The sequence below is a fragment of the Euprymna scolopes genome, chromosome 35, assembly GCF_053919585.1.
Source record: "Euprymna scolopes isolate OS-2025 chromosome 35, ASM5391958v1, whole genome shotgun sequence".
Classification (NCBI taxonomy): Eukaryota; Metazoa; Mollusca; class Cephalopoda; order Sepiida; family Sepiolidae; genus Euprymna; species Euprymna scolopes.
Window position 1 is genome coordinate 67,393,271 of NC_136516.1, and position 72,089 is coordinate 67,465,359.

At 34.9% G+C, this 72,089-nt stretch overlaps 2 protein-coding genes across 2 annotated transcripts; one reads left to right on the plus strand and one right to left on the minus strand.

Annotated features, from left to right (window-relative positions):
• Window positions 1-3,327: 3,327 nt before the first annotated feature.
• LOC145259898 (uncharacterized) lies at window positions 3,328-48,834 on the minus strand. The gene is made up of 5 exons (XM_080117815.1): window positions 48,414-48,834; window positions 33,953-34,089; window positions 24,351-24,409; window positions 10,767-11,499; window positions 3,328-3,648 (listed from the first exon to the last, which is right to left on the minus strand). Exons 2-5 carry the CDS (start codon window positions 34,027-34,029, stop codon window positions 3,471-3,473), a joined length of 1,047 nt encoding a protein of 348 aa, XP_079973941.1. The 5' UTR covers window positions 34,030-34,089; window positions 48,414-48,834; the 3' UTR covers window positions 3,328-3,470.
• Window positions 48,835-55,794: 6,960 nt separating this feature from the next.
• On the plus strand, window positions 55,795-56,370 carry LOC145259653 (uncharacterized). Its single transcript, XM_080117310.1, has one exon. It carries the CDS (start codon window positions 55,795-55,797, stop codon window positions 56,368-56,370), a length of 576 nt encoding a protein of 191 aa, XP_079973436.1.
• Window positions 56,371-72,089: the final 15,719 nt, after the last annotated feature.

Genomic DNA, 72,089 nt, shown 5'->3' on the forward strand with positions numbered 1-72,089 from the left:
CCAAAGCTCCAAAATAGCGGCTTTATTACCAGATGTACTTTAAAGTTAAAGCTAAGATGACCACTAGTCATATACATTTTCACTTGCTTGGTGAACCTGTGTTGTTAATATGAAAGAAAATCTATTCAACTTTCGTAGCATACACTATAATAAAAATGATTGATGAAAAGAAGAAAAACAAATATCTGACTTGACCAGCCTGTGAAACTAAAACAACATTTTATGATAAGTGGAATTCTCATTTTAAATTATGGACTAGATTCACAAAGATAGAAAAGAAGCAGAGTTTTGCAATATGCAAATTGTCAGAGTGATGGGTCTAATATATTCCAGTCTTCTAAGATAAATTCATACTGTTTTACTGAAGTTGGTTTATATTGACCTGCTAATAGTCGTCCATGTACAGGTTAGTTCAATATTGATGCGGAATGACTGGTGTTGGGTATTGCTTAATATATTTCCAACGTACTACTCTCCACAGTTTACCACATACAACTTCAAAAACTGTTGAGGAGAAAGCTCGGCCATGCAAAATGAAGAAATCAAAAAGGTAAAAATATGGTTCAGCAGATTTTTATTATTTGAGAAAAGTGATTTAAAAAAGATGATCTTATTTTTGTTTATAAAACCTTGTGTTCAGATGAGTATCTTTCAAAGAGCAGGTCAAATAATACGCAAATGTTTGCAAATATTTATACCTGGTGCTACCAGATGAGGTTGTCTGACTTGAAATTCACCAAACATTGTTTTTCTTTTCCTTTGCAAAACTCAATCATGTTCTGTAAAGTCAAAAACAAGACAAACAATTTTTCTCTACAAAACAAACAAATCAAACACCATGAAAAACTATTTGAATAAATAAAGAACTTGAAGCATAAAAATTATCTAAAATTACTGAATTTAGCATTAAATAACCTGAAAAGCGCTGATATGCTATTAAAGACTATTGGGAGCTCAGTGACTATATAGAGATCCAAGATACTGGCATGTGTGAGAAATTTAAAAACTTGGTAAAGGGAGCCCACCTTCTTTGTAGCAGACTTGGCAATATCTTCTATGTATTTATTTTGATTCATGCTGTGAATATTAAGTCAGGGAGTTTGAAGAATGAAAATATCAAAGAAGAGGAAAAAGCACAGCATCATTTTACTTGAGGTAGTTCTGGCAGTGTAGCACATCAACAATGCAAGGTTGGATAAAAAATAGACAAAACTGCATCTGTTATTAACAGAAATCCAAGTTATGCTAAGAAAACTAATATCAACTGTTTATGTTATAACATGATACACTTGAAAAAGATATATATAAATATATATACACGGTGGAACGATAAAAGTGTTGCCCTGAAGAAAACACCACTACAACTTTATTTTAAAACTTTTATTGAAAAAATCAATTCAGGTAACTTGATTATGTAGGAGAGCTGACAGCTATTCAATGTAACCGCCTTGAGCCTCAATCACCGCCTCGATACGGGTTTGGAACTGGAAGCATGCATTTTCCACAAGCGCCGGCGGTAGCTCAATGATTACCTGGCAGATGATGGCGATCAGGCTGGCTTTAGTGTTGTGGGAGGTCATGTTGGTGATGTTCCCAACGTATGACCAAACAAAGTAGTCCAGCAGGTTCAGGTTGGGGAAGAAGGGAGGGGGTTTTATGAAAGAACAGTACAAAGTTGTAGCACTCCTTCTCAAACCAAGTCTGGGTCTTTTTGGACTTGTGGGCTGGTATGAAGTCCTGTTGCCATACCCAGGGTCTACCAACAGCCACCTGATTGCACCAGGGGATCACCACGCTCTTTAGTACATCCAGGTACACTTTGATGTTGTCTTCAAAGCCAACTTCGAAAATGTTCGGTGGCATGATGTGGCCCTTACTTGAAACCATACCAAAGACCATAACCGTGGCTGGAAACTTTGTTTTTATCACTCTGGGAATGTCCCTATTATTCGTGACAATCCAGTGATGCATTTTGATAGTTCTGGCAATAGTCCTGTTTTCATAACTTGGATTGGTAGAGAGCATGAGTTGTACAGCGGTGCATCTCCGATCTCGCTCGTTGAATATTGTGTTACTTTCAGACATGATAGAAGGCTACTATCGCTCTTGGGATTTATTTGTCAACTAGTAGATCTCCAACAAAAAAAAGAAAATCGGTTTTCATCAAACAGAAATGGAATCATGTCGTCTTTTCTAGGGTGACAATTTTATCGTTCCAGTCTGTATATTAATAAATATTATATAAGTTTCAACTCCAGTTTTCTTCAGGTTGTTATATTCAGCTTAATGTCTGTTTCACATGCTGTCATGTATTGGACGGCTTTTAGAAATTGGCTTACAAACATAAGTGCTCCTATTCTTTGGATTCTTCAGATGACTTCTCATCATCACCGTTATTTTCACAATGTCTTAGTCAATGTAATCTCCATCCTTCTTATCTTGTCAAACTCAGAAATCAGCACAGAATTTTGAACAGAAACGTTTATTTCATCCATAGGGGTAGCATGCTCTTATTGTGTCAACCATGACCGGGGAGAAGTCCTAAGTAATTCGCAATTGTATTTTGAGTATTGCCCAGTATTAGACCTTCAAAAGTGTAACTTTTATAACTGAATTTTATCAAGTACTCTATTCACTATACCATGCCCCCTTGAGGCCTCATCTCAAAAATCCAAAAATAAAAGTAACTGACATGTATTAATTATTTATTTAGGTAAATATGATGTTTCTAGATGTGTTTCTTAATTAGTATGAAATTGGTGATTTGGGTATTTGTAAACAAGTGAAAACTTTGTATGTCAACTAATGCAAACAATAGTTTGAAGAAGAACAATGCGAATCAGTTGCGAGTTCTTTCACTGATCGATTTGAAAGGAGAAGCAAATGAAACTGGCAACCTTGTGTATTTACTGATGCAAGTAACATTTGGTTTTAAAACTTGTTGGAAGTAAACAGCGTTATTTAATTTGAAAACCCAACTATATGACATTCCTTCACTTAATCTATTATAATCATTTCTAATGCTAAGTAAACATTCATATTTATTATGTAGTTTAATTATATTTAGACAAATGTATATTTCATTTAATTTATTTAATTTATTGTATGTGAAAAATTCATATTTTTTAACTATGCTAATTAAATATTCATTTTCTTTACCATATATTTAATTTAATATATTAAAAAAATATTTCATTTTCAGTATTAATTATTTCCATACATATTTTCTGTAAATAAACATATTTATTAAAAAAATATATATTTCAATGAAAATAATCATTTTCTAAATATTATTCTATATTGACCTACATTTTCATTGGGGTCTTCAGATTAAGTAATACCATTTACTTCTGCTGAGTGTCAAAATTGAAAATCACTTGGATCAATAAATAAGCAGAATCACCATTAAACCCTAACCCAAAGCCATAGAGTCTGTAGATAGTTTGGTACTTGTTGTATTTCTAAGCATCCTATTTCATTTTCTTAGCATTGGAACAATCGTCCATAGAACTGGTTGAATCAGGAAAGAGTTGAGTCGGTACTCCCGATGGTGCATGAATATGAACATTATCTTCTGAAATATTGCGCACAATATTTTTTTCATCTTTGGATGGAACTTCATCACTGACTGTTTGAGATTTTGGATTTCTTTAAAAAATAAACAAAAAAGGAGAAAAAAGATTATAAAAACAATAAAACATACAAAAAACATGTAAAATAATTTATTTTTTATCATTTATGTTATTTTATTTCACCCCAAACAAGCCACTTGGATGTAAGGGGTTACTATTTGGACTAAAATCTACAGGGATTCTATGTAGGAAGTTGAGCAACAAGATGTTCATTTGAACTTCTGCATGTCAGTACAATCAGAGAAGCAAGGACCCAGGAGAGAATTCCAAAGTTTAGCAGTTTGAGGGAAGAAACTATTGGAGTAGAAGGCTTTCTGGTATATAGGGATCTCTATGGTGTGTGAGGGTGGGATTTTGCTGCATGTCAGATTAGTTGGAGATATTTATGTTGAAGGAGTACAAGTGTTTGGAGTTTTTTTTTTTTTTTTGCACGGTGGTCACCACTTATCAAGGCCCAGAAGCCACTCAGGGATAAGGGTTATTGCAAGTACAGTACGTTAGTGTGGAGATTTAATGAAGTGTTTACTTAAGAGGGCGGTTCATTAGAAATTTGTTAATGTTGGACTTGAAGACATCCAAGTTGTAGTCAGGTGGGAAGCAGGCAGACGGAACAAAGTTCCACAGGCGTGCAGAAAGAAAGAAGTTTTGTTCATGGAATCTACATTTTGATTTAGGCACAGATAAAGAGTGGGGGAAATTTTTCACAGTGGATTCAATTAGACGGGTGTTTTTTGTGAAGGATTGGTGAGGGGGGACCAGAGATTGAAGTTCAGACGAGCACCTGCCATGGAAGTAACAATAAAACAAGGATAGGCTCGCAACGTCTCTTCTGTGGGAGAGAGGTTGCAGGATAGAGAAAAGGGCATCCCCCACTAAGCCACAAAGTCTATTTTGTACTCTGTCAAGGCAGGATAAGCTGTTTTTAGCAGCTCCTGCCCAGATATGGCAGCAGTATTCCATCCTTGGACGTACTTGGCTTTTATATAGATAGAGAATTGCATCAGTAGTGAGATATCTTCTGGAGCGGTAGAAGGATCCCACCATCTTTCCAGCGACCTTGGCAACAGACTTGATGTACGTGTTCCATTTCAGATCAGGAGTAAAGGTCAAACCCAGAAGCTTGTCAAAACATGAGGCTTCTCCTAGACGAGAGCCATTCAATTGATGCCAGATGGGGATCAGAGCGTTGATGATGTAAAGATAGGAGTTTGGTTTTAGATGCATTAAAGGTAACCAGCCACGTCTTCCCCCACTGAACCACGCACTCGAGATCAGAGGAGAGAGAATTTACAGCCTTTGACGTGTTGCCGTAGATGGTCATGTCATCAGCATAGATGTCAACGAATGATTTAAGTATATGTTTAGGGAGATCATTGATGTAGATCAGGAAGAGAGTTGGGCCCAGGATTGACCCTTGAGGGACTCCAGCATTAATACTGCTGGCCTCTGATTTTTGTCCATCGACCACTACTCTTATGAGCCTATCGGAGAGAAATGATTTAATGATTGAAAAAACATTTTCAGTTATACCGTAGCTGGAAATCTTGTGAAGTAGGCCCTTATGCCATACCTTGTCGAAGGGCTTTGATATGTCAAGAGCAATTGCCCTAGAAAGCCTAAGCACAGTCCATTAAAATATTTGTAAAACAGGTACAGGGATCCAAAATTCTGGTGATGGGATAGAGGTTGGCCTTTGGTTGATAGTGTGGAACCTATTAGGTTGGAGACTATTTTTAACCATGTCTAGAAGTGAGAGACTAGTGGAAGATGCACCAGCATACATGTGGCAACAATACTCCATGCATGGGTTGATGGTGGCTTTGTAGAGACATTGGGTATTCACAGATTTGAGTAATTTTCTAGCATGATAGAGAGAGCCCACCTTCTTCATAGTAACTTTGGCAATTCCCTCAATATATTTATTTCAACTCATGTTGCCTGTGATTGTTAAGCCGTAGAGTTTGAATGAAGAGTTTTTAGGTAATGTATTATTAATCATGGCAATCAGTGGTTAAGAAGGTTTCTTGTAATTGTTAAAGGAAAGAAGCTTAGTCTTGGCAGCATTGAATGTTACAATCCATTTATGTCTCCATCATGTCTATTATAGAGCATGGTGTCATCAGCAAATATACCCATCTCAGAGACAATTTTATCAGGGAGGTTATTTATGAATATCAAGGATATAAAAGTCCAAGGATCAACCCTTGTGACACACTCACATGTATATTATATTGCTTTGATGTAGGACAACTTGAATTTTTCTCTTGTCTAAGAAAGATTTGATTATATTAAGTATTTGTCCAGTAATTCCATAGGATTTAATTTTCATGAGAAGATTTTTGGGCCAGACTCTGTCAAAAACCTTAGATATATCTAGGGCTATTGCCCTAGCCTCCCTTTCTTTATCTAGTGCGTGGTATATACATTAAAAATTATAGTTAGGATATCTGCAGTAGAACAAACTTGCTTAAGACCATACTGTTGGTTGGAAAGAAGTTTAGTATCTATGAGGTGGTGCTTGGTTGATTAAGGACTCAAAGATTTTGGTGAAGAGAGGAAGAAGGCTAATATGGGGTGATCTTTGAGCAGGTCAATTCTTTCACTAGAATTCAAGCAATTTTCCAGTAGTCAGGAAAGCAAGATTCGATAAGCCATTTGTTGAAGAGTTTCAAGAGAACTTCAGTAGAGTATTTTTTTTTAATAGTATATCAAGAATGAGATCAAGATCACACACTTTCAAGGTATCTAGTGTCTTTTATCATGAACCTGTGGCGGGGTCATTTTCAGATCATTTGAGTGTGGCTTCTATCCACAAAGGGAAATTTGGGAGAAAGTGATTTGTTGGGTTTAAAGTAGAGTTGGTGACAAACTGCCAGACAAGCAGGTTAGTCTTCTAGGTTGCCATTCAAACAACCTCATGGTTGTTGAATAGTGGGGGAATTGTTGATTGCTTATTATTTACTACACTGTTATAAATTTTCCAGAAATCGCGAGTTCCTTATTTCTGCAAAAATGTTTTTTGGTGATTTTGGTATGCCTTCTATGCTGCAACTATTTCATTCTTACAATTATTTCTAGCTTCTATAAACTTTTGTTTATTTGTACTGGACTTATGTCAAATAAATCTGCAGAATGCATGCTACTTTTGAGCAATGACAGTTGCATAAGTAGAAATAAACCATTGGGAAAAGTGGCATTTACTATAAAACTTTCATGTGGGACATGTGCTTCAATTGCTGTTTTGAACCATTCAGTAGCCTCATTTGCACATTGTTTTGCAGAAAGAGAAAAGATACTACTCCATGAGACATCTCTGATATGATCCCTGATAGCTTTCCAGTAAACCTTCTAAAAGTACCTTGTCATTTTGAGCAATGGCTCTTCAACTTGGGGTTGAGGTTGAGTGTTTAGTGTGATGTTTACCATTACCACAATGTGATCAGCATCCCCAAGTGAACTATGGGCATTAGTTATACAATCCTGATGCTGATCCTGACAATCTGGGAGATGGGTCGGGAACGTGACAGTATGTCAGGGAATGAGATATAGAAAAGCTATGAATGCTGCTACCAGCTGCATCTATGAAACCAAGTCAATTACTGGTCATCTGATTCTAGTTTGGATTTTCTAGTCAAGGGGAGGGTGTTACAAATATAGACTTCAAGTCCATTCATTTGTCTGTCTGAGTCCTTACAGCAAAATGGAAGATAGCCAGATATGTTAAAATGGTTAGAGGAGATAGAGGATTGTAGGTTAGTTTTACTTAGCTCTAAGATATCTGGGGAGTTTGCTAGGAAAAATGATTATATGTCGAAGTTAATTCTAAGTCCACAGATAGTTATGAATGCAAGATTCAAGGGAGAAGAAAAATTGGTTTTGTTTGAGTGTGCATCTGGTTTAATTGTAGTTTTTGTTTGAGCTGTCATTTTATCTGATAGTTTCAGTTTTAAGGTGAGAGGTGTTGGATGTACATGATATGAAACAAGCACACACAAGTAGATCATCAGTCTACTCTTCATCCTCAAGATTGTGGCCTCAGCAAAGTCCATTGGAGATGGGTGAAGGATACCTTTCCATGCGCGACATAGCACTGTCATTTTATCTGATCTGATATTTCAGCATGACACATAATGATTTCACCTGAAATGCATTTGTTTAAAAGATCATAAATATAGACAAGAACCCAGAAGTAGGTACTGTTTTTAAGTATTTTTTTCTATAAATAATTATTTTAATTCTATTAATATAGTTAAGATTAATGAAAAAAAATTTCCTTTTTTTTTAATGTGAAAATCACTCACTCACTGTATATGCCTTTGCCTCATGTGAGTACTGCTAAAAATAATGGCCAAATCAACCCCAAGCACTCTAGTTTACCCATGAAAGAGAAACTGGCAAATGAATTTAGTTTGTTAAAGGCCTCTACCTTAATTGTGTGTGTATATACAGATATAATACCTGTAATCCATTATTTTACATTTACATCCATTCTCAAATTCATAAACTGTCACATATCTGTTTCAGAATTTTTTAGATAAGGATTGATCATTCAGATTACTGTTCCCATCTCACAATGATTCTGTTGATGTAACGTCTGACCTTCTTTCAAATTTGTCTTGTCCAACTGGAAATCTGTAGGGAATTTTAAATTGGCCTATTTCATCAGTCATGACCAAATGACCAAGTAGAAACCCTTCAACCTTCAGAGGACTATTACTTAAAAATGATAACTTAGCACTTTATACATTGTGCCACAGATTCATGTGAACAATTGTAGTGGGAATTTTGGGAGCTTTAAATCTATTCTTGTTTTAGATACGTATTGTTACTATATTTATATCTATATATTTATCAAGTCTGACAAGACACTTCTGAAGAGTCCGATAACTTATTAATCATTAAAAACAATGAAACAATGTTTAGAGAGGAAGGAAGGTTTGCTTGATTACGTCTACAAATACATCATTTTTCCGATTTAAATGAATCTTCTTTTAATTCAAAATTGATCTGTGTTTTGAAGATTGATAATTCATATTATTTTATTATTATTCAAAATATTGTTTTCATCTTGAATGCTATTCTCACGTTTTTACTGATGTGACCCCCAATCTTCCTCAGGTGCATCTTGCTTAATTTAGCTGTCTTTATATTGAACTGCATAAAGAATTTTGAACATTTATATAATCCACAGCAGCAGATTTTTCTCCTCCCATCAACCGTGACTGGGTAAAAGTGTTAATAAATTTTTTTAAAACTTTATTTTTTTTGTTTTTTTATGGAAATTATTCCAGACAAGGCATGAAACCACTTGATGTAAGGAGCTAAAAAAATATATACTACTTGAAGATCAAAAATTATCCAATATTTTTGACTCACAAAACAGCAATTCTTCCCTTTTTGTCAAAAACATTGCTCATAGAATGTGAGGATTTGACAAAATAAGGGAAGCGAGAGTTACAAGCTGCCGAAATTAAACTCAAAGTCTTCTTTCTACTCTCGTTTGAACCTTCAACCTTCAGAAGACTGTCATTTAAAACTGCTTGCTAACTGTTGCACCATGTGTTGATAAAATACACCTGAATAAGTTTAAAGGTCACATTGGCCAAAACATTTTATAAAACATCCAAGATGAGAATAATAGTTTGAATAATTCAAATACAAAATGCCAAATATCTGTTAAGACAGTTTTCTTGCATAAACAAATATAAAAATCTTTTAAAATTATTGAATGTAAATAGCTTTCAAAACTTTCAATCTAATTACATAATGGTTTGCTTAGAATTTTTAAGCCAGAAATTCACTCTTCCACATTCAGCTTGATAAACATGTCAAAATTAAAAGACACCCTAAAAAAATGTCAACAATTTTTCTAAAAATTCTTACAGCTTAAATTCCACCCCTTCACTGTTGAGGTTTCTAGATGCTGAAATGTCTTCTACTTTATTAGTTTCTTCCCTCAAACTGCTATACTTGGAATTCCTTCCAAGTTTCCTGCTTCCTTGATTGTACTAACCTGCAGAAGTTTAAATGTAATGTGAACTGACATCTTGCTACTCAACTTCCCACAATAGCTTGTTAGATACGATCCCAAATAGTAGCCCCTTATGTTCCCATTATGTTTTCAATTTTTAGGCAATGTGTGTAAAGTATGTTTTCTCAAAAAGAAATATGTTTAATTCGTTACGAAAAGAACAAATAAAAACTGAAAATAAATATTTTTTTTAATTGTTAAAAGAAAAAAGAATGAATTATTTTGTAATAATATGAAATTTGGAAGCATTTCAACAATCAAATAGTAATTTAAACTTGCTTTAGAATCTTTAGTAAATCTTCATGCATTAAAAGATTGGTGTCTAGGAAATCTATTTACATTTGATTTTAAAGAATTTAAAACCAAGAGGATGGAGTCAAAAGGTATAAGGTCCAACTCAAAATCAAACTTATAACAGGTACCTCACTATGTTCAGATATAAAATTTGGTCAATTATCAGTGCTTGGGACAATATTGAAGATTTGATTTTTATGAAAGATGTAGCTCCTCCAAACTTTGATATTGTTTTCCATGAATGGCTGCATGCTTACTTCCTTAGAAGATGGATGGGTCATGGCCATAGTTTCTTGTGAAATCAGTTGATGTGATTTTTTTTTCATTTCATTCAAAGCAGTCTTTACAACACACAAAAAGATGGCCGACTCTTACTTAACTCTTGAGGAATTCATGCATGAAAAGATATTTTAAAAATTACTTACCCTAACACTAAGTCTTATTTTCAAGCCTTCCCCTATAGGATTACTAATCGGGTAAGTCATTTTTTTAATCTCTTTTCAAGCATGACACTCACACAACAATTAAGTAAAAGGGAGCCATCATTTTTTCATGCATAATAAAGATATCTTAATAAATAATAAAATTTTGAAATACAAAACTTACAAACAGTTCCAGCATATTAAAAGTATACAGGTCAATAGAATAGTATTAAGTTTTATTTCATTTGGCATAAGTTATTTGTTATTGTTTTGTTTTTTTCTTTTCTTTTTACGAGTTATTGACTGTTAACAATTCTGCACTTTTTACCCAAAAAATTGAAGTAAAATGCTAGGTAGGTACAAATAGTATTGGATAAATAAACTTACCTTGGAAACAGCTGTTCATGTGAAACACAACCTACTCCGTACATTGTTGAATGTTCTCCAATCTGAACATTTGTTGCATTCACGTTATAACTCACTTGATAAATAATAGGTGTCGTGGAAATCTCTGGTGATGGCGTTAAAAGATCAAAAGAACGTGGTTGAAAATCAGGAGAAGGAGTCTTCCAATTCTTATAATATCTCTCTTTGTATTTACGAATTTTTTGTGCATGTTGTAGGAGTTTTGTTAGCTTTTTCATGGCAAGCTCTCTGTGAATATACCACTTGGTCACACATAAAGATTTCATGCCAACCGGCACAGGTCTAGCTGTGTTAGTGAGGAGCATTATTTGACAGTTTCGTGAGTTCATATTTTGTTTATCGAGCAAATTTATCAAGAGCTCATTTGACTTATACTGAAGCACAGAGTCCTCGAAGAAAGACTCAGTCAAGTAAAGTATTATACAAGAACATTTGTCGAGGAGTAGTTCAATATGTGCAAACATCTGAACACTCGGCGATATAACATCAAAAAGGTCTACTTTTGGGCGTTCATTATTTTCTAAAACAATCTGATTTTTTATAATTTCTATCAGATCATTCGCATTATCATAGTCATTCTCACAGTATAATATGGCGGCATCATAAAACTCATCTGAATGCATCAAATTTAGATATGATGTTTCTTTAGTTTCAGATTTATCTTCTTTTTTCCTTCCAGCATCAAAATTTTGTGCTGAAACAACAAAATCAATAAGACAAAATACATTTTAATATTGTTTTCTAACAAGGTTAAAAACAATAATTGAAGATTAAACAACATAATCTATATATATATATATATAAATCAATGTCTGTGTGTGTGATGTCTATGTGTTCACTATAGAAAACAGGTTAGATAATCTACATAAAATCTAAAAATCTATTCTTATGTAAAATCTCTGTTAAAACAAAGGAGTTAAGGGAGCTATGAAGGCTGAACTGCCTTTAACTTCAAATGTATCCTATTTTGATTAAATGTATATCATGTATAAAATTATCCAGCAAAGACAATGAAAGTAGTTCCACACTTTTAGGTAACCCTGTATGTACCAAATATCTACACGCTCCTACCTCTAAGACACCCATGGCAACAAAAACCCATCAAGACTTCAAATATGTATATTCGATTATAATAAAATTTAAACCATATGTATCAGAAAGTTTTCCAATATTTCAGCTTTTTTCAAAATATATTAGGAGGAAAAAATCGGGAAGATGAGAATAGTCAAACAAAAAAATCGGGAAGATGAGAATAGTCAAACAAAAAAATCGGGAAGATGAGAATAGTCAAACAAAAACATCGGGAAGATGAGAATAGTCAAACAAAAACATCGGGATGATGAGAATAGTCAAACAAAAAAATCGGGAAGATGAGAATAGTCAAACAAAAACATCGGGATGATGAGAATAGTCAAACAAAAAAATCGGGAAGATGAGAATAGTCAAACAAAAACATCGGGATGATGAGAATAGTCAAACAAAAACATCGGGATGATGAGAATAGTCAAACAAAAACATCGGGAAGATGAGAATAGTCAAACAAAAACATCGGGATGATGAGAATAGTCAAACAAAAAAATCGGGAAGATGAGAATAGTCAAACAAAAACATCGGGATGATGAGAATAGTCAAACAAAAAAATCGGGAAGATGAGAATAGTCAAACAAAAACATCGGGATGATGAGAATAGTCAAACAAAAACATCGGGAAGATGAGAATAGTCAAACAAAAAAATCGGGAAGATGAGAATAGTCAAACAAAAACATCGGGATGATGAGAATAGTCAAACAAAAAAATCGGGAAGATGAGAATAGTCAAACAAAAAAATCGGGAAGATGAGAATAGTCAAACAAAAAAATCGGGAAGATGAGAATAGTCAAACAAAAACATCGGGATGATGAGAATAGTCAAACAAAAAAATCGGGAAGATGAGAATAGTCAAACAAAAAAATCGGGAAGATGAGAATAGTCAAACAAAAAAATCGGGAAGATGAGAATAGTCAAACAAAAACATCGGGATGATGAGAATAGTCAAACAAAAAAATCGGGATGATGAGAATAGTCAAACAAAAAAATCGGGAAGATGAGAATAGTCAAACAAAAAAATCGGGAAGATGAGAATAGTCAAACAAAAACATCGGGATGATGAGAATAGTCAAACAAAAAAATCGGGAAGATGAGAATAGTCAAACAAAAACATCGGGATGATGAGAATAGTCAAACAAAAAATGTAACAGTGTAAAAGTACATAGTATCCTCATTCAGTTGCAAGCAATGTCGGGTATTCCTGCTAGTGTATTATACACTTAAAGGAGAAACAGATTTATAATAGAATTGATCACAGATGCACATGCATGTAGATGCCAAGTATAGCATAACATCTTGAAAAGACCCAAATACAAACTGGTTGATAAAGTAAATGAAATAATGATCGTAGGGGATCAAACAAAAGAAAGAACCCTGTGTTGTACTAAAGAGCTTTTGAAGTTAATTGAATTCCAATTTGTCACTCTCTGATATAAAAAGCATAATTCCTATAGTACTGTACCCAGCTGCAATAAAAAAAAAAAAACTCTCAGAACATGTATGTATATATGTCACAATTTCAGATTGAAACTTGTTAAGGAATCCTTCAAACAGGCAAATTTATTTTCATTATTCTGGAAAGCATTTGTGGCTGTTTTTTTTTTAAAATAAAATAAACAAACAAGACAGATGTGTCTGACCAGTATCTGGCAGCTATCTGATGACCATACCCATTGTGTCTGATTGGCAACCAACGACGAGCTATGCCCTCCACTTTTCCATCTCCTGGAACTCTAGCGACCAAAGGAATGACACCCCAATCAGAGTATCATATCATATTACATTAGCATGAATAAATGTCTATGAAAGAGGTTACATTACATCTTATTTCTAAATTCATGACATGCGTGTCCAGTACGTGGCAGCTAGTGGTTTTGACAAGTCAGTGCTTTTGTGAGAAGGACACTCAAGAAAATCTGTGGCTGATACAGTTGTTACAATAACAGAAGCCTGTTCTTGTAAGTGAGTAAATATGAAATAGGATAGTCAAGGATTCGAACTTACGAAGCTAGATTTGGAATTGAGAATTCCAATCATAAGTTAAAATAAATACAGAATGTTATTGAAAATAAGGAATGTGAAATTGCCATTGTTTAGCTCACACAAAATAGTTAGATATCTGTTTATTGGAAAAGGAATGTAATGATGAAATTTGTTTCTGTGAAAATTAAAATAAGGAATTTAATCGTCAATTGAAATTGTAAACATTTTGTAAAGAGGTTATTTGAAAAATAGGTTACTGAACTCATGGGGTCATGTCAGTGTGGCATGTTTTGGCAACGTGACGCATGTTTTGCAACGTGCTTGATGAGCACATGTTTAATCATGCGATAACATGACGAGTTCTCAATATAGGTAGAGTTTTAGATGCAGTCTGGGAGAAAGAGGGGAGAAGAGCCAAGAAAGAGAGGTCAGAGACAGATGCTAACACCAAACCTTGGAAGCAAAGGTTAGAGAAGAAAAGCCATGTAAAGAAACTTTGAATTCCTCGAGCGAAATCAGGACCGGTCATGAAATAAAGGACGTCATCATGTGTTTTTGTATCTGCGTCGTCGTGTTGTTATTCAACAGAAAAGGTATTGTCCATTTATGTCATAAGAACCTTGATAAAATCATCATCTAAAAAATATGTGTTAGAAAGTATATGTGTCAAAGTATAAATGTTATAGAAACACTCCCGTTCACAGAACTGTCAAAAGTATAAATGTCAAACTCTCGGCCTATCTATCTATATATCAAATCTCCTCTCATTGTGTATTACATGCTGTTAGCTATTGTAGTAACATGTACACTGTCTATTATAGCTATCCAAAAGTCTCTCTCTTTATATGTACTCTGTCTCTATCACTCTAAGACTCTTACAAACATGAACTGTCTCTCTCATTATATATACATGTTTAAGACTATCTCATAAACATGAACAACAACAAATATATAAGTTGTCTTACAAACAAGAACACTAAATAAGAACACATAACATACGCACAATTTTGATACCTTCTAAAAATAAATCCGATACGTAACACAGTTACCAGTTATCTTGCACTTGCTTGTCATTGGATTCTGACTGTAGATGCTCAGAGAGTGATACATGCGTCATACAAGCATATTTCATTGAAATCATTTTGTACAGATATTTCTGTGGTGATAGAGGAGAGGTGACATGTACAGGAAGTATACAGTTACAAATTTGCACAGAGGCAGCTTAAAGCTTAACATCACTGCTAGTTTTGAGGGACAGGAACTAGTTTCGGTGGCAATTTTTGTGACTGAGTAGCCCTTTTAAGGGACACTGCTGCTCCCCTAGATCATGAGAGAGGTCTAGAAAAGGTAACCTAAAAATCATCTGTTCCTCTTTTCAGCTGTTAGTTATTCATTTCTGCATGGGAAACAAAAGAAAAAGCAATCAGATTTATACTAAAAAACTCTAAATTGAATATTGCTACTTAAGGACACTTCTTGCTACAAAAGAGTTGGTTAATGCAGAGTGAAGAACAGCTATTGCTGCCAGAGAACTAGCTAGATACAACAGTGATGTTGCTGCTCTATTTTAAACTCGTTTTAGTGATGAAGATCAACTTACTGAAAAAAGTGCAGAGTATACGTTTTTATGGAAAAGCAAACCCAACGGAGTAAAAAGGGAAGGAGGAGTTGGTTTTGATATCAGGACAAAAATCCATCTCAGTTAGAACAAACTTGTGGAATTAGTAATCGAATCATGTTAGTGAGGGTACCTTTACCTTGTGATTATTACGTGTCATCTCAGTATATACACCTACTATAGTAGGCAGGATGTCAAAATAGGGTTCTATCAAGATCTAGGGAATTTTATCACCCAAAAACTGATTAAAAAGCTTGCTGCATGTCTGAATACCCTTTATGTAAAATTTCAAATGTTTAGACCCGAAATTGGCTGAATAGTTTGCTAGAAACCGCAAAGGTCCAATCTTTTGAACTTTGACCCCTTGGCGGCCAAATTTTTGGCCAAAAACCAATTAAAATGTTTGCCCTATGTCTGAATATACTTTATGTAAAATTTCAAATGTTTAGACCAGAAATTGGCTGAATAATTTGGTAGAGACCACAGAGGTCAAATTTTTTCTAACTTTGACCCCAATTTTGACCCCTCAACATTTACTGCTTTGGACTCAAATCAAATTAAAAAGTTTGATCCATGTTCAAGTAACCTACATCTCATGTACATATATACAGCTTTCCCCTTTTATTTATTTTTTGTTATTTTTACAATGTACAAAAATGAAGACATAAAAACAAGGGAAAGAAAAATGTTCCAGCCAGTTGGCAATAGTTCAATTTGGAGGTTAGTTCATCTTCTCCACACCTTTCCCTCTTTTTCTTATTTCAAATCTGTTTTGTTTCGTCCCCTTTTTTTTTTTTTTTTTTTTTTTTTCACACATGTATCGGCCCGTAGATGCCCGAATGGGTTAGTCTCACAAAATACAAAATATGTCCAAGAGAAGTAAACCCTATATATATATATATATATATATATATATAGTTTCTCTCTCCTTGTTTATCGTATGTATATATTTCTTTGCAATTTCTGCCCCCTTTTCTTTTCCTATTTTTTTTTTTATGATGTGTAGTGCCGGAATGACATGTTTTTACTTTATTTTACTTTTTATTTGCTTTTGGCGACAGCCGGCGGGGATAACAGTTTATATCAATAACAGAAATTCCAACTCACCTTCGCAAAGGGCCTTGTTTTTCTTTTTTTCTTTTAACCGTTAATTTGAGATAAACGTTTTCTTTTTTTTTTTTTGTCTTCTTTTATCGCTGATATTCCATCAACGGAGTCGCGCTGTATCCTATAGTTATATATATATATATTTTCCAATATATATATATTGACGTCCATCATCTTTGGAAACGTCTCCGCAACTGCCCTCCAAAGTTTTCCGATTTTTGGCCCCTCAATTTCGGCGCCAATATTTTTATTTTTTTATTTTTCCTCCCATCTTATTGGTCCATTTGGATCGCCTGATTTTCCTTTCCGAATCGGGCGATCCTTTCGCTTCCTTTTATGTGATCATCAGCATCATCATTTTATATGCCGACCATCATTTTATATCATCATCATTATCATCCAATTAAGTTCATTTGTTTTTTTTTTGTTTTTTTTTTATGTACATATATACAATTACCGTTACACCCTCACACATTTCGGAAAAGAAAAATGTTTCATTTTTCTTTTAAATCCAGTCTCTGGATTGTATACACGCTTTCACATATCTGGGTGTTTGGTTTTCATTTGACCTGCCTGGAAGTTTCCGATTCTTCTTAGTCGATTTCTTGGCATCTGGATAGGGTGTCCGCTACACAGTTTTCCTTCCCTCTCACGTAATATTAATACATGTACTTAGTCACCCAAATATAAGTGAATGCACACACACATACAAGATAGATTATAGGTAACAGATGATATTCACACACGCACACATACATACATATATACACACACACATATATATATACATGTATGTATGCATAGATACACGCACATACACACGCATACACATGTAGGTACATATACACATACACGCATATATATAGGGACATATGTAGGGGCACACACATACACACACGTATACATCCATCCACCCTTATATATACATGCATATATATACACACCTACATACACATATATATATACACGCGCACACATCCATCCACCCATATATATATATATATGTATGCACATACACATGCACCCACATACACCCACCCACTCACATACGATACATATATTGGTTAAAGTTTTCTTTGTCTAGAAAGATTTTCTTTTATTAGGTGTGGGTGGAGTGGTGTATTTCGTTTGTTTAGTTTAGAGAAATGGTATTATACTGGATATGGATGTGTGTACCTGTGAAAGTGTGCGCATGCTTTATTGTGTTTGTTTCGTTTCATGCGTGGGGGTGCGCATTTGCCCAAGTATGCATGCGTGTAAGTGTATTTTGTGTTTTGCCTATCTATGTGTATAATTATTGGGAAACGCTTAAAGCGGGGTTGAACTTTGCTATGAAGTTTTTTCTTGTGTTCATAAGTAGAAGTAGTTGTCGGTTTGGAAGATTGGCATTATTTCGAATTTGTTTCCACTGCATGTGTGTATCTACTGTGATACATGCAGGTGTCTATTTTCTGCGATTTTCATGTTGGATCGGTGTAGGGCTACTGTATTACTAAGGTTTTTTGTGGCACCTATGTAGGATTTATCGCATGCTGCACATTTTATTACATAGACCACATTTTTGTAGGTGCAATCTAGGTTTTTTTAATTTTGAATGTTTGTATAGGGTTCGTGAATGTGTATTTGTTTCCCTCTAATATTATGCTGCAGACTCTACATCGTTGTTTGTTGCATTTTGTGACTCCTTTTGTTGTGTCTTGATTGAGTTTGGATGAAGTAAGAATGTGTTTTAGGTTTTTGGGTTAGCGCTTGCTTTTTATTTTTGTTGTTTTAAGGAAGTTGTTTAATTTGCTGTTTTGGTTAAGTAGGATGAGGTTTTTCGTTATCTCTGTGAATAGTGATAAATATACCAGTAGAAGATTTGAGGACCCCTAAAGAATGAAACAACGAATCCTAACATATTTCTCCACACACAACACAAACAACCCCAAGCTTTTCACAGAGATAATGAAAAACTGTATATAAGGGTTGTAAAGAAAATATAATGCCAAAATAAAGTAACAACATGTATTGCAAAGCATACAATAGGTGGGTTGTTCATCATAGCCAACGAATGACCTAGCTTGGTCTATCAGATGTCAACTGACACCTTCCAGCTTAGTCTTCCAGTATTTATTGAGATTGGAGTAGTCTATTAGTATATATATATATATATATATATATATATATATATTAAATTGTAATTCAATGAATTTCAAAAACTCTCATTGAAATGAAATGAAGTGGTTGAGTTTCATATCAAAGAATTTTTATTATTCTAAGCAAGACAAAGAATGTTTTAGAAAGTTTATCTCCTTAACCTATAGGGTTTCGATGTCTACCATCTCATCAGAGGAGTGAAAATATTAGCAAATAGTTATAAAGGTGTGCACCCTATTTGCTAAAGTCAGTGAGACATGGAAAGTCAAAGTGAAAACATTATATTTATCAGAAGTTCTGTGGCAGGAGTATTTGTAGAAAAAGGATATGACTGTTTTTGTTGATCCAACTTGTTTGGTAAAATCCATATTATATGTTCTTTACATCCGTTTGGTAATAGTTTCCAAGTTATATCCTGGGTAATCCGCATAGCTGTGTATATATCCGAATCGGGCAAGTGCTTGTTTAAATTTGTCTTGGGTCCAGCCGAAAATAATTTCAAAGTCTGGTGGAAGCCTTTTCATTGGAAGCTTATATTATTTTAGCGGGGGGGGGGGGGTGTTAGGGAGAGTAGGCAATGGTAAGTGGCAGGAGGTGGGGTGAGACAATTTTGTGCATATTCATCCTAATATACACATGAACACACATATACAAACTCAACACTCACACACAATATACATATGTAATACACATACACACATATATACATATATACACATATATATATAAACATATATATACATATACACATATACACACACTTAAACATACATACATCTCTATAAAAATAGGTATCTCTTCAAGTAGAATCTAAGAATCATAAAGTTTGACCGGTCGCTTAATTGAGGTCAGGTCGTGTACAAGATATAGTGACTTGGTTCGGGGTGGGGGGAAGAAAGGAGGAAGAATAAGAATAATATAGATATAAAGACAAAAACCAAAACAAACTAAAACAAAGAGATGGGCCTAAACCGTAAATGGAATAATTCTTTTTTTCCTGATTTTTCCTAGTTTAATCTCAAGCCTCATTGTCAATTTAAATCGTATTTGTTCTGTCAACTCAAGTTATAAGTACTGCGCATGAGGTGCTAATTATTATTAATTTTATACTTATCTATATTTCCCTTAGAAAGAGGATTGGCATAGAGTTTAGAATATACTAATGTTTATTTAGCTAATTGTGAAATTAATTCTAATATTATTAATGGAACGTTTTATCTTTATTTTATGGTCCTTACGGTAATGGTTCAATGCTAAGTAAGTTAAAACAAAGGTAATAAAGTAATGATAATACCTTACAGAAAAAGTTTAAAATCAGTATATCCATAACCTTATGCTATTTAATAATATTTAACCAGGGAAATTTTCTATAACTGCATTATTAATACATATACATACACACACATACACATATACACACATATACACATATATATATATATACATATATATATATATATATATATACACATATATACACACATATATACACACACATCCATATACATATATATATATACCCACACATAACATATACATACACACACACCTACACATGCATGAACGTGTACAATATATATATTTTTATACATATTCGCAACCATACGGTTAATACACACATACGCTCACTTATTCTATGTATACTTACATCTAAGCCCATATATACCCACAAATAACAGGTGTATCATATATAGACAGATATGCCCTCATATATACAAAAAATGTATTTAGAAATAAAAATTTATGCACTTATTTAACACTATAAATTATAGGAATAATTAGTGTATGTAACTTACCTAAGTTTATCAATGACATTTTTTATTTTTTAAATTTTGTTATAATTTTTTAACCCCTCCTCTGCTAATTTAACATTAATAAGATGAAAAAAATGGGATTGTGTGACTATGGTTATAGAATTTAATTAACCTAGTAGCAACATATAATGTTAAAAGTCCACGTATGCTTCTAGGATAGTGATTTAAAGGTTATGAGGGTTTTTGAAGCATGAAAAACGATGTTACTTTTTGTATTTAATATTTTTATTGTTATTTTTTATATTTCAACATCACATATTGGAATTTGTATACAATATTACTAAGTTTAGTGCAAGGCAAAACGTCCTTTTTGAAAGAAGAAAATGCAGGTTTAATATGGCACTGTGCCTTGTTTGGAGTGAAAATTGATTATAAAAAAAAAAAAATCAGTGCTGATAGACTAGCACCTTTTCCTAACTGGGGATTGAATCTATAACCATTGCATTAATACTTCTACCAATCGGCCCATGAGATCAATGCTCGCAAATGATCTCAACAAATGTCCATTTAAATAAACACTTACCCACTGCTTTTACAGTGCTCGTGCTGCTTGTTTATTTACAAACAAACAAACAAACAGCAAGCCTTATTTTTATAGTCAATTAAGTAGCAGGTGAGATACATTCATGACATGTTTCTGCACATTTTTGCAAATATACATATCTATGGTGCACAAAACCAACCAAACATTCATAAAATGTGGTGTTGAAACCTTTATGAATGTTAGGCAGATCTTGCACTCCATAATATCTACAAAATAGTCAAATTATCTATCTATCTGTATATATATATATTCAGACATTTATAGGACTTATGTATAGATGCTGTGCAAGAAAACTGAAGAATCTAATAAACTTATGCTCCCACCTCAAAAACACATATAAGTAGTTTTACTTGATTTTTTACAAACTATCTATAAATATTAATTGTAGTGTTTTCTAAGTACTATAATTCTAATTAATAAGGAACAGTTAAATATCTAAATTATTTCATAAGTACAGAAAAGCATCCTTGCACAATGTATTTATGCAGAGAGAAAGAGTTTTTTAATAATTGTGTCTATACACAAACACTGGATAAAAGGTAATAGTTTATAGAAATAAAAACATTCGTTAATGAAGTAAGTTTTCTAAGTGTTATTCTTAAGGACATTGGCATTTAATCTAAAATATTTGAATAAGTAAAATCTGCATAAATAAAAATTAAATTGGAAAATAGAGATTAAATGTATATGAAAATGATTAAACACTGGAAGGAAGGCACTTTTTTACATGTAACTAGAGTAATTTGTTTAAACAGGCATTTTCATGATAACTGACTGACTTTTTCATATGACGTCAGGTTTTTCAGTGACTGCTGTTTTTTATACTAGTAAAACTGTTACTGTTATGAATATTCTTCTTATTTCATTAAGTAAACAAAGAACCTAACGATGCATGTATTACGGACAATAGTGATAGTGCGTAACATGGTATTAAGTTTAAATAAAGAATTGTAGGGGACATTTTTGCATATATATTTTAAGAATATCATTGAAAAGTGTATTATTTGTAATCCGAAAACGAAAGTTTGGAATGTCTTTTGTAATTACTGATTTGCTTAGTGGTTAATATAAAGTCAGGAGATGATTGGACTAATACAAAAAGCTGCTTCTTTGTTGATAATCCATGGACTAAGGAGAATCTTTCAAATTAGGTATTCCTTGTTGAATAATAAATTTCTTATAATTTTTTTTAAATTTATCAAATTTAACCCTGAATTTTCATTTTATATATATATACTAGTAGTTTAGCCTGGTTTTGCTCGGGCCCTGTGTATAGTTCATAACTTTATGTGCATATGTATATATTAAAAAGTTTGACTCCAGTCCAGGTATATACAGCTAAAATTTCAAGGGTTTAGACTCAAAATTGACAAAGGAGTTTGGTAAAGTCTGCAATGGTAAACTCCTTCAACTTTGGCAGCCAAATTTTCGCCCAAAAACTGATTAAAAAGCTGCATGTCTGAATACCCTTTATGTAAACTTTCAAATGTTTGGACCTAAAATTAGCTGAATAGATTGCAAAGGTCAAATCTTTTGGACTTTGATGCCTTGGAAGCCAAATTTTCGGCCAAAAACCGATTAAAAAGCTCGCCCTATGTCTGAATAAATTTTATGTAAAATTTCAACTGTTTAGACCAAAAATTGGCTGAGTAATTTGGTAGAGACCACAGGGATCAACTTTTTTTTTTAATTTGATCCCTTGATTGGGCTCCAATCAAATTAAAAAGTTTGATCCATGTCCAAGTAACCTACATCTCAAATTTCAAGAATTTAGACACAAAATTGAAGGAAGAGTTTGGTAGAGTTTTCAAAGGTTAAATCGTTGAACTTTGACTCCTTAACAGCCAAATTTCTGGGCAAAAACTGATTAAAAAGATTTTCCCCAAATCTCAAGTCTGTAGACTGAAAATTGACAGAGTAGGGAAATGTACACAGACAGACAGACACACAATTTCACTCTTTATATATATATATATATGCACACACATATGCACTTCTCACCTTTTGGGTAACAACATCTACCACTATTTATTCCACTTTAATTTTATTTGAAAATTTATAAACTATGATATATATGTTAAGACATTTTTCTTGCATATCTAAAAATAGTAAGTGTTAATTTGCATACATGTTTACAGTACGTATGAACACATTATGTAAATTAGATGGTAAAATAAAACAATTAAGAAATAACATTCGAAAAAGAATTATTCTTTCTTTAAATACTCAAAGAAAAACTAAAAAGTATTAATGATTGAATTGACAGAGCGAGAGAGAGAGAGAGAGCAAGAGAAATAGATACTTAAGAGAGAGATAGCGGACTTGTTCAGTTAGTTACAAATTACAGCTATTTAGAAGAATTAAAAACTAATTTAACATAACTCAATCCCAGAAATAAGATTTTTATCATGTATTTATTGCCATTAAAGCATATAGAAAAAAACCTTTATGCAACAAAAATTTTATTAATTTATTTTATCGTGGACTATTATCCTCATCTTTCTCAGATGTTGTTTCATGACATTTCGGCCAACTATTCCTCTGGCATTCTTCAGGTGGTAACTGCAACGGGATGCCAGAGGAATAGTTGGCCGAAATGTGGTGAAACAACATCTGAGAAAGATAAGGATAATAGTCCACAATAAAATAAATTAATAAATAATACTCATCTCAATAATGAATTCTAATTAAATAATATATATATCATTCAGTACAGATCCGACCATGGAAGATCAGATAATAAATAAACGTGGATTTATAAGACCAAAAATATCCAACCTTGATCGCCCTTCGGGCCTTGTGGTGCAGTAGATAGAGACATTGAATCTCTACAGTTCGAGGTGAGAACTGTCTGAAGATAGCAGTTTTAATCTTACCCAAATCCAGCCAGAGGCTTACTTGGCCAAAACGTGGTGAGGCAACAACAACTATGGATGGCAGTGATTGCTGAGAAAGCAGTTAGGAGATTCAGAGTTTCTATCCGTCGCGGTTACCACCTGACAAAGGCCAGAGGAATAGTTGGCCAAAACGTCATGAAACAACATCTAAGAAAGATGAGGATAATAGTCCACAATAAAACAAATTAATAAATAATACTCATCTCAATAATGAATTCCAATTAAATAATATATAAAAATTTTAGTATATTTCTGAAAATGAACATGACAGTTTTAAATGCATGGTCACCAGGCCTGTTATAAAGATTGCCTTGTTTTAGTTAAACATTAAATCTGAAAGAGATTATTTTTACTTACTTTGTTTGTGCTTGTCATAAGTTGTCTCAAACACTTGTTCACCATCAGTTTCAAGCATACTGTCAAAAAATGGGAAAAACTAAATTTTATAATACTGTACATATGTAAAGGCTTCGTCAGTCTTTAGTTTTCTTTTTTTTTTCTTTTTATTTACAAGGGAGTTTTCTCTTATCAAGGCCCAAACATGACTCAAAGATAAGGATTAATGAGTGTACGGTGGTCACTGAGATAGCAACATAGTGATCGTTAGTGGTGTAAATTGGGTAGAATTTGATTATTCAAGGGGATGGCTAAACAAGAGCTTGTTTACATTGGACTTGAAGATGACCATGTTGTAGTTAGATGGAAAGCAGGTTAGCAAAATAGTGTTCCACAGGTGGGCAGTTCTAACAAAGAAGCTTTGTGCATGGAATTTGCATTTAGATTTAGACACAGATAAAGAATGGGGGAAATTATTGATAGTGGTTGTAGCTAGTCAAGCGTTATTTTGTGAAAGTTTTGCAAGGAGCATCATAGATTGAAGCTCAGATGAGCACTTACCATGAAAATAATGGTAGAGCAGCGACAGGTTAGCAATATCTATTCTGTAGGAAAGAGGTTGCAGAAATAGTAACAAACCCATCATGAATAATTATCTTAGAGGCCCAAGAGTATCAAAGTTTTATTTTGCAATAAAATAAAAAATTAAAAAAGAAAGATTTTGTGTGAAAAAGAAATTAATTTCAAGGAGCAATTTTTTAAAACAACTTGTTGATTATTTAGATTATAACAGACCATTACTTTCATTTTCATTGTTATTTTCACAACTTTTTTTATGCATGTATTTTTTAACTTGAAATTGAAACTTTTATTTAATCCACAGCAAGCAGATTGTTTTTATTCCGTCAGTCATGATTGCATAAAAATGTTGAGTAATCTTTATTTTATTCTTAGTTAGTATCACCTGTAGTGAAGATTGAACCTTCAACCTCACATACAATAAATTATTATTCAACACTTTTTTTATCCAGTCATGACTGATGGAACAAGAATAAGCTACCCCAATGGGGTAAATAAAGGGTTCAGTTCACAATTAAATATCTATTCCCAAGTTTAAAATTCTGTATAGATTTCCAAGTTCAACAAGATGCACTTGATAAAGGTCAGAGGTCAAATCAGCCAAAAGTTTTAAATATAATAACTAGATGTTAATAGTAATCAAAATAATGCAAATTATCAATCTTCATCTCAAAAATTCTAAAATAAATTTGTTCCAGGTTCCAATTTTTGTAACAATTTGTTGATTTTCTGCACAATTGATATTGGTCTCTCATAATAAAAAAAAATTTAGAATTTGTTTCACACTTCTCACTGGGACTTTTTTTTTTTTTCTTAGCAGTTCGTTCAAACTGGGGATGGAGCATCCTAACGGATGCCAAACATTCACCTGCTAACTCAGATATTCCAACCGAGAGATTTTTTTAAGATTCTGACATTCCCTTTAAGTGCAATTGTTTGAATCCCTCTTACACTTGGTTCACTGGGTATATTTGCCAGGTAGTTTTTTAATTTTTTTTTCATGAGTTCAGTTGCTCCTATAATAACTGGAATGATAGAGATCTAGTCAAGATTCTGGTTTCTTTTCATCTCATAAGATTTTGGTATTTTTTTATCTTTTTGCTTTCAGCTCTGTTTAACCCTGCATCATTGGAGGACACTAACTTCTACTAAGGTTGCTTCTTTCTCCTTGTCCCATATCACTATGTCAGGTTTTATAGCTCCATTTTCTAGGTACATAGCTGTAGGGATTGCATAGTAATATTGGATGGTGTACGACTTATTTTCAACCGTTCTTTCTGGTAAACATGTTCCCAGGATTTGCCGCTGCATTCGATATTCAACTTTTTACAGATTGTCCAGTGGAGATATTTACACACTCCATTGTGTCAGGTCATATAATAGCCATCCCTCAACAGAACCTTACAGCTGGATATCAGGTGACTCATACTCTCTACTTCTGTACGGCAAAACCTGCACTTGCTGTCATTGCTGAGACAACTCATTTTCTTAAAAACATTGGTCATCAAGTCTTGAGTGATGAAGTGTGTGCTTTTGGTAGGTGTGTTTGTGTTTTGCTAGAATTTATCTCCAGTAAAATAGTGATCTGGTGTTTGATCAGAATAAAGTTGCTCATCAGTGTTCCATGAGGATTCATTTTAGTATGAATTACTGTCTTAGAAATGGATTGTAAGCATCAATGTTCTCAGATGATTGCTCCTCTTTTTCATTTTTGTTCCTGTGTGCTAAGGATTGGAATGTCTGTTGCATGATTATGTTTGAACTTTCTGATAAAGAGAGAGAAAATTTCTGTTTCTCCCCCCAATCTTTTATCTTTTATAATTCTTCAAGTAAACAGAAAAATTTCTGAGTTTGACAAGACACATCTGAAAAATGGTTGAAAGTTACAGTAATTGAAACATTGTGAAAATAACATCTAAGATGAGACTAGTTTTTTTTTTTTTTCAGTTTTTTTTTATTTTTTTTTATTCAGTTTTCACCCCAAACAAGGAAAGTGTCACTTTGAATTAGGGGGCTATTATCGGAGACAATTTGCGGGGGCATTATGAAGGGAGATGAGTAGAAAGATGTTTGTTCACATTACACTTGAACTTCTGCATATCAGTACAGTTGGGAAAGCAGTATCCCGAAAGGTAGTTCCAAAGACTTGCAGTTCTGGGGAAGAAACTATTAGAGTAAAAGGCTTTCTTACACCTAGGAATCTCTACTGTAAAGGAGTGGGACTTAGTTGCTTGTAGAGTTTGCCGGGGGTAGTCACGTCGAGGAGGTACAAGTGCTCGCAGTAGTAGTCCAAATTATCTAAATAATCCAAGTATGGTTTTATTTTTAGTTATCAATAAAAAAAAAAACACATGAAAATATAAACTTTAAAAAACCTACTTCAGTTTCTTGATTGCTGAACCATCAGAATAGTCACTCAGGTGCATATAAGCAAACAAATCAACAAATCTGATTCATTTTTAGTTAAAAGTTGTATTATTGTTTAAAATAATAGATTGAAGAATATATATTTTTAGTGCATTCAAAATCAAAACACACAATTTAAAACATGATTTTTGTTTATTTAATTCTTGAAACATATGTTCCTTCAGATATTAACTTGAACATTTAGTTGAACTATTTCTTTTAATTAAACTGACTACATCTATTATATAAAAGACAAAGAAGTGTCTGTTTTGTTATCACAAGACAATTTTCCCATGCATTATCTTCTTTTTTTGTTTAATAACAGTTAATAAAAAATATTACATATAGAACAAATAAGGCACAAGGCCAATCAAAAGTGTGGGAATAATAGGTGTTGTTGGTCATCTTTGGTCTCAAATACTTACAATTGTCTATCTTCCTCTTAACTAGAATCACCTCAGTCACCACAATACCACATTCACTCCATCGATGTTCTATTTAAGCTGAACTCAAATTTTTGAAAAAGTTTTATTCAAACAAAAATTATACAGAAATTACATTTCATTGCTGAGGAAGTGGGAAATAAACAAAAAAACAATAGGAGGGTCTGTTTTTTTTTGTCATATGTGTATTCTCCTAGGCATGATCACCTCCTTTTGAGATAGTTGTGATTAATTAATATCTGTTTTGTGGTCATGATAATTTACTCCCATGGATAACTAACATCTGCTTTTGAAGCGGGGGTAGAGTAGTATCTTTTTCTTTGCCATATGTCCAAAAAATTCCGATGTCTCTTGCTAAAGTCCACATTGTCTTACCTGGATTTTGGTGCATCTTTTTTTTTTTCTAGGTTCTCGTTGAATTTTGTTATACGAACACAGCAAGAATGTTTGCTACGATCCCTCTTGCTGGCTATTACTTCTATATATTAGTTGTAATTCTCAAGCTGAAATTTAAAGTATTTTAGGAGTACTGAACTCAGTTTTACAAATGTTTGCATTTGGCGCAAGTCAACATAATAAAGGTCACTCTGTTCCAATATTCCAATATTTTTAGTTATCCAGCACTTAAACCCTTTAATAAAAATATTTATCCATTGCACTTTACTACTATTAAATACTTCAAAGTATAACTGGAAATGTCTTCACAATTATTAAATCATTTCTCTCTAATACCTTCATAAGAGTAGTGGTTGATAGGCAAAAATCAGAAGCTTACAGTATTAATGCTGGAGTCCCTCAAGGGTCCATCCTGGGCCCAAATCTCTTCCTGATCTACATCAAAGATCTCCCAAATCATATCCTAAGATCATTCATAGACATTTATGCTGACAACACTACCATCTATGGCAGCACTTCAAAGACCGTAAACAACTAAGTTCTCTCTGATTCTCACTCCTCTGATCTTGAGCACGTGATATAATGGGGAAAGAGGTGGCTGGTTAATTTTAATGCATCTAAAACCAAGCTTCTGTCTTTCCATAATTAATGCTCTGATCCCCATCTGACATCAATTGAAATGAATGGCTCTCGTCTTGGCGAGGCTCCATGTTTTTATAAGCTACTGAATCTAACCTGTATTCCTGATCTGAAATGGAACATGTACATCAAATCCGTTGACAAGGTCGCTGAAAAATAGTGGGATCATTCTACCACTCCAGTAGATATCTCAATGCTGATGCAATTCTTCTCTACCTGTATAAAAGTCACGTACATCCAAGGATGGAATACTGTTACCACATCTGGGCAGGAGAAAACACTTTTTCCTACCTTGACAGAGTTCAAAATAGACTTCATAGCATAGTGGGGGATGCCCTTTTCTCTTCCTTGCAATCTCTTTCCCACAGAAGACACGTTGTAAACCTGTCTCTGCTTTATCTTTATTTTTATGGCAAGTGCTCATCTGAGCTTCAATCTAAGTCAAATTTTCATGAAAAATACTCATCTAGCTGAAGCCACTATCAATAATTTCCCCACTCTTTATCTGTGCCTAAACCTAAATGTAGATTCCATGAATGAAGCGTCTTTCTTAGAACTGCACGCCTGTGGAACTTTCTTCCATTTTGCTGCTTTCCAGATGACTACAAATATGGTCTTCCAGTCCAACATAAACAAGTTCTTGAGTCGTTCCCTTAAGTAATCCAATTTAGTAAATTTCCATTACTAATGATTACTACGATATTGTCCTATTAACTTCTATACACTCATTAACCCTTATCCTTAAGTGGCCTCCAGGCCTTGATAAGTGGTGATCCTTTGTAAAAAAAAAATAAAAATAAAAATTCAAGTTTCGTTTCTATTATTTCATAAAATTCTTATTTTAGTCAAATAAATTATTTAGAATGAATAAGAATAAAAAACATGTACTGCTACTAAACTTTAGAATCCTTATTCCAATTTGAATTTTATGAAATGATTTTGCTTCTATAAAATTCCTAATATTTAAGGCTTAAGATTAAGGTGTCTTAAGCAAATAAACTACTCTCATCCAATTATGGTGCAAAATATTTATTTTGAACATTAGAAAAAAAATTAAAATAATTTATTACTTCATGACTTTTTATTTGTGATACTATATCAACAGGTCACATAGTTCATATCAGACTGGTTGTAAAGATGCATTTAATGGTAAATTCTTCTCTTCATTAATGTCAAAATCTCCTAACTTTGTTTTGGAATGTCAGCACAAGATACTCAGCAAGTTCTTCATAATCATTAACACCAGTTGCATGAGTTTTGGAAAGTTTATGGAAGAGATGTGAGCTTGCATTACCTTGAAGAACTGCCCTGAAACAAATCTGTTAGACAAGCCTTTAAAGATTTAGATTTTAGCAAATGTTTCACTACAAAAGCAATCATGTACATGCAAATAATTCAAATATTTTGGTACAATTACTGATTCTAATACAATTACAAATTCCAACTCTAAAATTGCTTAAAAAGTAGAATTTCATTTTTTTTTCTGGGGTAAGGGTGGGTAGAGGTAAAATATAGAGATAATATATTTTTTTATCAAGTCTTCATCTAAAATAAAAAAGTTCTTTTTTTATTTTTTTTTAAATTAGGGAATTTTTTTTTTTAAATACGAGTCAAAAAAGAAAAAAAGTTCTCTTAATTTAAAAGAAAAAATATTTGATTACTTTTTTAAATAATAAATGTTATTTTTTATAACAAGTGTTTCTGTGCGTGTGTGTGTTTATTTTTCTTTCAAGTTTATAAAATTCAAGAGTTTATTTTTGAGGTTTGGCCAAAATGAAACTCAATTTCATATAATTTTAATAGTTAAATATTGTCAACATCAATAATAATAATAAAATGAAGTTATTTACTGGCAGAGGACAGAGTTAGACACAAGGTCCATTTTAAATGTAGGAAAAATCCAGTTCCCTCAGAAGTGGCACACTGGATTGGGAAAAGTTTCTATACATATAAATAGTTGTATTTCTATTTGTTTTGTTTACTTTCTGGCTTGAAAGGGATCATTTTAAAAAAATACAGTTTATTTTTTGCAAATATCTTTAGGTATGAAGCTAAAAAGATATTTGTCAAAAATAACCGCGACTGAAACTTGAGTAAATTCGTTTTGTTGTTTATTTTTATAATAATTATAGTAAACCCTCTTATGTACGATCAAAATCCAGCACTAGTAAATGTCCAATTCGACTCCTGCTGATTCAAGCAACTTTACACGTTGTTTCTATATGGCAAACAGCAGAAGCAGTCAGTCGTACATTCATCAGGAATAATTTTGGTGCTACATATTTAGTAAAACCAATGTTTTCCTTTATTTTGTTACTTTGAGGGGGGGATAGTTTTAGATTAGGTCTACCTGCAAAATTTTCTTTAGAATGATGACTTTTGAAGGTTTTTGACTATGTTGATTAAGAAAATCTCATTTTAATTTTGCAGAAATAAATACTTTTAGAGATCATTGGCTGCCAGGTTTGTACGTATGCATGAAAAACAAATCTACTTCCCTCCTACCGACACAGCCACTCCTAATTTTTTTTTTTAGCATTTGCGGATGGGTATGCTGACAATGATTATCGTGGTTAACTTTGGGGGAATTATCCCCCCCCCCAAAAAAAAAGGTAGTTGTCTACTCCAACAGGCGTTCTTTATATAGGAATGTTGGGGGGGGGGGCGTCTATTCCGAACACTGTTCTTAAGATGGCGAGGTTATTGGTGTCCATTCCAAATGCTATTTTTGACATGACAATACTCAAAGATGTGAAATGAAAAAAGTCGTAATTGTTTTGTTTTACAGGTTAAAAAAGATGACATAAAACTGGAATTTAATTTAATACTATTGGTAAAAGAGTTGAAAAGTAGATTTGAACAACAAACAGAAACTGCTATTATTGATTTCAATCACTCTAAACAGTTCATATACAGTGAGAATCTAAAACTTTTGCTTTTACTTTCTCTTATTTTTCTAATGGACTATTTTTCGTAATTTTATTAATTCATACTGATTTACACATTCCCTAATTGCTTTTCTTAAATTCAAACAGTACCTGCAAGTTATTGCCCCAAACCAGCGCTCATCACCAGAGAAAGCCAGATTATTTCATTTCAGCCACAGCCACTAGTGTCAGCAATTGTTCAGGGACAGTAGTGGCCACCAACAACAACCGTAGTTTACTTTTTTGCCGGGGGGGGGGGCAAGTTTTCACCAGGCAATACTGGTTAACAGGCTCTGTTAATTTACAATAATACCAAAGAAATATTGCAATATATTCATTTTTAAACAGTCCTAGATTTCGATTTAAGTTTCTTGTACATAAAATGCATTACAATTCAACTTTGAGTGCTCTAACTTCTTTTCTTTTAATGGATACATAGCACTTTTAAGAAATCGCAGTATATTTATGTGCATTTATTGCAGATTATTTGGAAACTGTTAATTTCTGGCGATTTTCAGTGGTATATTCTGATTCCTTGCACAAAAAATACACTTATATGGTAAATTTCATTGCTTAATCTTGTGTTTTAACAAAGATATAACATTTTTACTGAAAAAGTAGTGTAAAAAATGTGACAAAACGCATATGGTCTTAAAGAAGTAAAAAATATCCAAATATGTGAGGCACAAAAATAGTCATAACTTCCTTAATCAGAAATGTTTTCCTGTGTATTGCTACATTAAGTAAGTACACAATATTTTAAAGAATTTCAGAGATCTTTTTTGTTCATCTTTGATCAATATCTGTATATATATTTTTTCATGTCTGTATGTACTTTATCACCTTTCACAGCTTTTTTTTATTTTTGAAATGAAATCGTCTGATTACAAAAGATGAAATATGCATGACTATTAACTGATGTCACTAAAAAAATCTGATTTTATCCATTTTAAAAATGAATTGTTCCAAATTCGGATTGTCATTTCCACAACTTAATCAGTTTTAAGATCTACTCTTTGTTTTCTTTTTATTTTAATGAAATTTTGATGCACATCTTATTGTTATAATTTAAAATAAATAATTGAAAATAATGACATTTCTTTTATTTATTTGAAGAATATTTTGCCAACAATTATTTTTACGAAAAGAAAAATATTTTAAAAAGATTTAAATTGTTATAGTGAATAAATTAAAATGTTTAAAACGTTTGTTTTATTTATTAAAAACAATATTACATCAACAATTATTTTTACAGAGAGAAGAAAGAATATTATTTACTTGACTAAAAATTATAAAAATTGGTATAACTTTCAATAAATAAAGAAATAAATTTGTTTTATTAATTTAATGTTGATGATGACAATTATTTTTATGGATGAATAAAGAGCCAATGTTTGCATAATATTATTAAACCTTACATCTATTATTTCACAAGAAATAATATTATTAAACGAAGTAAATTATGCAGATGAAGCAAACATGGAATTTCTACTGTGAGAGTTGATATAATATTTGCATTACTAATAACATCACAGATTAATTATTTTCATAAAAAATGAATTTTCTAATAAAATAATGTAGTGCAAGGTAAGAATTAAACATACTTAAGAAACAAAAATACAGAAAAAATCTTTATGTATGTACCAATGACGGAATGAAAATATCATGTTCCAAAAATCACATAAATTGATCAAATAGTTTGTTTTTTTTTATCTAAGAAAATGAAATTTTATGAGGAAGTTAGAACAATGTGTCTTGATCCGCCATATTTAATTAAGTGTGACAACTCAATTGGAATTACAGATTTTAAAATCAGCCTTGTAATTGCTACAATGTATTATTAATTGCTAAAAATCATTAAAAAAACTGATTTTCTACATAAAAAAATAAACTATTTGATCAATTTATGTGATTTTTGAAACATGACATTTTCATTCCATGATAAGTACATACATCATAAGATTTTTCTGTATTTTTGTTTTTTAATTAGGTGGAATTCTGAATAAGAACCAATAATTCATCATATTATGGTGCCTGCAAGTTAAAAGATAAATGATAAATATTTCTTTTAAAATTGGATGATTTCCCGGAATTGAGTAAAAGAACAAATAGAAAACTTTTTTACATTATGCTGAGTTTTTAACCCATACAATGTAGTGTGTGTGTGTGTGTGTGTGTGTGTGTGTGTGTGTGTGTGTGTGTGTGTGTCATTTGCAATAAAAGTTAGAAGTACCTGTCAGCAAATTCGTAAGTGGATACTGGTGTCTGTTGAAGACAAGGCTTGCTGATTTTGGGTCCTGTCGGTTCCATAGCACCACTTTCACTTATGGATGTTAACAACCTTCACCTCTTGGTCTCTCCTGCGAGTTTCTGATTTTAAAAAGAATCCGAGAAATCAACACAAACAGAATCAAGTCAAGCCAAAAAAAAAAAAAAAAATATCACTGAGACATATGAATCACATTGACTACATGCCGTATGAGGTAAGAAAAAATGCTTTGATTTACATTTAGCAGCACCAATTTTTCAATCAAAATTTTTTTTTCTTTTGGAAAATTCCAATGTTTTCATTTTAATAAAATTCCATAAGAAAATCTATATATATAAATTTGTATTCTTGTCTGTTTGTTTGTTTGTTTGTTCACAATTTGATTAATATATACAAAAGGTCCATTACTTTATTATTTCATTCATTCCTATATATATATATATATATATATATATATATATATATATATATTGTATGATTCTTGCAAAATATACAATTAAGAGGTGACCTCATTAGCATATTAAATTAAGGAAAATTGATTTTATTATATAGTGGTGTGTTAGTTATTGTTTATAGTGAGAGAATTGTTTTAAGCGTTCTATTTAAGTTTGTTATTTAAATTTGATTTATATTGATAACATATTTAATTTATTTTTACCAACATCGATTTTTTATAAACCAGTTTGAGTTATTTCCCTGGGCGCCAACTTTGTTCTTTTTGTTTTCTTTTTCGGCAGATATTAAAACTTAAAAACTTTCAAGCATTATTTTTGGAATTAGTTTAAATAAAATAATTTTTTTTTTTTATTGCATTTTCACCCCAAACAAGGCACATTGCCACTTTGTTAGGGGGCTACTATCAGGGACATAAGCATCAGGGGTACTGTGTAGGAAGTTGGGTAGCAAGATGTCGGTTCACGTTACACTTGAACTTCTGCATGTCAGTACAGTCGGGGAAGCAGGGATCCGGAAGGGAATTCCAAAGTCTAGCTGTTCTGGGGAAGAAACTACTGGAGTGGAGTAAAAGGCTGTCTTGCATTTACATCGAGGGGGCACAAGTGCTTGCAGTTCGTCAGAGCATTTACCATTAAAGTACTTGTAGAACAGGCAGAAGGATGCAACATTTCATCGATGTGACAGAGGCTAAAGTTTAGCTGACAGTTCAGGACCTATCATATTGGCGACTCTCTTTGGAACATTGTCTAGGAGCGATTAGTGGCAGATGTACCAGCCCAAATGTGACAACAATACTCCATACATGGGCAAATGGTGGCCTTATAGAGGTATAGGATACTTTCAGGCGTTAATAGCCGTGATTTCACAATTCACGTTGTGGTCCAGTGGATTTTTATTTTAAAATAAACAAATAATCCAATTCAACTACGATTCTTTATTTAAAAAAAAAACAAAAACTTTCATTTACATTTTTTTACCAGTTTCTTTCTTCACATTTTTTTGACATCGTAACTAATTTTTTTCTTTTAATAACAATAAATCATAACTCATGATTTCGAAAACATAAAAATATGTATTTCGGTCGACACACAAATTCTACTTTGGTATTTTTGAAACTGAATTATTTACAGTTTGTTTTCGTTGCATCAGACCATGAAGACAAATTTTTCTAGACTGAGGTAGCATAAAAGAAATTCACTTAAACTGGAATATAGTCATAAAAAGGTGCTCAATATCCAGAGAATAGCTTTTCTTCGTATCCCTTCTGTCAAAATATCTGGTGGAGAGTTTGTCACATACTTCTTCTTTTATCGTGTTTCTTTTATTTTGGAAATTTTTGTTGGGGTTCACATATAATAATGAAAAATTTCCCAATATACTTAGTATAACAGGTGTGGCCAAACCGAACTTCATGTTGACCCTGGCAATGCTGAGTATCCATGCTAGTACTAAAATATAACTGAAAACAAAAATAAAATTAAAGTTTGAGACATGTTTTGGTGTTGGTCCAAAATTTTGAGAGAGCAAATAAATACTTTAGAATTTGTTTTATTTTTTATCAAAATCACTTCAGACAATGCATGAAGCCACGTGATATAATAAGCAATATATATATTTCATGATTCTTTGAGGGGTACAACATTTATATAATGCAATCATGAAGGGAAGAAGAAAATTCATGTTTAAAATGTTTAAAATAAAGTTATCGGGATGAAGAGAATAAAAAAAAGGAAAGATAAAAAGGGGGGGGGTCAGCTGACCGGTTTTGCCCTCGCTTTATCAAAGCTGTATCGAGGGATTTGAAAGTAAAAAAAAAAACAAGAATGGGAATCGAAAATATGTACAAATAAAAATAACGTTGCTGTATTTCAATCGCTTTCCCCCAATTTCCCCCCTCCCCATATATAACGTTACGCAAATATTTTTATATGAAGTAGCAGGTACTACATTGCGCCATTTTGAATTTAGCCCACTTCTTTAAAACGTTTGTTGGAATGGTTCTAGTGGAAAACCCATCATGAAATTTGGAATATATACTGTCATTAGATAGACAAATTTTTTGTCAAAATTACAAAAAAAATTAAAATGACCTTTTTTGAGATAATTCAGGTAAAAGGTCAAGGTGAAGGCCAACTTTTTTTAATTTGACCTTGAAATAAATATCCCAAGATAAAATTGTAGATCTATCCAAGTACTTTAGAATGATATATGAATGAACTTTGTAGGCCCCTAAATAACAGAGATATCATCTTTTAAAGTTGGTCACCTCTCCATAAAAATTCACATTTTTGTAAAAAGATCAAGGTCATATCTCAGAAACCCCTTCACATTGAGATATGTAACAGATGTCATTCAATTCCTTTCATGGAGATCTATAAGTGTAGCAAATTTGAAAAAAATCCGTGTAAGACATTGTTTGTGCCCCCCCCCCCCCAAAAGAAATGTGTCGATTTGACATGGAATGAGCCATATATATATATATATATATATATATATATAAAAAGTGAACGTGTCTGTGTGTCTGTCTGTGTGTCTGTGTACATTTCCCTATGCAATAACTCTGTCAATTTTTAGTCTACAAACTCAAATTTTATATACAGGGTACTGAGATTTGGGAAAATCTTTGTGATCGGTTTTCAGCCAGAAATTTTGCTGTTAAGGGGTCAAAGTTCAACGATTTGACCTTTGAGGGCTCTACCAAACTCCTCCGACAATTTTGCGTCTAAACACTTGAAATTTTAGAGATAGGTTCCTTGGACATGAATCTAACTTAATAACTCGATTTCAGCCCAAAACTGTAAATTTTAAGGGGTCATAATAGGGCTCAAAATTTAAAAAATTGACCGCTTTTTTTTTTTTTGCTCAACATACACCTCCAAATACCCAGGCAACGCCGGGCACCCATGCTAGTATATCTATAAAAGTGAACGTGTCTGTGTGTCTGTCTGTGTACATTTCCCTACGCAATAACTCTGTCAATTTTTAGTCTACAAACTCGAAATTTGATATACAGGGTCCTGAGATTTGGGAAAATCTATGTGATAGGTTTTCGGACAGAAATTTTGCTGTTAAAGAGTTAAAGTTCAACGATTTGACTTTTGAGAACTCGACAAAACTCCTCCGACAATTTGGCGTCTAAACACTTGAAATTTTAGATATAGGTTCTTTGGACATGGATTTAACTTAAAAACTTGATTTGAGCCCAAAGGGATCATAATAGGGGTCAAAGTTTTAAAAAATTGACCGTTTTTTTGCTTTTTTTTTTTGCTCAGCATCCACCTCCGAACAACCAGGCAACGCCGGGCTCCCATTCTAGTATATCTATAAAAGTGAACGTGTCTGTGTATCTGTGTGTGTGTGTGTCTGTCTGTCTGTTTGTCTGTGTACATTTTTCTACGCAATAACTCTGTCAATTTTTAGTCTACAGACTCGAAATTTGATATACAGGGTACTGAGATTTGGGAAAATCTATGTGATCAGTTTTCCACCAGAAATTTTGCTGTTAAGGGGTCAAGTTCAACGATTTGACTTTTGTGAACTCTACCAAATTCTTCCGACAATTTGGGGTTTAAACATTTGAAATTTTAGATATATATTCCTTGGACATGGATCTAACTTAATAACTTGATTTGACCCCAAAACAATAAAGGTTAAGGGGTCATAATAGGGGTCAAAGTTTTAAAAAATTTACCTTTTTTTTTTTTGCTCAGCATACACCTCCAAACACCCTGGCAATGCTGGGCACCCATGCTAGTATATCTATAAAAGTGAACGTGTCTGTGTCTGTCTGTCTGTGTATCTGTGTGCCTGTTTGTCTGTGTACATTTCTCTACGCAATAACTCTGTCAATTTTTAGTCTGCAAACTCGAAATTTGATATACAGGGTACTGAGATTTAGGAAAATCTATGTGATCAGTTTTCGGCCAGAAATTTGGTCTAAATATTTGAAATTTTAGATATAGGTTCCTTGGACATGGATCTGACTTAATAACTTGATTTGACCCCAAAACAATAAATGTTAAGGGATCATAATAGGGGTCAAACTTTTTAAAAATTTGACCTCTGCAGTCTCTACCAAATTACTCAGACAATTTCTGGTCTAAACATTTGAAATTTTACATAAAGGGTATTCAGAGATAGGTCAAGCTTTTTAATTTGGAAGGACATCACGTCCTCCCTCACCCCCACTTAGAGATCGACCTGCTTGTTTTTATTTAAAGAACTTTTGTTTGAGTGGGAAATTTTCCACAATTTGCAACTATTGGGGCCTTGATCAGTCTGCTTGGACGTTACTGGTCATTGAATTCGACCTTCGCTTGGCAATGAGTACCGAAAAGGAAGCCAGACTAGCAAGATTGCTAGCTCTAGAAGAAAGACATAAGTTGGTGATAAAACACACGTTGAATAACTTAAATGAACGGGACGTGTTGAATACTCAAGCCTTGGAAAACTCCAAGAACAATATTGATAAATGCCTGGCGGAAATCGAGAAAATTAAAAATGAACTTATAGAGTTGCTACCCATAAAGGATTTGACGTCTCATGGTGACAATACTTTGCAGTTTACGGAAGTAGTCAAGAAGAATCTGGATGCTTTGACCATTGAAGTATACAAAGATGTCCTTCCTCCTCTTTATCCTACCATGGAAGCACAACAGCCTACGCAAGGACAGACTTCGAAAATTAAACCTATGGTCCAGTGTCCAGAATTTGATGGACTTGACAGTGAAAATAAATTCACACTCAGAGACTTCATTACTAGATTTGAATACTGCACATCTGGACTGACTTCCAGGAAAGAAAAGTTGACGTTCCCGAAGACTTGTGTCACTGGTCGGCCTTTTATGCTTATACACCACTTACGTGAAGTTTCGGATAACTATGAGGTTGCTCTTCAGATCCTTAAGGATAACTACTGAGATGAAGAAGCTATACGAGAAGATATATTCTCCAGGCGATTTTTATTTGATCCTAGACGTCATTATCAGTCAGATTTCCTTAAAGAGTATCTATCTCAACTAAAATATGAGCTAGCTGAGCTAGATTCATCTCTGCACAACAGATTTTTAAGGAAAAACTCTGGCAGCGGAGCACTGGCTGCACACATCCTTCTTCAGCGACTGCCTGCCCGCCTTAGGGAAGAATTAGTGCATATAGAGGAGACTCCTTATCCTGGCCTTCATTCCATACTGTAAGGATTTTGAAGTTGTGGAAGAATACCCTTTACGAGAGAGAACCGTACAGATGAGATATACATTGGTAAAATACCCGTCCTTCCAGGGAAAGGTGGACACCTCCGACATTGGAAACCCTTCATATCTAAGAAGAACACTGCTCATGTAACCTCTGTTTACGAGATGGACATGAGGTTCTGGACTGTAAAAAATATTCCACCTTCCAGCAAAGACAACGCCGTTGCAGAGAATTGGGACTTTGTCATAGATGTACCAGCTGCAACCATTTTGGGTAAAACTGCCGATCAAGAATGATCAAGAGAATTCTTGTCATACGTGTTCTGGTTATGATCACACCGCCACCATGTGTCCCGGCACTTCTGCATCCAATGGATGTATAAATACTGGCATGAGTGATCAATAATATCTCCTAGCCATATCCAGGATCCTTCTTAGGAGGGGGACAGGACGGTCGAAGCTAGATGCTTGGTAGATACTGCCAGCCAAAACTCCTATTTCAGCAAAGGCATTATGGACAGTCTGCAATGTGATCCCAGGTCGGTGTGGAATAGGAACTTGGAAATTGTCACATTTTGGGGGAGAAGACATTACCGATTTAAACAAATAACTGCAGAGGTTCTGTTCCGTTTGGGAATCTCGCGACAACTGCCAGTGTTGATGATGGACAATTGAATTTGCATCACAAGATCGAGTGATTGCCTACCCTTCGGGAGATGAATTATGAACTTGACACGGATCTGGGTATGTCCGCTGATATAATACTTGATGGATTGTTAGGGGTTGATCTCCTGCAGTTTATGGGGACATAGGAGATAGTTAAATGTATGAATGGGGTGGCCTGGTCAACACCAAGAGGAATGATACCGTTTGGAGATCCCAGGAATTTTTTGTACCCACACCAGGAGGAAACACCAGCCACTGCCTGGTTGACTGCTTATGATGAAACCATGAATTCTATGGTGTGCCCGAATTTCATGGTTAACAATGTCAACAATTCCAGACCCTCTTATGCAGACCTGTACCATTTTTTGTGAAAGTGCTGCTGATAGAGGCCTTGAGTGGATATATAGTATTGAATCGTTGGGACTCTCTGAAGAAGACTCCCTGTCCGATTATGATGTGATAAAAGCAAAGGAGTTCATGAGTCGCATGTGATTCAGGGGAGGTAATTATTGGGTGCAACTACCATGGCACACAGAAAAATTAGCCAGGGTGGACTCAAATTATCATGTAGCCATCAAGGTACTGGACAAGCTTTCCAGGCTGTTGGAAAACTGCTTCTGTGGTACCAGTATTCAAGAATTCTGGCGAAAGAACTGACCCATCAAATTATCACCCCATTAGCCTCCTCCCACTTTTCACCAAAATATTTGAGACCATAATTAACCATGCTCTAGTCCGGCACCTTACAGATGCTACACTTCTGACTGACAAACAATATGGATTTATACACGCCTGTTCCACAGCAGACATACTCACTATAATCTTTGAACGTATATACCATTCACTGGACAAAGCCAGGGAGGGCAGAGCGGTAGCTCTAGATATATCTAAGGCTTTTGACAGGGTATGGCATGAGGGTCTCCTTAGGAAAATTAAATCATATGGTATCACTGGTGGAATACTTAACATAATTAAATCCTTCTTAGATAAGAGAAAAATCCAAGTTGTCCTCCACAGTCGTACATCCAAACAGTGTGATATAAATGCGGGAGTGCCTCAGGGGTCTATCCTTGGACCTCTATTGTTCCTAATATTTATTAATGACCTCCCCGACAAAACTGCCTCTGAGATGGGTATATATGCTGATGACACCACACTCTATAACAGGCATAACAGGAAAACAAGTGAACACATAACTAAAGAAATGGCAGAAACACTAGAGGATGACATCCAATCTGTAGTGGAATGGGGACATAAATGGATGGTCACATTCAATGCTGCCAAGACTAAACTGGTTTTCTTCAATAATTACAAGAAACCTTCTCTGCCACCAATAGCAATGGCCAGTGACTCCCTGTCTGAGAGTACATCTTTCAAACTGCTTGGCCTAACGTTCACAGGAAACATGAGTTGGAACAATTATATTGAAAACATTGCCAGTGCCACTGCGAAAAAGGTAGGCTCTCTCTACCGTGCTAGAAAACTACTGACACCTGAAAGTATCCTGTACCTCTATAAGGCCACCATTCGCCCATGTATGGAGTATTGTTGTCACATTTGGACTGGTGCATCTGCTGCTAGTCTCTTGCTCCTAGACAAGGTTCAAAAGAGAGTCACCAATCTGATAGGCCCTGAACTGGCATCTAAGCTTCAGCCTCTGTCCCATCGACGAAACGTTGCATCCCTCTGCCTGTTCTCCAAGTATTTTAATGGTGAATGCTTTGACGAACTGCAGACACTTGTGCCCCCACAATGTAGACACCCTCGACAAACCCGACAGGCAGCTAAATCCCACCCCCACACAGTAGAAATCCCTAGATATAAAAGATCTTTCTACTCCAGTAGTTTCTTCCCCAGAACCGCTAGACTCTGGAATTCCATTCCAGGTCCCTGCTTCCCTAACTGTATTGACATGCAGAAGTTCAAGTGTAACATGAACCGACATCTTGCTGCCCAAATCCCAACATAGTGCCCCAGTAGTTGCTGCCCCTGATAGTAGCCCCCTACACCAAAGTGGCAATGTGCCTTGTTTGGGGTGAAAATGTAATAAAAAAAAATTTTTTAAAAAACAATTTAAAAGAAAAGGGCTTGTACCAGGAATACTTGCAGGTATTTGCTGAGCAGGAAGCAGAGAACATCATTTAGCCCTTCAAGTGTCCACCGCATTTATATCATAAGTATGTCTGGATCCGTCACCGCTGCATGTTTAAGACGGAAGGCACCACCATTACAAAGATACGACCTGTTTTCAATTGCTCACTGAAGGCCAGAGGAGGGGTTTCTCTGAACGAAGCAGCCTATCCGGGTATAAATTTAACCGGTGATATGTTAAATTTAACTCTGCTTTTTAGGACAAACAGGGAGATATTAGGAAGGCGTTCTTAATGATCAGATTCTCTAAGGAATCGGACAAAAATAAGTTTTGTTTCTTTTTGAAACAAGGTAGTTACCTGAAATGTTACAGTTATACTACTATTATTTTCGGATTCAATGCGAGTCCTTTCATTTTGAATTGCATCTTAAAATACCATGCAAATAAATTTCCTGTGGACGAATGCTCTACAGTATTGAGTTCAAGATTCTATGTGGATAAGCTTGTCACTACGTGTAATTCAACAGACGGATTGAAGAAAGCATACCGGCAAGCGAGAGAAAGATTAGAAAATGGAGGATTCAAATTACGATCATGCAATATGAATTGTCGTGAGTTACAGGAAACAATGCAACTCAATGGAACCCTGACCACCTGGGAGAAAGTCTTGGGGTACAGATATGACCCTGCCAACGATACAATCGGTCTCGCCCAAAGATTTTGTAGTCCTGAACTACAAAGCGACTCATCGGCAGCTTCTGGAATTTTCAACCATTTATCACTATGCCTACCTGTCAATATTCAGAGCAGAGAAATGTGGAAGGCGGGATTAGACTGGGATGAACCAATCCCAAAAGAGATGACCTCTAATTGGAGTTCCTTGGCGAAGGAACTATCACAACTCCATTCCTTGTCCTTCAAGAAACGGGTATTTAATGAGGATAATGACGTCGTTTTGTGCGTCTTTTCTAATGCCTCTAAAAAGGTCTATGGATTTACTCTCTATGCCATCCAGGGAGAAGTGTTCTCTACTGTTTGCCAAAGCTAAGATCGCTCCTTTAAAAGCAAAAACTCTGCCGATGCTAGAATTGCTGGTGGCCATCTTAGCAATAAAGTGTCTTGTTAATATTCTAAAGATTTATGGAAAAACGAGGGTGGTTGAGTTGTATCTGGCTGTAGATTCACAAATTGTCCTCACGTGGTTGATGTCCAAATTAACAAGTATCAAGAGTATATATTCTAATATTTACTTGTCTGGAGGTCAGAGCGGTTCACCTAGAATTGGTAGAAGACATGACAGTTCGTTCCTTTGTTTTGGCTTTTACCAGATTCGCTAATATGTGGGGTTTGCGTTCTCATTTATATAGCAACAATGCCAAGTCCTTTTATACGGGCGGGGATTTACTTCATCAAGCGCTTACTGCTGACGAATTTGGAAAAAAATTCTGATCTTATGATTAAAAACACATAAAGATTCCTCTGCATTCTCCTTGGTATGGGGGCGTATGGGAACGAGTCATTAATATGCTGAAGAAATGTCTTTATAAGTCCATCGAAAGATCTGTTTGCTGTTACTCGGAGCTTCTTACTACCATCTCTGACATCCAACGTGCTGTGAACAATAGACCTCTGACATACGTAAGTTCTGACAGTTCCAGGTGGGAGGTGATCACCCCCTAATCACTTCCTTCACCCTGATCTGAATCCCAACCTTCTGATACATCTGGAAAATGCGGCCATTTGTGAAGGCGAGGTACCCACCAAACAAAAACTTATAGACTCGCTCAGGAATAGAGATGCACTGCTAAAGGAATTTAAGAAGATTCGGCATGAAGACTATCTACTTTCTCTCAGAGAACAACATCCTACCTGTTAATTTGTTTTCTGGGGGTTTGTGGATGTGATCCTTGTGTATTATAATTAGATACAAAAATGCATTTTAAGTCAAAAAAATCACTATTATCTAATTGCCTGTCGAAATTAATAAAAATAAATTCAACAAGTAGCATTACAATTACAAGAAAAAAAAATATAATCTGTCGGAAAATGCAGTTTTATGTTTTTTTTACCGATTTGTTTCCCTTGTTTTCACTTTATTTTTGCTTAAATTTCAAAGTAGAAAATTATGCATCGATAATAACAATTTTCTTTTGTTTGTTTTCACTTTATTTTTGCTTAAATTTCAAAGTAGAAAATTATGCATCGATAATAACAATTTTCTTTTGTTTGTTTTCACTTTATTTTTGCTTAAATTTCAAAGTAGAAAATTATGCATCGATAATAACAATTTTCTTTTGTTTGTTTTCACTTTATTTTTGCTTAAATTTCAAAGTAGAAAATTATGCATCGATAATAACAATTTTCTTTTGTTTGTTTTCACTTTATTTTATTTTTTTTTTTTTTGTCATTTTTGGAATTTTCACTAATTTCGACATGTAATTAGGTAATAATGTTTTTACTTAAAATATATTTTTGAGTTTTAGATATTCAAGTATAATGCACATGCATCGTAGATTTTTTGTTATTTTTATTATGCAAATATTTATTTGAACTGTATTTTGCTGACAATTTCTTCAGTGATATTGTGGTCTTAAATTTGTAATTTAATTTTTTATAAAAATTGTGATTTCATAGCAAAACCTCCCACTAACCCTAACTCCAAATAGCAACACATTAATATTTGTGAAAAAGTAATATATTTGCAAAAGTCAGGCACATTAATATTTGCTAAATGAAAAATGAAACAGACAAATTCATATCTGCACATATTTCCATAATTAATATTTTATCCTGTTACTGCTGTGAAAAAAGTAATTGATAAAATCTGACAATCATTTTGGGAGCTAATTAAAAAATTGAATTTTTTTTATCTAAACTCTGTAAATTAGAATTTACAATTTATTATTCAACAAGGAATATAATTTGAAACTTATAATTTATTGAATGTGTGTGTGTGTGCGTGCGTGAGAGAGAGAGAGAAAAGGAGTTTCCGTTCTGTCTCCACTTGGATCTTCCGACCACTCTGTTGTATCAATTAAGATAAAAATGAAATGTAAAAAGTCTTCAGATGTACCTCTCCATCGTACAGTATAACAATACTCTATGACAGACTGGAATAGCTTCTGTACATTTATATCAGATCTACCTCTGCATTCCATGTTTAAAAAGGATGTGTCCTCTATAGTATCAGACCTGATAAAATGGTTAATTGTAGGTATTGACCGTTTCATACACTCAAAAAAGTTCCAGCGAAACCTAACAGCCAGTGGTTCTCTCCAGAATGTGCTGCTGCCATTGTGCACAGAAATCACTTTTTCCATTGCTTCCAATATAATAGATGTACTGAGACTAAAGCTGCTTTCAGAACTGCCAGCGACCATTGTAAAAAATAATAAAGTATGCAAGAGAGTTGTATGCTCAGTCCGTCAAGTCCAAAGTAGCTGAGCAGCAGCTTGATTCCCACTAGTTTTGGCAAATAGCAAACAGAATCCTGAACAGAAACGTGTGCTCTATCCCAACTATCATCAATAGACCTGATGTAATCTTGTCAGCATCAGACAAAGCCAAACTCTTTGCCAAGAACTTTGCAGCTAATTCTAACCTTTGAGACCAAGGCTGCCAATCTCCAATATTTTCTCCTGTATCAGAAAACACGCTATGTGGTATATAAATATCAGTATGTGATGTTGCCAAGCTAATGAAAAATCTTGATTCCAGTAAAGCAACCGGCCCTGACAGTATTCCAATTATAGTACTCAAACTTCAACCAGAACTAGCGCCCATACTTACAAAACTGTTTAAACATTGTCTTAAGGAGAATTGCTTCCCATCACCCTGGAAAATCTCATCAGTTTGCCCTATATTTAAGAATTCAGATGATCGCTCATCTCCCTCTCAGTACAGGCCAATAAGTCTCCTGTGCATCATGAGTAAGTTGTTGGAATCTGTGTTAAATAGAGAAGTAATCAACCATTTCAACAAAAATAACCTTCTTAGTGACACACAATATGGTTTCTGTTCTGCTAGATCTACAGCAGATGTGCTTACAGTTATATCTCATAGGATTAGTGAATCTCTCCACGGAGGCTACCTTTCTAGGGCAATTGCTCTTGACATATCAAAAGCCTTTGATAGGGTATGGCATAAAGGTTTACTTCACAAGATTTCCAGCTATGATATAGCTGGAAATGTCTTCTCAATTATCAAATCATTTCTCTCTGATAGGTTCATAAGAGTAGTAGTTGATGGGCAGAAATCAGAAGCTCACAGTATTAATGCTGGGGTTCCATCCTGGGCCCAACTCTCTTCCTGATTTACAATAATGATCTTCCAAATCACATCCTTAGATCATTCGTAGACATTTATGCTGATGACACTACTATCTATAGTAGCACATCTAAGACCGTAAACGACCAAAAGTTCTCTCTGCTTCTCTCTCCTCTGATCTTGAGCGTGTGGTACAATGGGGAAAGGAGTGGCTGGTTACTTTTAATGCATCTAAAACCAAGCGTCTATCTTTACATTTACATTTATTATTTAGAACCCTATTCTTAAGATGGGAGGATGAGCTTTTTTGTTAACTATTCTGAACTTTTACCTAACAATTTAATAAACAAAAGATACCGTAAAAATTAAATTTAATTTTAAATTCATCATGCTCCGTACTCTGCATAACGACTAAATTTATATATAAAGTACAAAGTTAAAATCTAGTGTTTCTTTTTTTGTTTTGTTTTTTTTTGTTTTTTGAGGAGATTTTTTTTTTTTTGTTGTTAATCTTCAAAATCTCGGTTACGAAAAGTAAAAAATCTAGCGATTTTCTGGAGATTTTATGTCCCTAATCTAGAGGGTTTTGAAAATCTCATTTGGCAACACTGGAGCTAACATTCTTATTGGTTAAATGAGTGTACTTAAGGTGTCACCTGAGTAACAACAGGGGAGTGTTTTTGGCACCAATTTTGCTGTTGTTTTGGGTTGTTTGCGTCTGAAGATCTTACCTAGTGAAACGGATCACCTTTCTTTAAGTAATAAGAGACCTTGAAGATTATCAATTTCCTTCAGCGAAGGGTTGCAACATATCCATTGTTGCAACACCATATTTTGGATTGAACCTAAAGAACTTTTGTTTGAAATTTTGCAAGCGAGAGTTGTCTCCCTCTGCGCAGTGACAAATTGTAAAACATTTTCTCATCTGTTTCATTCTTTCTTATTAAGGTTGTCAAGAATTCCTTTTAATTTAAAAAAAAAAAAAAAAAGGCGCAGTTAAGGTATTTTTACGACCTTCCCCAGCGTAGTATAAACACCCCCCCCAACTACCCATGTTAAGATCGGCTTTCGGAATAAACACCAACCCCCATGTTAAGAACGGCTTTCGAGGTTGAAGGGGGGAGCGGTATTCCGAAAGTCGTTCTTAACACGGGGAGGTTGGGGTGTTTAGAATACGCTGGGGCACGTCGTAAAAATTTACCCTCTTTAATAAAAATTCCATTTCATTTGTAATGTTTTTTATTCTTTGTTTTTAAAAAAAAAAAAGGGACGAATCTCTTAATAAAATGGAGTTATTTCCCGCAGAAAAGATCACCAAATTCTGTGCGTTTATTTACTTTAAATGGCCTGGAAATGAGATCATGTTACTGTAAGTTTATATACAAAACTGATTCACCATTTTATAATAATTGTTGGGGGGGGGGCTTTCTTCTTTCTACCAAGTTTTCAGATGTTCTTGGGGAGGAGGTGATATTGGCAGAGAGTGTTAATTTACAATTTTATATATATATATATATATATATATATATATATATATATATATATATATATATATATACATACAAATGGGGGCAAAGGGTAAAATTTAACATGAAAATGTTATGCGTGTGAGTGTATGTAGTAGATTCAGAGGCACCTCGAAACCTAACTACTTCAGGACGAATTAATATTCACAAAACTTATCACTATTACTTAGTGGCTTATCTGAATTTAAAAAGTGATTTGATTTTAATAAAACGTTTCTTTAACTTACCTTATTAATCGCCAATAATATTTTGAAAAGTCGAACTCTTGGTCTTCGGGACAAGATCAACGTGTAGTATGTTCTTCAGATGCTGCACTTCAATTACTTGTTCTCTGTCAGTGGAGGAGAAATCCTTCACGACTGAGACAATTTTTTATTTTTGTTCCTTTTCTCCGCGTTAAAAAACGACCCTGGTGTCTAACTCTGTCCCGTTGGGAGGCATTGTAAATAGGAACTAGTTTCCTTTCTATGAAGCACCTGTTGAAGTTATCTTGAATAAATTAAATTCCAAAACTTCTGAATTTGAAAAAGTTTTTATACTTCCAAAATATTAAACATTATCCAAAAAGAAAAGAATACGAATTTTTACAACAATATTTTCACTTTACGGATATTGGATAATAATGAAAGTAAAACTTTTCTTTCTTCCGGTGTAACCCAAACAAAATCTTCACGCAATAAAATGTCCGTATTCTTTTCGAAAATAAAAACAAAATATTGCAAATATACTTAAACGGACAGATAATTTCCAGCGGTTAGTGATTAAATTAAAGGGATGTTTGTACAATCTAGTTAACAAGGAAAATGGGTCGACAAAAATTTACAACAAATTTCTTTTAATTATTTTTTTTTATTCCAGATTTTGTAACATAGTGGGTGCAAGTGCAAGTCTATAAATGGGCCACAAGATAAGTTACTTTTCTACTTAACTGAATAATTTTTTAGTGTTTTTATTCAATGTAACATGTTTATTCCTTTCGAAACACATACAGTATTTACCGGATGTATTGGAAAATTTAAAATTGCACCGGCTTCTCTGTTGAACACGGTATGTTTGGGAAAATTAGTTAAAAATAAAAAAATATACAAAATACTGTTAAAAACCCACCGAATGTCAGCCTATGTCACGGTAACATATTGAGCGACTTTCTAACTGTATTTTGTCTAGTTTTTTTTATTTATAACCCCTTTTCCCAAACTTACCGTGTGAAAGAGAGTCGGGCGCCATTTTTAATTTTCCAATACATCGGTAAACACTGTATGTTTTTCGAGCTGAATAAACATGTTACATTAAATAAAAACGCTAGAAAATTATCCAGTTCGATAGAAAAGTAACTTATCTTGCCTTTGATAACATTTATTTATTATATATTTGTTTTTTGACAACTTTTTCGAATCTATGTGTACAGTAATACAAACCCAAAAAGGGTTTTCGACATTAAAAAAAAATAAAAAAATAAAAATAGTCGATGGTTGGTCTGCCCTCCGTATTATCTTTATTAAAAGACACATTCTCTTATCCCTAAAAATCGTAAAATTTGTTTTTTCTTCAAAAAAAAGAAGTACTACTTCGCTTATTAAAGTCTGTTTTCAGACGAACAAAAAAAACGGACGAAGTAAAGAATAGATACCCTGTAGCAGACGACACCGCCTGGCGGTGCCAGGTGCACAATTCAACTAACACCGGTGATTCGACCTTGACATTGGCACAAGCACACGGCGTCGGTTGTTTGTAAACACGTCAAATAGCAAACATGCTCGAATATTCACCAGCATTTTTTTTTAAATATATTTACAAAACCTTTGAAGATTTAAAAGAAAAAGTATATATTTACAAAACATTTTTTTAAAATAAGTAACAAAACGAACGTATTTAAATAAAAGATATTTAAATAAACGGGTGTCTCTTTCTGTTTTGGATTTTTGCAACCAAGATTGATTTTTATGTGCCGTGTTTTGGGGGGTTCTGTGTGCGTTTTTAAGACAATTCAATATTTATTCTTTAAAACATTAACTTCAGTGACAATATATTTTCAAAATAATATTTTTAAATATTACATTTTTACGAATATTCGCGAGCAAGATTTAAAAAAAAAAAAGACGAGGTGTTTTTTTTTTTTTCAATTAAATTATAAACTTTATTTGAACTTTCAACAAACTTTTACAGACAGTTTTTTTTTAAATAAAAATTATAAAAAGATTTCTATCTTGTGATACTACATTTCATCTTTATAAAAATAAAAGTTATAAAAAGATGTGAATAAAATAATATATTTTTTTTATCTCAATTGTTTATACTTGTGATTTTATTATGCATAAAAATTGCCTCGGCCTAAAAGGATTTCTCCTTCCTTCACTGACCACCGACATACATCGCACTGTAAATAAATATTGAATTGTATCAAAAATGCACAAAAAAGAAATGGCCAAAACCGTATAGAATGAACCTTTTTTTATAAGTTTTATTCAAACAGTCTTTATTTGAACTTAATGGACTGTTGTTTTTTTTTTATTATTTATTAACTGTTTTATTCTTTTTATCAAACAAAAATAGAACTTTTATAATGAAATATATATTATGGACTGTTTTTCAAACATCGAAATTTTAAAATTAAAGTTTTATTTAAAACAAAAAAAAAGACAAGGTGTTTTTTCTTTTCGAGATATTTTTTTTCACCATTTATTACTTTGAAATTTTATTCAACAATGAAATGATAAAAAAAAAAGGTAAAACTATACAAACACCGTGACAGCGAATTACCCCTACCCCTAACCCTAACCCTAACCCCTAACCCTAACCCTAACCCTAAACCTAACCCTAACCCCAACCCTAACCCTAAACCCTAACCCTAACCCTAACCCTAATCCTAACCCTAACCCTAACGCTGTCACGGTGTTTGTATAATAATACCAAAAAAAACTTTTCGTTAAATATATTTTTAAAAAATTATTATAAAATATCCATAAAGTCTATTTTTATGTCTGTAAAAGTTTGTTGAAAGTTCAAATAAAGTTTATAATTTAATTGAAAAAAAAAAAAACACCTCGTCTTTTTTTTTTTTTTTTTTAAATCTTGCTTGCGAATATTCGTAAAAATGTAATATTTAAAAGTATTATTTTGAAAATATATTAATTGTCGCTAAAGTTAATGTTTTAAAGAATAAATATTGAATTGTCTTAAAAACGCACACAGAACCCCCCCCCCCCCAAAAAAAAAAAAACACGGCACATAAAAATCAATCTTGGTCGCAAAAATCCGAAACAGAAAGAGACACCCGTTTATTTAAATATCTTTTATTTAAATACGTTCGTTTTGTTACTTATTTAAAAAAAAATGTTTTGTAAATATATACTTTTTCTTTTAAATCTTCAAAGGTTTTGTAAATATATTTTTAAAAAAATGCTGGTGAATATTCGAGCATGTTTGCTATTTGACGTGTTTACAAACAACCGACGCCGTGTGCTTGTGCCAATGTCAAGGTCGAATCACCGGTGTTAGTTGAATTGTGCGCCTGGCACCGCCAGGCGTCGTCGTCTGCTACAGGGTATCTATTCTTTACTTCGTCCAAAAAAACTAGTGTTTTCCACATTCTCTTTATTAAAAGAAGTCAATTTATTTATTTATTATCCCTAAAAATCGTAAAATTTTATTTTCTTAAAAAAAAAAAAAAAAAAAGTACTTGATTGATAAAATATTCGATGGTCTGCATGTACTACCCTTGTTGCCCCATATTTCCGCCAGGGGTCGTTAGTTGCGTTATCTCTCAAACAAGATGGTGCTTGGCTTTTTCTTGGATGAATCGTCCGATATTTGATTTTCTTAAATAAAAAAAAAACTACTTGATCGATTTTTGGAATATGACATTTTCATGCAGTAACAAGTACGTACATTATAAAGATTTTTTTCAGATTTTTATAGTAAAAAAGATTACTTATGGCCCATTTATAGACTTGCACCATGCACCAGCACCAGCACCACATAGTGTTACTGTTTACGCTAGGTGTGTCAGAAATTTCGTGAAAAATAGTGAATAATTCCACCCCGTCTTTCCAAGCTTATAACTCCTTGAAAAATGTAATTCAAGCCCTAATTTATTTTTTTTTTTTTTTTTCAATTAAAGGAGCAAGGACCAAGGTTTCATTAAAAAAAAAAAAAAAAGTGTTTTTTTTTTTTAAAAAGAAAAGGTTTTAAACTTCGGACTTTACAGGTAAATTTCTAAAAAAAGACTACTTTTTTTGTTTTAAATTTGAATATATTATTTATTGACCTTCTTTTCTCTTCAATTAATAACACTTTAGTAAGTAAATTAATTATGTACTTTTTAATAGACATTTCAAAATGGGAGGCGTGAATTATTCGATCCCCTGTCTTTCCAATCTTATAACTACTCGAAAAATGTAAGTCAAGCCCTAATTTTTTTTCAATTAAAGGAGCAAGGACCAAGGTTTTATTTAAAAAAAAAAGAAAAGAAAAAACAAACAACGTGGTTTAAAAAAAAGGTTTTAAATTTCGAACTTTACAGGTAGATTTCTAAAAAAAACACTACTTTTTTGTTTTAAATTTGAATATATTATTTATTGAAAATTTCTCTTCAATTTGTGATATATAAAACTTTGGTGAGTAAATTAATTATTTACTTTTTAATAGACACTTGAAAATGGGCGGGCGCGTGAATTTAAAAAAAAACATTTGTCTAAAATATTATATTCGGTTTATTGGAAAGAGCATAAAATTTCACATTGACTCTGAAAATATCGTAAAAATAGAATCAATAGAAAAATTTTGATAAATTTTTAAAGTTTAAAAATTGAAAAATATTGAGTTCGTAAAATTTATTACTGTTTTTTAAAAAAATAAAAAAATATATTTCTATTACTTTTAAAACAACTTTAATAGTTTATTTTGGAAGTATAATCCATAAAGAAAATAAACAGCCCACTTTTAAAAGAGAAATTACGAGTTTTTTTATATTTTATTCGCAGTTTCGTGTTAGGGGTGTCACGCCATGGGACCAGATCAATGTTGAGTGTCATCACTGCTGCTACGGTGAACATTTAAAATGGCAGTTGTCGCCGCTGTTACAAAGTTAATGAAACTACGTTTTTCTAATCCCATTGTTTCGGATGAATACGTGAGTCCATGTGTTAATATTCTGAGGAATGTGAGTGGTGACATTTTGTGGTCTGAGTTTAATATTCAGTGGAATCGACGTATATTCCTTCGCGAGAGGTGTAGCTAGCTTGTTGGGTCTGGCTGAGGTGTGGTGTGTGTGGTGCGACCATCTGTCCAGGTAAGGTCAGTGAGGTTCCGTAAACCATGTCGACGAAAGACAAGCCGATGTACGTTTTAACGGTGGATGGAATACAGAGTAGCACGAAAGGCATTCTATCCGTCTGTTGGGTTCAGAGTATGCTTTAAGAGATTGTATTTGTATTTATTTGCTTCCCCACTGAGCAAATAAGGCACAAGGCCGTTTTTTAATGTTGAGATTGGGGAAATGGGGACCACCTCCCCGGAGAGTAGGAGAGCTGGGTAGTGACAATTGGTATGAAGGGTTTCAATAACTGATTGCTACAAGAGCAATGGTCTTATATGTGGGGTTGCCCCCACATATGGTCTTTGATTGCTTAGCCAATAGGCCGGAAGCATGCTTTAAGATATGCCTTTAACTGTCGGTGCAGGCGCTCAACATGCCGTTTGCTGCTGGGGGATAAGACGTAGTGCATATGTGTGTGCATCCAAGCAGGCAGGAGAGCTCAGAAAAAAGATGTGAGTTGAATTGTCAACCTCTGTCAGTTGTGATGGTTTAAGTACGCCAAAACGGAATATCCAATGTGTAATGTGCTGTCATTCACTCACACACACACACACACACACGCTCACGCGCAAATAAACGAACATTTATTCATTTCATTTTCCCGCGCATTTTGCACAAAAATAAGTTCTTCCAGCAACAACATAATTTCAAATACACCCACACACTTTTTCTCACAACAAAAGTAAAATTAACATATTTCTGGCGGACGTAGTTGAAGACAGTATCACGTGACACAAGCGACTAATGAGAAAATTTAGGAGATTGTCTTTTTAACGCTTTTCCAAAAACCAAAATATCAGCAGTAGCAATCTTGTTTTGGAGCTGGTCCCAAAAGTATTTAAACGCATCAAACATTCTTTCTTCCCTCCTTTTGCCCTTCTTTCTCACTCCGACTTGAACATGCCTCTCGTTTTCATCTCATCTTCGCTTTCAAAACTATCGAAACCATAATTACACACGCCACGTGGGCACTCGAAAATCACACTTATGCACACACGCACCTATTTCACACATTTTCTATAAGAATTAATAACAACGGACTACTTTCCTCATGGGACTTTTGAATAAGGTGAACTTTGCCAGTTAAAACACAAACCTTATTAATTCAACGAAGAACTTTCATCTAACATTCTAATTCTAATGATTTCTCAAAAACTTTTACTGATCAGATCTTTGCTTGTTCATCTTGTTATTTTTGTTGACAAATAAATGCAGTGCATTTTAAATGCGTAGGAGGTGTCATTTTGTTTTATTTCTTTTTATTATTTTGTTTGGGGCAGAGAGATTTAATTTCACTTAAACTTCTTTTCCCCTATAAATTGGTGACACCCAACCATGAAATTAAACATGCACTTCCTTCTACAACCCTACAGTTCCACATCACGTTATTCTCTCATTTAAATCGGGACCGCAGACATCCGTCTACACCGACTCCTTGCCTACGCAAAGAACAGAGACCGGCAATTTAAAGGTTTACAAATCATTTTCGGGATTAAATCAAGCAAAAGAAGACCATGGAGTCGTCATTTTCATAAATATCTCCAGCCACTCTATCGTTAAACATCCCGGTATTTAACCTAGCCAACATAAAATCTTGCTCCATCCAAATCCAAGCTTTATTCGATGTGAAGCAGATGTCGCAAAGGGCACGATACACTTACTTGGTCGAGAAATTACCTACCGACGTCATGGAGGAGGTAATAGATTTACTCGAAACTATACCAGAAAAAAAACTCTTACGACCGGCTGAAGGAAGCAATTCTGAAGCGAATTGGCTTATTCAATGACTTTACTCAAGTTGAACTTGGAGACCGCACTCCGTCGCAGTTGTTACATCAGATGCGCACCCTTTTGAGAGATAACAAGATCTTGGAGAACATAATGAGGAGTTTGTGGCTGGATAAACTACCAGCAAATCCTCACACCAACGGCGGAAGGAAGAGAGCCTGACAAACTGGCGGAAATAGCAGACCAGATTCACGAGAACCTCCGTGCACACCGAGTAAACACACTATAACAACAGCCTATGCAACAAAGAGACGAAGAGCTAGCTGAGCTAAAAGCAACGGTCGAGAAGCTGTCCAAACAAATACAGGATTTACTGAAAGCAGATCGCCAGCACTCACATCACAACAGGTCGCCCCATAGACAAAGGAGTACCAGCAGAAGTAGAAACGTGGAATGCAACAGAGCGGGTGGACACTGTTTCTACCATAGTAAATTCGGCAGTAACGTGCAACACTGTATCCACCATTGCTCCTTCAGTAACAGAACAAAACAGGGAAACGAGGATGCCAGCCAGTAAAGACAATGACTGTCACTGGACCCTCTGTAAAAGGTCATCTATTTTTTCCAGGGACAGCACCCACGGATATAATTTTCTAATAGACACTGGTGGCGAAGTAAGTGTAATCCCACCGCTGACCAGTCAGAAGATTACGACCCAATTGTATCACTTTCAAGCAGCCAATGGTACCAAGATATCCACATTCGGGGATAAATCACTAACTATCAACATCGGCTTGAAGCGCACTTTCACATGGATTTTTACATTAGCCGACATAACAACGCCCATAATAGGAGCAGATTTCCTGGCGAAATTCAACTTGTCTGTGGACATGACCAAACACACATTAACAGACAATCAAACGAAATTGGTGGTCAGAGGAGTCTCCACTCGATACCAGTCAACAGGTATCAGTTCAACCCTACCTGAGGACCCATCTATCCGTCGATTACTCCAAAAATATATGCTGCTGTCTCAGCCATTCCGAGACATGGACATGGTCAAGTATAGTGCTAAACACTACATTAAAATGACTGGACAACCGGTCCACGCCACCCCCCAGATGTTTAAAACCGGATAAATACCGAATAGCGAAGGAAGAATTTCAGCACATGCTACAACAGGGAATTATCCAACCCTCAAAAAGCGCATGGTCTTCTCCCTTACATATGGTGCAAAAATCGGATAGTACATCCTGGCACTCATGCGGCAATTTCAGAAGACTAAATGCACAAACTGCACCGGACAGATACCTACTCCTCACATCCACGATTTTGCGATCAGATTACAGAACGCAACAACGTTTTCGAAATTGGATCTAGTGAAGGCATACTACTGAGTTCCCGTAGCAGAGGAGGATATCCACAAAACAGCCATGACCACACCATTTGGACTTTACGAATTCACTCGCATACCCTTTGGACTTCGAAACATGGGTCAAACTTTCCAACGCTTAATAGATAAGGTTTTCAGAGGATTGCCATTCATATTTGCATACATGGATGACATCCTAATTGCTAGTAAAAACCTTGACAAACATAAACAGCAGCTGGATCAAGCTTTCCAGAGATTATCTCACTACAGCCTAAAAATAAACGTTGTAAAATGCATCTTCGGCCAATCAGAAGTCAACTTCCTCGGACACATGATCGACAAGGGCAGAATATCACCACTACCCGAAAAAGTGAGTGCCACAGCCCACATCAGTTCGACAAGTCCGTCGATTTATAGGAATAATCAACTACTATAGGCGATTCTTACTCAACTGCTCTGAAATTCTCGCGTCACTAACATCGCTGTTGCAGAACAAGACCAAAAACCAACAGTTAACATTAGATGGACCAGCCTTAGCAGCTTTTCCACAAGCGAAGAAAGCCCTAGCAAATTTCACAAAGCTGACTTACATAAATGACAAGGAAGATACCAGATTCACACTTACAACAGATGCTCAGACGTAGCCATAGGGGTAGTCATACACCAGCTGACCGATGATGGGATGACCCCTATATCATTTTTCAGCCAAGTGTTGTATATTGGTTTATATTGGAGGAGATGATATATTAAATCGTGTCATGTGTTATCTAGTGGATGTAAGATATTGTTCTTTTAACAGACAGATAATAAACGTATAAATTGTATGTATGTTGTTTAGCTAAGAGGACATGATATTGACGTGTAAACTGAATCATGTTGTATAAGACTTATCACATGGGATATTTTTACAGTTCATATGTAAGAATAATAATATATGCTTCATACCTTTTTCTTGAAGAGTTCTTCTGTATCTTCCCGCTGCTCCGTGACGAATCATGAAGTGATCACCATCTAATTGAGACATCTGTTCTTATTTATGAAACCATTAAAACAACTCTTTATATTTTTATAATATAAATTTATTACAGTTGTCCCAAATGGTTTTCACAGGATCTGCAGTTAGTCTACATTTTCTGTTCATACAGCCTGCTCCTAGCTGTCTGTCCACCCTTGTCTAGACGTCTGTCCACTCTGGTGGTCAATCCTCAACTCCCTGAATCTCTCCAAAACTAACTACATCACGTGTTCTCTTACGTCACCTAATTACGTGTCTCATACCAATCTAATCCACAACTAGTTATTTATTTATTTATTCAAAACCCCAAAATAATGTTTACATATATTTTCTATTTTCACATTCCTTTTGCGATTCACACATCAATCAGTTCTTCTGCAATTTAATTGTTTATTCTTCTAATCATAATAACTGATCCAGCGACCATCCGTCGCTCAAACCAATTAATAAAAATATAATAATAATAATGTTTTGACCATTGACCCCGCTTACCACAATTAACAGATACTATGCTATGATCACAGCCTAAAGAGTCATAACATTACATAAGCTAAACAAAACGCAAAGAAAATACAGCACATTTTTGAGGAAATTATTGGCAATTTACCCGGCGATTAAACATTTCAAACACATCTTGGAAGGCAGAAATTTCACGATCTACACAGATCACAAACCGTTAACTTATGCATTACACACAAGCATAGACAAATATGGCTCACGAGAAATCAGACATCTCGATTACATTGCACAGTACTCCATGGATATAAGATATGTAAAAGGCCAGGAGAACATTGTAGTAGACACCTTATCCAGAGCCATGATCACTTCTCTAAATTCCAGCTCACTAAGCATGGAATTGACAGCACAAGAACAGGAATCAGACACAACGCTTAAAGATGTTCAAGAAAACATATCCTTATAACTCGAAAAATGCCCATACCCTTCAGTACAGTGATTGTTTATTGCAACACGGCAAAGAAACAAACATGACCGTACATACCACCTAGCCTCAGACGACAAGTTTTCCAACATCTTCACAATTGATCTCACCCAGGAAAAAGAGCTACTTTAAAGCTAATTACGCCTTCTAATATGTAATGAAAATGTTTGACTGTGCAATAAGTAGCTAGAAGTTCTCTGCCAAAGGTGCTGCATTTGGTTTGAGCGTTCTGGAGGCATCTGAAGAAAAAGGATAATGGTTGCCACGCATTAGCAACAAACTGTTGCAGTACTCCTCCAATGCTGATATCAGATGCATCTACTGACTACTAAAGGTGCATTGGGGTGATGAGAAACCAACAACGTTGCATCTGTCAAGGCTCCTTTTACTTGTGCGAAAAAGCGTGATTCAGATTCATTCAATATTTCGCTTCATTTTTCTTCTTTTTATTTCTGAGTAAATCGGTTAAAGGTTGTGTGATTTCAGCACAGTGAGGCACGAAACGCCTGTAGAATTTGATAAACCTGAGGAATTCCTGGAGTTTATGTAGTGAAGTGGGAGGTGGGTAATTGATAATAGATCGAACCTTCTCTGGGAGGGGACGAATACCATCGATCACATGACCAAAGAAAGATAGTGAGGAGACTCCAAACTCACATATGCTGGAATTGATTATGACGCCGTATTCCGATAGTCTGTGGAACAATTGTTGAAGGTGTTGAATGTGTTCATCCTTTGATGAGCTGGCTACTAGTAAATTGTCGATGTAAGCATAGACGAATGACAAACTGCATATAACTGCATCTATAAACTGCTGGAACATCTGGCCAGCATTTCTCAGTCCGAAAGGCATTCATAAAAACTCAAAGTCCGAATGAGCTAGTGATCGCAGTTTTGGGTATATCTTTGGGATCGGCTGGAATCTGGTTGTATGCACGTACAAGATCGATTTTAGAAAATATTTATTTCCTATGGAGAGAGTTTGAAAAGTCTTGGAGGTGGGGAATAAGGTAATTGTCTTGGGTGGTGCGACTATTGAGTGCCCAGTAATCCCGCAAGGGTGCCAGTCGCCAGCTGTCCTTTTAGGCACCAAGTTAAGTGGTGATGACTAGTTACTGTTGGAGGGTTGAATTATGCCTAACATGTGCTGAAATTCTTGTTTGGTGGCTCTCAAGCGATCGGGTTTGAATCTGCACGCTTGCAGATGATCCCTTGGTTTGGATGTGATGAGTGACGTTGTGGCTAACCTTGTCGTCGCTAAAAATAGGACCAGTTATGTTAGGAAATCTTTTTAAAAGTTGGTGTATACTTCCGTTGCAGTTTTCAGTATAACTCGGCTTATCCGCACTGTATTATTAATCCTCCCCTGCACGGTAATTCCAGTGTTATTGTCGATTAATTTCCCATGCTTGACATCCACGAAGATGCCAAGGTGGTGTAAAAAGTCTGCTCCTAAGATCGGGACTGGTAACTTCGCAATGGTAAATACCCACTGGAAAATGTGTTGAAAACCTAAATTCAACATTAGAGATTTTTCTCCGAAAGTCGGTATGGGTGAGTGGTTTATGGCTTGCCAATAGAATGTTGACTGGAATTGCTTCTCTTTCACCAGTCTCTTGGGTATAATGCTAACCTCTGCAAGAGTATCAATGAGAAAGTGTGTACCAGTGTTTTTTCTGTGACAGAAGGTGCGACGTGTGTGGGTTTGGCCAGGAGTATCGGTTGCCCTTACTGCCTGGCTTGATCGTTTCCTGCTAGCTTGTTGGCTCTAACAAACGAGCAGGGCTTGTGGCATTTATAAGCCCTCTCTCCATAGCATGCGTGGAAATGACAAAGGCTGCTGCTATTACAGCTGCCACTTTGTCATCGAGGATAGTCCTGCTCGCTGAAGTGTTGAGTTTGAGGATAATCTCTTGATTTCTGCCAGTGTCTGTACTGTGCCAGCTCCATGTGGTGCAACCTATCAGTTAGGTTTTTAATTAGCTTTGCATGTCTTTTCATTTCTCTACTCACATCCATGGGGACGTCTGTGGCTTCGGGGAGAGGATCTCTGAAGGCTCGAACGTGCATTGGAGCTACGGAAACAGTGACTTCCATAATTTTGTCGGCCAGATCCACCAATTCCTCGACCGTGGTGGTGTCCTTGGAAGACACTAGGATCATCTGAATGCTGGTGGTAATGTGCAGATGAACGGTTGTAACGTACTTTCACCCATTAGTTGTTTCATCCTTCTTAGTAGTTGAGAGTTTTCTGTTCCCGAGCTCTTCCTCGATGAGTAGATATCGGAGAAGCTTCTGCTGCGAGTCCGTCGTCCTTCTGATGAGTTCTGTTTTGAAATTGTCATAAGTGATCAACCCAGGGTTTCCATGATTATATCGCAGACTTCAGCCATGACTTCGTGTGATAGTGTGACCACGACGTGGTTGAACTTTGTTAGCTCGTTATGGATCCTCCGAGTATAAAATTATGCCTCCATTTGCGCGAACCACAACGTTCGATCATGCGTCCAAAAAGGCAGGATTTTAAGTATGGCCTGCATGGCTGTTGTTGATGACAATGTCATTCTCCATTGTATGCACTGCTACTGGAACACGATGGAAGGTTTTCTTTTGTTTTCTGTGTAGGTAATCCGTCCGGATGCCATCAAGAGCAATTGTCAATTTGAGGAAAAGGTGCTTCACATATCCAATGTAAATGAAGTCCGGTTGAGTTGAGGGCGCTTATCAATTGTTCTCACGAGGGAAACGATAAGCCGCTAAAACACACAAGTGCCAGGTTCGAGTGTGCGAACCCTTCATAACATTTATTATGCTGTGTGAACTGCTAGATTTTGATGAGGGGTCACCAGTATTAAGACGTGGGACCAGATCAATGTTGAGTGTTATCACTGCTACTACAGTGACCATTTGAAACAGCAGTTGTCACCGGTATTATGAAGATTATGAGATAACGTTTTTCTAATCCGTCGACGTAAACAAAATATTAAAAAGGCATCAAAATCAGCATCAAAATGAAGTCGAATATAAAAAATTAACAATATTGATTTTTATTTAACAAAGGAATAATGCTTTTATTGTTGATGTATTTTTTATGTGTGTGCCGATGCAACACACGAGCAAGAAAATAATAAATGAATTAAAAGTTCGATGTTTGTGAAAATGTGGAAATGTTCTTAATTTGGATATGTTTTTTAAAGAAAGAATCCTGATATAAAAGCAATGTTTGTAACTGGTGTATATAGTCGCTGGGACTATATTGTTAGAAATTTCAGAATGCAAGGGCGATAACCGCGTGATTTGCAATCACGCGATTATTTCAACCAATGGTATTGCGTTGTTCAGTTGCTAAGGAGGATTCAGAATTGGCGGGAATTTTGTGTTTCAAAAAACAGATTTCAACTCGGCGCCGAATAAGTCGGACGCACGTAATCTCGCTCCGTGCCTATTGAACTAAGGTATGGTTCTAAAACAAGATTTCAATATGATGCCGAGCTAAGCAGACGCGCGTAATCTCGCTCTATGCCTAATGAACTAAGACATGGTTCTACCCCATTTATTTCTCCGCTCATTTAAATGCGGATACTAGCCAGAGGCTAAAATGTTCTACGGATTAATTACTCCATTTTCATTGCCCGCAAAGGGGCATATTATTTTATGAACATGCGTTGTTCGTATCGACAGTCTGGAAGGATTTCGCGAATCCTCAACCAATTCTACGAGCGGCCGAGTCTACCAGCATCTTCACAAGAAGAAAACTACCATCGCCTTTCAAGGCAAGAACTTCAACTACCATCGCCTTTCTAGGCAAGAACTACCCGCCATTTGGCAGAAGCTAAAGAGGGCACTCTTTTGCAATATGGACTCCTCTTTTACCCTTTTGTAAATAAAATTATTCTTGGATTTAAGGTGAGCCTTTGTTGCTTTTTCTGAGTCTCTTTCATTCTGCCATAGGCAAAAACGGGTAAGATAATTTCTTACACAGTTTTTATTGCAAAAGATATTCCTTCCCCCCCCCCCTCAATTTTTTTTTTCTTATGAGTAATAACGTTTTATTGCATAAGATTTCGATTCCCCCCCCCCACATTATTGTGGATTTTTTTCCTTTCATTGTGTCGCCTTTAAAAAAATAATGTATTTAATATTCATTTTTATATTAATTTGTAATGGTCCTTAAAAGACCATGTGCTTCGAAAAAAAAATAATATATTGAATATTCATTCTTATATTAAATTGTAATGATCCATAAAGGAACATATTCATTGAAAATAAATATTCCTTCAATAAATTGTAACTGAAGTTCATTGGAAAAAAAAAACTAAATATTATTTCATGTAAATTGTAACTGAAGTTTTAATTCGTAAAAAAAAAATATACCTTTCAAATATTTACGATAATTGTAATCGTTTGAAAAAAATTATATATTGATTCTTGAATTTTATAATTGATTCATTGTTGAAATGTGTTGTCGAATGTCAGTCTGAACTGTTCTTATGGGTTTAAATTCCTTGTTCATTGAGAGTTTCGAATTTTTGTTGACGTAACCCCCTTCAGATAGTAGTGGTTCTCGTCGGAGAATCTTTTTCGCGCCCTTTGATTTTATTTCCCCACGTGGGAACGGCCATTTTGTTTTCTCGTGTCGTGTCCTTTGAACATGGCAAATTCAAATCTTGTTGGTCAAATAGAAGCTAAAAAGTTTTGTATAACGGCTTCTTTGGATTGGATGAACGAGAGAGGAGGTGGGCGTTGTATAAATAAATTTTCTTCCGACATCGAGAAACGATTGTCTGAAATAGACGATTTATTTGATCAGTTAATTTTCAAGTCCCCAGATGAGGAAAGACTAAATATATGTCAGGATTTCGAAATATTTAAAGCGGGAGTCCACGACAGATTGGCTGAGCTCCAGCCAGAGATTGAGAAATCAAGGGATATTGTTCCCATGAAAATTGAGTTGGAGTGCCCCCCCTTTAGTGGGGATCCAACTCCTAATAAGTTTGAGTTCCGTGGGTTCCTAGGGAAATTTGAATTCTGTACTGCGAACATGAAAAATGCAGATAAATTATTATTGCTAAAATCCAAATTATCAGGAGAGGTGTTTAATATTAATTCTAGGTTTGATGTGATTCCCGAGAATTACGAAGCAGCTTTGAAGTGTCTGAAGGAAAAATATTTAAATCCTTCAGCAATTTTGAACAAAATATTCGATGACATTATTCCACAACCAGACCATTTTGCGTCTTTGAGAGATATCAGAATCCTCGTACAGCGAGTCAAACTTGAACTGACGGAAATGGATAATTCCTTTGGCACGGATTTTCTTACAGATAAATCCACCTCAGGAAAATTAATAGCTCATATTCTGTTCGCTAAATTTCCGAACAGTGTTCGCAGAGAAATAATGAATAAATCCTGTGAACGGTTTCCTTCCTTAAAGTCTATTTTAACATATATGTTTGACGTTATAGACATAATAATGGCGTCGCCTTTGAATGCGTCAAGGCGGGAAAAATTCCCGCCATACATGTCGGGTTCGTTGAATGCTGGAACCCTCATGGCGAAGAATTCGGAGCCAAAACAAATCAAGTCCTTTCAGAGTTAATAATAACTCTAAGTCTTTCGTCAAAAATGGCGAAAATAAATTTTGTAAATTGTGTCAGGTTGATGGTCACCTGACAAAAGTTTGTTCTAAATTTCCAAATTCGGAATCTAAAATTATTCGAGCAAAAGAATTTAGATTATGTCTCCGGTGCCTCGGTGAGCACTCTGAGTCCAGTTGCAGGGGGGTTAAGGGGTTCCCCTTCCCTTGCAGTAATTGTGGTCTAAAAAACCATTATTCCTTAATGTGTCCAAAAGAATCTAAGTCCTTTGTGGGACGTACTTTCGTGGCGGATCAGGACAAGAGTATTAGTCCTGTACTCAAGATATCTATGAAGGTTAAAGGGCACCCGGTTTATTTTTTCTGTCTGTTTGTAGAGAAAAAGGATTTTTGGCTACCCGTATCTATATACGGGTAGCCAAAAATCCTTTTTCTCTAAAACAATTCTGGACCGGTTGATTCAAAACCGTAACCTAAATCCTGAGACGGTACAAATGTCCATCAATACCCTTGTGGGGAATAAGTCCTTACGTCTTTCAGAGCTGGAAGTGTCTATTAAATTGGGACATCAGCGTCCTTTTTATCATTCTGCATTGTTTGCTGAAAATTTGAAATTGAAATTTAACGTAAACAGATTCGATGAGATTACGTCGAATTTAACTAAAAAGGGGTATAAGTTTTGCCCTGGTTATTCTGAACTAAACGGTTCTAACATTCTCGGTATCATTGGCCTGGATCTTATTCCTAGAATCCATAATCTCAGTTTAATTAAGTGCTTGGGAGGTTCCGCTTGGAAACTCCCCAATTATATCATTCCCTTCGGTGAGGGGTCAAATTTTTTAAACAAAAATGATAAGGCTGTGGAAAAATTGCCAGCCTTCGATCAAGTTATTAAAACACTCCCTATGTGTCAGTCATATTTAATTGATAGTGTATTAAAGCCAGTAGCATCTTACGAGGATGTGCTGCAACCTTTTTTTGACGGTCCTGCGGTTGAACGTGGAGTAGAAAAGTTTTTTCTCTGGACTCCATAGGTATCGAGGATGCCAACCAGTTGTCTTCAATTGATAAAGAAAAAATAAATGCCTTCGAAGAGGCTATAGTTCTCAAGGAAGGAAAATATTACGTCGAGCTGCCTTGGGAGCATGACAAGCTTCTCAAGGTGGAGTCCAATTATGTGCCTTCACTGCGAATCATGCATAGGGTGGCCCAGTCCTTGGAAGGAAAAGGACTGTATAACGATTATATACAGGTCTTCAAAGAATACGAAGACTGTGGAATTATCGAACCTTTCTCTGTTCCCCATGGAACTTATGAGAATTATAAATGGATTCCCCATCGGCCAGTAATTAAAGAAGGTCTGGGAATAACTACAAAAATCCGCCCTGTTTTCAATTGTTCGTTGAAATGTAAAGATAGCGTTTGCCGTTTCGATTAACGACGCTGCTTATTCGGGTGTTTACATGACTGCATTGTTGCTAGATATTCTACTAGCTTTCCGAAAAGAAAAATATGTGCTTTTGGGCGATTTGCGCAAGGCTTTTTTACAGATCAGGTTAAAATCTATTGAAGATAAAAATAGATTTTGTTTTTTCCTCAAGGTAGATGGCAAATTGTGCGCCTACCGTTTTAATACTATTATATTTGGGTTCAATGCCAGCCCTTTTATATTAAGCTTTATACTTAAGTATCATGCCAAAAAATATGAAGCCGATTTGGCTTCACATTCGATTTCCAATAAATTTTATGTTGACAACTTAGTTACTACTAATAGTAACCGAGATACTCTAACCCATGTGTATAATAAAGTCCACGACAGACTCGGAGAAGCGGGGTTTGAACTCCAATCCTGCAACTCCAATTGCACGGGCATACAAAATAAAATGATGGAAGACGGTACTATCTCGTCTTCTTCCCCCAACTTTGAAAAGGTGCTGGGGTATCAATATTCTGTTGAAAGGGATACCCTTAAACTCGCTCCATCTGTAATAGATGGCAATGCCAATACCAAACGCAAGATATTATCTCAAGTCTCAAGTCTATATGATCCATCATCTTTACTTCTTCCTGTCACCGTGCAGGGGAAGATTATTAGTCAACTGTGGAAGAAGGAGTTGTCTTGGGATCAACAAATCCCAGAAGTTAAGGCCACGTGGCAAGCACATGCCAACGAGCTGAATTGTATAGGGAACTTTGAATTTCCTAGATGTACTCTCCTAGTAGAATCCCCTGTTGAAATTATTTGCTTTAGCGATGCTTCTAAGCATGCTTATGGGTTTTCCGTGTATGCGAAACAAGGTGCTCAGTGTTCCTTGATATTTGCCAAGGCAAAAGTGGCACCCATCAAGGGAAAATCACTACCTGTTTTGGAATTATTAGCTATATTTCTAGTGTTTAAAGTTATTCCACAAGTTTTGGGTGCTCTAGCGCCCATCAATATCAAATCCTTTTTTGTCGTGTCTGACGCACAAGTAGCCCTGTCATGGATTTTGAATGGGAGGGCTGCGAAAAAAAATATATTCATTGAAAATCGCGTGTCAGACATTAATAAGTTCATTGAAAACATTAAACTTAAATATGGGATAAAACCTAAATTTAGATATGTTCCTTCGTCGGATAATCCGGCTGATCTTTTAACCAGAGGTATTACTGCCTCTAAGTTCAAAAATTTTTTAAATTTTGGACCTGTGGACCAGACTGGCTTAATCAAGCTGAAATCAGCTGGCCCACGTCCCCCTTGCCTTGTCTTAACAATGTTAACAGAAAGATGGTAACATGTATGTTCTCGGATGAAACTGCTTCTAACGAGAATCATTTGCCAATTTTTCCTCATTAATGTCTTAGAAAAAGTTGTGAGATTCGGTGATAAATTACGTCACCGAAAGACTGACACCGTCAAGAGAGCTAAATTGTTGCTCTTCTCTCATTTACAAAGGGAAGCGTTTCCCACAGAACTTGCTTATTTGCAACAACCCTCTAATAGGGCTGCTCCATCAAGAGTTACCGCCCTTGGGTTATTCCTAGATAGGGAGGGACTGATACGGACTCAAGGACGTATTCAGAACTCCGAGGTTTTTCCATATGAAGTGAAATTTCCTATATTATTAGGAAAAAATACCCACCTGACCAAATTGGTCATTATTGAAGCTCACCAGAATTGTTGTCATATGGGAGCAAATTCAACCCTTAGCAAGGTGAGGCTATCGGGTTTTTGGATTCCCCAAGGGAGACAGGCGGTGAAGTTGGTTCTCCGTGACTGTGTTATATGTAAGAGAATTAATTCTCTACCGTACAAAGCACCCTCTGGGTCTCAACTGCCTTCTGATAGAGTAAATTTTGTCCGGCCCTTCAAATGTGTAGGGGTGGATTTTACTGGACATTTTTTTGTCAAAAACAATAATGAAGATGTCAAAATGTACATCCTACTGTTTACTTGCATGAGTTTACGTGCCATACACTTGGAATTGGTACCGGATATGAGCGCAAGATCCTTCTTGTTAGCGTTCGTTAGGTTCACCAACTTATTTGGTGTACCAACTCATATGTATTCCGACAATGCTAAATCTTTCATAGCGTCGGGTATTATATTATCAGACATATTTGTGTCTGATGAATTTAGAGAATATTTCAAATCCACTACTATTGTTCATAATACAATTCCCCTGTACTCTGCATGGCATGGTGGAGTATGGGAGAGATTAATTAAAACAGTGAAACAGTGTCTTTCCAAGTTGTTGGGTAGGAGGAGGGTCGGTTATTTCGAGTTCCTAACCGCCCTTTCAGATGTTCAAAAGGCCATAAATGATAGGCCACTAACATTTATTTCAGCTTCTGATAGAGGCCTTGATGGGTTGACTCCCAACCATTTTTTGCAGACAGGATATCATCCCCACCTGCTTATCAATCTTAGCGGTTCAGAGGACCCTTGTCCAGAACCTCCAAATAGAAATTCGCTCTTACATTCTCTTGAAATGAGGGATGAATTTGTCAGTAAATTCAAACGTATTTGGTATAAGGACTACTTGCTCTCAATTAGAGAAGTAGACGCCCACATTACAGAAAATGAAACCTCTAAAATATCAGAGGGTGAAATTGTTCTTATCAAAGCTCCTAATAAGTCCCGGCCCTTCTGGGGGTTGGGTAGGGTAGTAAAGTTATTGGTCGGAAAGGACAACAAGGTTCGTTCGGCCTCAGTGCTGAAAGACGGGTGTGTCCAAATTCATTCCTTAAAAAATATTTATCCTTTAGAGATAAAACATAATCCTGAACCTGCATTAGCAGAATTTGCGGAAGAAGGAGGCCCCCTTCTTTTGCCCCACATGTTCAGTCGCCAACGACGGAACAACACCTATGGTGTGTTGCGACTCGTGCAATGAGTGGTACCATTTTAGTTGTGTCGGGGTCGACCAACAAGTTACCGTTGAAGATTGGGTGTGTCCGGATTGTGCGGACCAAACACCAAGTTAATAATTGTATATTTCTTTTATAGACTCATCAGTAGAGTCATACCTTTTATTACTAATAAATTCTCTGTTTGCCATAGAGAGATCGTTATAAGTTCAGATTGACAACAGACACACATTGAATTTAATTGCTATTATATGTTAATATTAAGTCCTTTGGGACAGAATTTCATTGTAATAACTTGTCCAAATAGGCGACAATCCTTAATTTTCCCGATAAAAAAGAAAGAAATGAGTATCCATTTCTTTCTCTTCCTTCCTTTGGCAGTGTGTTAGAAACTTCAGAATGCAAGGGCGATAACCGCGTGATTTGCAATCACGCGATTATTTCAACCAATGGTATTGCGTTGTTCAGTTGCTAAGGAGGATTCAGAATTGGCAGGAATTTTGTGTTTCAAAAAACAGATTTCAACTCGGCGCCGAATAAGTCGGACGCACGTAATCTCGCTCCGTGCCTATTGAACTAAGGCATGGTTCTAAAACAAGATTTCAATATGATGTCGAGCTAAGCAGACGCGCGTAATCTCGCTCTATGCCTAATGAACTAAGACATGGTTCTACCCCATTTATTTCTCCGCTCATTTAAATGCGGATACTAGCCAGAGGCTAAAATGTTCTACGGATAAATTACTCCATTTTCATTGCCCACAAAGGGGCATATTATTTTATGAACATGCGTTGTTCGTATCGACAGTCTGGAAGGATTTTGCGAACCCTCAACCAATTCTACGAGCGGCCGAGTCTACCAGCATCTTCACAAGAAGAAAACTACCATCGCCTTTCTAGGCAAGAACTACCCGCCATTTGGCAGAAGCTAAAGAGGGCACTCTTTTGCAATATGGACTCCTCTTTTACCCTTTTGTAAATAAAATTATTCTTGGATTTAAGGTGAGCCTTTGTTGCTTTTTCTGAGTCTCTTTCATTCTGCCATAGGCAAAAACGGGTAAGATAATTTCTTACAATATATATATATATATATATATATATATATATATATATATATATATATATATATATTAAAACAAGCTGATAAGTTTAGATTAAGATGTGAAATTAAGAGCAAGAGAGAAAAATCTTTCTCTGACTGAGGCAGAATGTCAGTTTTGCAGAATACATGTTTCTTTCTTTTTACGAAAAGGAAAATAAAGTTTGTAATTTTAATCAGTTCCATGAATATATCTGATGCAATACAAAGTTATATATTTTCTTTTGGCAATTAATCCAGTGAGATTTACAAGTTCCAGTTGTAAGGCGCGCAAAATCGTATTAACAGTTTTAACGTCGTGAAACGGAGCAAGCATCATGGTGGTTGTTAACACTTCAAGGGAAATCCGACTCGACTGATTAGGTCTCATGCACAGTGCCTTTTTTATGAGTGCAGATTGCATCTAGTGGAAGCTGTTAGAAAAAATGGTAAATTTTTTATGACGTGCCCCAGTGTATTATAAACACCCCAACCTCCCCACGTTAAGAACACCTTTCAGAAGAAACACCCCACCCCCAACCTCGAAAGCTGTTCTTAACATGGGAAAGTTGGGGGGGATTATTCCGAAAGCCGTTCTTAACATGGGGTGGTTGGGGGTGTTTATACTACGCTAGGGCAAGTCGTAAAAAAATACTCAAAAAATATTTTGAAATTCGCTTTCTCTGCCGATTGGAGGAAAAGTCAGCATCTTTGTCACGTGGGGTGCATTTCACACCATCCACGACAATTACCAAATTTTGCTATATATAGTGTAATATTTATGTGGGTGTAGATAACAGATGTACGCCTAACTGAAACGCTCCTTGTCCAGCCACTTTTAATGTTTGTGACAAGTCACTACAGCAGCCTAGAAGGCTTTAAAATTAGGGAATTAAAGATGATGTCCTTCCTTTACTTCATGCAAATGTTCTCTGTTGTATTTTTAACAACTAAAAAATCGAAAATTAAATAAAAATATAATTAATAACTGCCACCAATTATAAACTCTTTTCTATTGGTGCCTGTGTGGACAGAAGGATAAGTGGTCACAACTAGCATGCTGGAATAATATTTGTATCCGAGTGTGACCCGAGAAGCATTTGAATTCGAGGCAAAGGTTGTGATTCATGAAAATATGTGCTGTTGGCTGTTCAAAATGGCTAAATAAAACGAGTGAGATTTCTGCTCGTAGATCAGTTTGTATTTGTCTATAATTTAAGGCTTAAGGTTTTAAGTAAATAATATTTGGGAGGGTCCCCATCAGATTTTCCTTCTCTGTTTAGGGCAGCAAAACAGAATCTTCCTTTTAGATGTCAGTGGGTATGTCCCAGGATAGTCTCATCAGATTCTTTCAACAGGCCATTAACGGATGATCCCGATTAACATCTGGATGTCATTAATGTTTGTTCCTGAAATCCATTCCTAAGATACTACAATAGCTCTCTATCTAGCTAGGCTGAATGTTCGAGGACTGATCCTTTGTGTGCGCTGTTTAAGAATTTCCATGCTTATTATTCAGTGTATTTCGATTCTCATTCAAGGGGTGTTTCCTGGCTAGTAAAGCCGTCTTTAGTTGCATGATATTTTCTTCATGGATCCAGAAGGAAAACTGTATGTTTTGCATGTGACGATAAAAGATAAGGCATTTTGGTTTATTGCGATTTATAGGCTTTATTTTATTTTTTTTATTTTTTTTCAACAAATCAAGTTCATGAGCACAATTCAGGTGATTATCTTAGCTGGAGACTGGAACATCTGGATTCCAATTTATATTGCATGGGCAATCGTTTTAGAGAAGTGCTTGTTATGACGAGGGACCAGATTAACGAAGAGTGTCATTAGTGTTAGGAGGGTGAATGTGATAACGTTTTTCTAGTACCTTGACGTAAATAAAACATTAAAAGGTGTCAGAATCAGAATCAAGATTAAGTAGAATATAAAAATTTATAATATTGCTTTATTTAATATAGAAAGAAATAATAAGTTTTTTTTTTTATATTGTTGACATATTTTTATGTGTGTGCCGATTCAACACACAAGCAAAAAATAATAAATGAATGAATCGTCCGATGTTTGTGAGAATGTGTTCTGGCATAAATGCTATGTTTGTAACTTGATGTAGACACTAGGACTTTATATATATATATATATATTTTAGTCTGATTGGATTTGAATTAAAAAAACGTAATGAAAAATAGAAGAGAGAAATCTTTCTCTGACTGAGGCTGAATGTCATTTTTTTGAGAAAAAAATGTTTCATTTTTTACGAAAAAAAGAAATAAAATTTGTTGTTTTTAAGCAGTTCCATGAACATGATGCAACACAAGGTTATATTTTTTTGGTAATTAATCCGAGGAGAGTCATAAGCTTTAGGTGCATGCCTTTTTATATGCTTTGATCGGCTCCAGGAAAAATCTACCAGAAAAAAAATTTAATAAGTGTTTTCTCTGAGCGCTGATTGGATAACAAATGGACACCCTGTCACATGGTACTGTCTTGGAATACGTC

What these genes read in the sequence shown, in the direction of transcription:
- LOC145259898 (XM_080117815.1), bottom strand. Translation starts at nt 34,029, where the DNA reads ATGGAACCGACAGGACCCAAAATCAGCAAGCCTTGTCTTCAACAGACA. An exon ending in ACTTACGAATTTGCTGACAG is followed by an intron (nt 24,410 to 33,952) that starts GTACTTCTAACT and finishes ATTTTTTGACAG; the next exon opens with TATGCTTGAAACTGATGGTG. An exon ending in TTATGACAAGCACAAACAAA is followed by an intron (nt 11,500 to 24,350) that starts GTAAGTAAAAAT and finishes TTGTTGTTTCAG; the next exon opens with CACAAAATTTTGATGCTGGA.
- LOC145259653 (XM_080117310.1), top strand. Translation starts at nt 55,795, where the DNA reads ATGCCAGCCAGTAAAGACAATGACTGTCACTGGACCCTCTGTAAAAGG.